Genomic DNA, 71,243 nt, shown 5'->3' on the forward strand with positions numbered 1-71,243 from the left:
GGTGGTTGCCAGGGGCCAGAGAGAAAGACAAACGGAAGTGACCGCTTTGTGGGTACAGGGTCACATTTTGGGGTCATAAAATGTTCTGGAACTAGACGGTGGTGATGGTTGCACAATATTGTCAATGTACTAACTACCACTATCCTGTATACCTTAAATTAGTTAAGATGGTGAATTTTATGTGTATGAATTCCAAAACTACTTTTTTTTTTTTTTTTTTTTTTTTTTTTTTTAGAATCAGCCTTTCTCTATCTTGTTCATCCCTGGGTCTGCAGGACCTAAAATAGTGCAAGGCACACACAGTAGGCACTCAAAACATATTTGTTGGAGAAATGAGTAAAGGGGACCAGAACTCGGACCTGCCATCTCTCGGTCTTGGGTTCTTTCCACAACATTGGGAAGCTTCAGGAAGCTCCAGGAAGCTCTAATCCAATGGTTCGCAAAGTCTTGAGTATATCAGAATCACCTGGAGGGATCACTAAAACCCAGATCACTCGCTGGGCCTCAGCCCCCGAGTATCTGATTCAGAAAGTCCAAGTGGGGTCTGAGGATTTGCATGTCTGACAATTTCCTACTGGCCCATGGGGACCATACTTTAAGAACAACTGCTCTCTGCTACCATTAAACTGCAAGAGAAGAAGAACCTTGTGACATGACCCAGAGAGAGGAAAGGCAGGACCCACATTTAATTAAAAGAGAGAGATTTGAACCACCTGAAACCTGAGCCACACAAAATTGAGTAGTCCATTTTTTTTTTTTTAGATTTTTATTTATTATTTATTTGACAGAGAGAAATCACAAGTAGGCAGAGAGGCAGGCAGAGAGAGAGGAGGAGGCAGGCTCCCTGCTGAGCAGAAAGCCCGATGCGGGGCTCGAACCCAGGACCTGGGATCATGACCTGAGCCGAAGGCAGCGGCTTAACCCACTGAGCCACCCAGGCGCCCCTGAGTAGTCCATTTTAATCTGATGAAAAATCTCTGAAGCAGAGACTTGTTTTCCATCAGATAGATGAGTTTGCAGGTTTGAGGAGAACGTTAACTGGGCTGTATGAGATTTACTGGCTGCCTCCTTGGAGCCAACACTCTCCCTCTCTCTTCAGAGGTGAAGCCATCCTGGCTCTGTGGAAGTTCCTCGAACAAACTGGCTCCTTCCCCACCTTTGCACTTGTTGTTGTCTCTTCCTACAACAGCACTCCCCACCTGCACCCTCATCTTGCCCTACCTCTCATCCCCAATACATCTTTTTTTTTTTCTTAAGATTTTATTTATTTATTTGACAGAGAGAGAGATCACAAGTAGACAGAGAGGCAGGCAGAGATAGAGAGAGAGAGAGGGAAGCAGACTCCCTGCTGAGCAGAGAGCCCGATGCGGGACTTGATCCCAGGACCCTGAGATCATGACCTGAGCCGAAGGCAGCGGCTTAACCCACTGAGCCACCCAGGTGCCCCCCAATACATCTTTTTTATCCAGCTAATTCCTTCGCAATCATTGATGGCACCCCGCCTCTAAGAAGCCTTCCCTGACAAGCCACAATGAGCTCAGGAATTTAAGGACGGCTTAACATTAGGGAAATCACATTCATGTTATTACAATTAATATTGTCATTTCAATTAACACAAAAGAGAATTCAAAAAATTAAATACCCGGGGCGCCTGGGTGGCTCAGTGGGTTGGGCCTCTGCCTTTGGCTCGGGTCATGATCTCAGGGTCCTGGGATCGAGCCCCACGTCAGGCTCTCTGCTCGGCGGTGAGCCTGCTTCCCCCTCTCTCTGCCTGTCTCTCTCTCTGCCTTACTTGTGATCTCTCTCTCTCTCTGTCAAATAAATAAATAAAATCTTAAAAAAAATTTTAAATACCCACTTAAAAGGTTTTTTTCAAATCAGGAACGGAAGGGAACTTCCCTAACTTGATAATAGCTTTCTACCAAAAGAGTACAGCAATCATATAGATTCCCTTTAAAGACAGGAATGAGGGGAAAAAAAAGACACACTATAATGACATCTGTTCAACACTATTCTAGATGTCCTAGCTACAGCAATAAGACAGGAAAAACTAATGAAAGGTGTAAGGATTGTACAAGAAATAGTATTGTCATGGACAATTATTTTTTTATAAAGAGAATACAATGAAATCTATAATATGGGAAGGGCATTTACTTCATGTTTCTTCCTGTTTGTAACTGCATTAGAGTAACACTGCTGGCCTCTCTTTGCTCTCCCATTCACCCTCAAGAGAGTAATTTGTTGAGTCTGCAGAAGGAGCTACACCTGCATAGCTCAGTATCTTTCTCTCCACTGTCCTGGGGAACAAATCCGCCCCTAGAAAATACTTATTCTCTGCTCCTCCATTCCAGGATTTTTACAAGGGCAGCGCCCATAGGAGATGCCTACCGTTTTCCAGCCCTGTCTGTGACTGAGTACATTAATCATGGAATGGAGTATTAAAGAGCCTATTGTAGCTACAGATCTAATCCATATTTTCCAAAGAACCGTACTGGTAATAAAGGTGATCGTTCTTATTCTAACATGCTCCTACGTCTACTTCTCAATTTGTTCTCAACTTGGAAGAGAAGCCAAGGTCGTATACAGTAATTGTCTCAAAATTGTAAGAATTGACAAAAAAAATTGTAAGAATTGGTTAGCGATATCAGAGAGGTGGCTAGATATAATCAATATATAAATATCAATTTTATTCCTATATGCACCAGAATAACCAACTAGAAAATGTAATTGTAAGAAAATTCTGGTTATAATTTTGAAAGTCCTGCATGATATCTAGAGACAATACTGACAAAAGATACACACAGTCTTTGCAAAGAAAATCATAAAATTTTAATAACGAACATTTAAAAATAGCCTGAACAAATGGAGAGATAGACCATGCTTACAGGTAAGAAGATTCAATAACGTAAACAGAGCAACTCTTTCTAAGTGGAGAGGCAGCCCTTCTCTACTCTGGGACCCCCAAAACACTCTCTATCTTTTCCCTAAATAAAAAGTTAAAAATAAATAAATAAAGGGAGAGAGAGTGAGAGACACTTTATCATGGTTAATGAAGTAATGCCAATAATCTTTGAATCTTTTTAAGCAGTAATAGCTACTTTTATGAAGCATTTCCTCATTAAAAGAATTATCACAATAACACTTGGAGAGAAGTACTCTTATTATTCCCAGTTTACAGAGAAGGGAGCTGAGATCCAGAGAGGTCAGTCCACTTGCCTGAGGACACACAGCTTGTCAGTGGTGGAGCCAAGAGTGGAATGCAGGCAGTCTGGCTCCAAGCCTGTAGTCTGAAGCACTGATGTCTGCTGCTGTAAAGATCGTCCTGTCAAGCTGTTGCTATCATTCACGTGCCCTCCAAAACACTGTCGTGAGCAGGGGAATGGTGAGGCTGCCGCAAGCTTACGGTCAACTACAATGCTCTAACCCCGTGTCTGTGTCAGGGGAGTGTGTTCTGGGAAAGCATATCCATGTGTCAAGGGGAGGAGGTTGGAAGCCAGGCTCTATATGACAGATGAAGCATCTCCTCTGTTCATAAGGGGAGCTTTTGCCCCTGAGCTTTCGCCCTAGAAGCTCAACCAGGGCCCTCCTCTGCTCAGACATAAGAACTTGGTTCCCTGTGGGCCCACTGTATTTTCACTTCTGCCCCAGTCCTTTTCTCCCCTCTGACCTATTAGTCTCAGCCCCCTGCATTCTGGGCCACACACACATACTGAGCTCCTTCTTCTTAGCCCCCAAGAGGCAGGCAGCATGGGGCACTGGGCAGGAGCATTCTGTCTGCCACCGTTCCACATGCCCTGGGCAAGTCAACATCAACGAGTCCACGTGTTCAATGTCAGGGTCCGTGAGTTCAAGGTCAGAGTCCATGAAATGGGTCTGGCACTCAACGGATGCCCCCCTACCAGGTGAGGGGTGCAGTGGTGTAAGGAGCTCAGTTGAGAAAACCACTGAATCCGAGGCAGAAGGATTTCAGGGTTAGGACAAAGGGACAGAGCATTTGGGTGGCCCAGGGCAGTGAGGAGCTTCCTACCTTCAAATCCCTGCTGCCCAATCTACCAGTTGTGTGAAACTTCAACACACTGCCTGTGGGAGGCAGACTAAAGCTCTGCCACCCCTGCAAGGTATCCCCATCCTAATCCCGGGACCCTGTAAATTACCTTACATGACAATGGGGAGGTGAGGTCACAGACGTAATTAAAGGCACTTAACAACTGGCCTGAAGCAAGTGAGGTTGCCCTGATTTCGCTGGGAGGGCCCAGTGTCATCACGAGGGTCCTTAACAGTGGAAGAGAGAGGCAGGAGAGATGGAACTACATAGTGTGAGAAAGGTGCAACTTGTCACTGCTGGCTTTGACAATGGAGGAGGGGGAGACATGCAGGAGCCTCAAGAAGCCGGAAAAGGTGAGGAAACACATTCACCCGTAGAGCCTCCCGAGAGCAACGCAGCCCTGAGGCCTGAGACTCAGGTTGGACTTCTGTCCGCGGAATGTAAGGTGATGAATTCCCGTTCTTTTAAGCCACAAAGTTTCTGGTAATTTCTTACAGCCAAGACCGAGAACAAATACACTATCAGCATTCTGTAAACCTCAGTGTTCTCACCTATAAAATGGGAATAATAACCACATCTACTTAGTGCATGGAGTAGGTGTGATGATTCAATGAAAATCCTAGTGCGGAAGAATCCTAGCTCAGGGTTTGGCGCTGAGACACTCTGTGACGTCTCCCTAGACAAGCCCGCCCAGGCTCCCTTGGGACAGGGGACGGGGCTCCCCCCACTCTGTAGCCCAGGGTACCTCTTTTTGAGGATGCCCGATTCTCCCTAGGACCCTTCAGCCCACTTTCCATTGCCCTCCCAATTCCTGCTATTGTTGGTCTCTGACCCTGCAACCTCTGATTCTGAGAGTTGTGGGCACATGAGGGATAGAGAAGCTATATCCCACTTTCCACCGAAAAGTTTTATCCTTGGCTAGAAGACCAGGCTGTGCATCTGGTAGTCAGTGATGGCTCTATGTCCAGGGCAGACCTCAGGGAAGTCATCTCTTTGCCAATAAAGATGGCCCTTGTGAAAAACTGCTAGGAGTTTTCATTTCCTCCATCTACAGCTTTCTGATGCTGGATTCACAAAGGAAATAGGGAGGGAAATCTCAGATTTTCTTGGAGGGCAAAGAAAGGAGACGTCACAGAAAGCAGATTGAACACCACCATTTATTAGAGCAGACAAGGTGGGGAGGGGAATAGATGACCAGACGCCTCCGCAGCCCCCAGGGCAGGCCTGCAAGACTCCCCAGAGCCCTGAGGGCGGGCAGCCTGCCAGTTGGTGCCCTTGCATTCTCTGGGGCTGAGCTTCCCCTCCTGCCCTGCCCCCATCAAACCTGTAGGAAGGCCATGCGGGGAGAGGGATTATACTTTAAACTATTGGCTTTAATGAGTGACGCAGGTTAGTAAAATGAAGCAACATCTATTATATATATATTTGCCATTAATCCCCAAGGCAGCCTTTGCCACGCCTGCAGCTCCCGAAGTCTGAACACATCCATCCCCATAGCTGAAACACACGTGCAAGAGGGCGCCTCCTCCCGTTTTGATGGTAGCCGGGTTGTGGCTTCTCAGACGGCTTGCTGGAAAAGAACAAGGAAAGAATGATCATGGGATGATCAAGTTGATAAAAAGGGGAGGGGAGGAGGGGAGGGAAGAAGCCTCTAAGCTAAACCGTCAGCTCCTAGCCCCTCCCCGGATGTACCAGGCCGCTGTGTGTTCCAGACACAGACTTTTCTTCATGCTCGGAACAACCCTATGAGGGAAGAGCCTTTACTACTCTCATTTTGTCGATGAGGCAACAGAGAGAAATGGGCATTTCCCCCCCATGACGCTTTTTCACGATCTGAATGCTCTCCGAATCCACATTCCAAGTTGGTGTGCCCTCCCTCTGCCGCGGCTTCCCCGTTTCTGTGTAAGTGTGAGCTGCCTGCCCTGAGGCCTCGGTGGGAATCTGTGTTTTGCAGAAGCCAGTGGTCCCCACCCGGGGCTCACCCGCAGGGCCCATCCCACCCAGAGGCAGAGGCCTCTGTCTGTCGGTCTGCCCATGGAGGATGCCACTGTGGGTGGGGCTCGCTCAACCCAGAAACCACCCCTCTGGCCGAGGCCCACACAATAGCACCAAGTCCTCCCTTTACAGAGAGATGTCAGCCCAACCCACACCCCTGAAAGACGGAACTTCTTTTTTTTTTTTTTTTAAAGATTTTATTTATTTATTTGATAGAGATCACAAGCAGGCAGAGAGGCAGGCAGAGAGAGAGGAGGAAGCAGGCTCCCCGCTGAGCAGAGAGCCCGACGCGGGGCTCGATCCCAAGACCCTGAGATCACGACCCGAGCCGAAGGCAGCGGCTCAACCCACTGAGCCACCCAGGCGCCCCGAAAGACGGAACTTCTGTTCTACCCCTCCCCACACACAGAGGACCAGGCAGTGCCGTCTACAGGAGGAGTGTGGGATTCAGCGTTGGCAGAAGACTGACATCCCAGCCAGTGCCTGGCATGAGTTAGTACTAAATCACACTCACTTAGCTCCTCCATCACATGGGGTTAAACACATGCCCTCCAATGGCACTGGGGTGTTAAGAGGATCAAACAGGAGACTTCGTGGGAGAGCGAGCCCTCTGGAAGTTCTCAAGAGCGTCACCCTAGAGGGAGTGCTCCTCTGCTGACTCACAGTAGCACAGAATCAACAGCAACGCAGATGTAAGATGTCTCTTAATCACGGATGATAAATGACCCAATTGTATCCTGTCCTGCTTCATCCATAAAAATGACGGAGGAGGCCTGGCGTCCACTAGGCTTACTCTCTGAAGGGATTTGTTCCTTTATCTAAGAGGATCTGGGAAGGAGGAGCCAGCGCGGGAAGAGGCAAGCCGCCTGGCGTGGGAGCAGACAGGGTGCGCAGGCACCCTGGGAACGCTGACAGGCCAGCTCTGGTGGCCTGAAAGAGCAAAGTCAGAGCAAGAGGGCGAAGGAATGGGTGGGCCGGGCAGACCCCTGGGTCGGAAGCTAGGGGAAGGATGGAAAGAAGCTGCTGGTCCTGGTGACACTGGCAATGGTTATGATGGATGTCACTGGTCAAGGCCGCAGCTGCTGACCCCACCTGTCAAAACCCAAGTCTCCACAAGCCAGCTTCTCCAGCTTTGTATTCCAGAGTGACCTCTTCTGGACAGCAAACAGGCTCCCATCCCTCCCCTCTGTGGGATCTCTCGGTGAAGTCAGAAGGGGTCAGGCTCCCTGTCTGTCCCCAGCAACCCCCTCGACCTGACTGCCACCTCTCTCCCCTGCCTCACTCCTGCCACTCCCTCCCTAGCCCTCAGCCAGCTGGTTAGCCGGCTCCCCTAAGCCATTGCCTCCAAAGCCTCTGAGCCCATTCATGTGCTGTCCATGGCCATCCCTAACCCGGAAGCCCCGTGGGCGAAGGGACATACCGGAGGCTGGGCTGGAGCCCCTCACACGGGGTGGACCACGTTCCTGTCGCAGTGGGGCTTGCAGTGAGGGTTCAGCCAGTGCTCCAGGAACTGCTCCTCGGCACGATGCTCCAGGCGAAGCAGATGGTGCATGTATTCCTGTCCAGACAAACCCACACAGCGGAGACAGTGACAGCTGAGCCGCTGCAGAGTGACAGGGCGGTGCTTCTGAGACAGGGGAGGGAGGCTGGCAGGCAGGACCGGAGGGGAACCCGCCACGCCCACGCCTCTCTGCAGGGAAAAGCAATCAGACACAAAAGAAAGAAATCGGACAACCCAAAGTGCTTAAGGGTGTGTATCTACGGGAACTCACACACACAGTTCCTGGCATGAACGTGCAACCACCACTTTGGAAAAACGATCGTTTGCCTGAAATCCGGAAATCCCGCTCCTCATTATACCCCAAGCGGGGGTCCTCAACTGTGATCAGGCCTCAGAATCACCTGGAGGGGTTTTCAAAACACAGAAGGCTGGGCCCGGTCCCCACCCCCCGCCCCAAGAGTTTCTGATTCAGTGGGTCTGGGTGGGGATCCTGCTCAGTTGAGCAGGGAGTCGGCTTCTCCCTCTCCCTCCTCCTGCCGCTCCCCTTGCTCATGCTCTCTCTCTCTCTCGTCAAATAAATAAATAAAATCTTAAAAAAAGGGAAGAAAGCTGAAGTTGCTCTATTATTACCAAATAAAAGAGACTTTAAAGCCAACAAAATGTTACTAGGGAGCCAAATTACTAGGTTACTAGGGGTTACTAGGGGACCAAATACAACCTAGCAGTTCCTCGACATGTCAAGCATGGAGGGCCGGGTGTGACCTGGCAGTTTTGCTCCCACGTGCATGCCCCAGAGAAATGCAGACGTGAGCCCACACAGACCATGGGCACCGACGTTCGGGGCAGCATCACTCTCCGCAGCCCAAAAGTAGAAACAACCTGAACATCACCAGCTGATGCATGGATAGATCCGATGTGGTAGATGCATACGACGGACTATTACTCCTTCGGCTGTAAAAAGGAAGAAAGCACAGACACGTGCTGCAACATGGATGAACCTTGAAGAAAACATTCCCCTATGGGCAAGAAGCCGGTCACAAAAAGCCACATTCTGTAGGATGCCCTTCCCATGAAACGGGGCCCGCCCTACCGAGGGACATGTTCACAATGGAAAGCAGCTCGCTGCGGGGTGCCTCCCACCTCCGAAACCGTCTACTCAGGGAAGCAAGCCCACACACAGACTGTCATCACCTCCCTCACCCTCAGCCTCAACCTGACACCGAGCAGCGGGACTGTGAGTCAACTCCTGAGAGTCCCGGATGCACACCCCTCCATCCATGCCACATCTGTAGGGCGGGTCCTCTGGGCTTCCCAACCAGGCCCTGACAGTCTCTTCACCCCTCCCCCTTCCTGTAGCGCCCCATCTGTCCACCCCAACACCACACCTGCCCCCAACATCTCCGCTCCACCCCCCCACAGTGACCTGTCCAAAATGCTACCCAAAGGGGTCACAGCTGCCCTCGGGCCTTCACCGGCCCTGACCCCCTGGAAGGAGGAGAGGGTAACAACTCTCTCTGCCCTCAGGGCTGGCCTGCGGCTCTGGATAACATCACAGGACCCAGGAGGCATTTTCTCCCCAAAAGAGAGTACCTGAAGATGGGAATGATTTTTAACTTGAAGCTATGCTGTGGACACTGCCCTGAATGCAATCTGGGTGTGGTAATTATGGGATGTGAACCATCGCAAAGTAGAAAACAGATCTTGTATAAATGCATTCGGGTAACCCAACACAGCAGGGCAATAATCAGAGACGTGGCATCTCGCTTTGGGAGAGAGCAATCGTAGTCAGTAATAGCGATACAGGAGTAAATGGTTATGGTGTGTTTAATATCATAAAAATCCTAAATCCTGAACTCCCTCCTATGGCATTGATAAAGCTTTAAGAGAGGAATCCAGTTGAGGACTTTAAGTGTTTAAGTTTCTATGAAACCCTCTAGGAAGTCTGCACCCTGTATTAAACATAGCATGAGAAAAAAAAAAAAGCTTTTTTAGTGATGGTGCAAAGGAATGAATTCCAAAGTGTCCAGTTTTCCTGATTTTTTTTTTCCTTTCCCTCAAGACCCATGCAGTTTGAATCTGTTTTGTTTATCGTTGTTGTTTTCATCTGACTTGTCAAAAGCACTCCTTGTCCCACGCAGGGGAGTCTCTGGGGCAACCGAGGAGGAAGCGAAGGTGAGAGGCTCCTGCAGGACCCCACTGTGGGACGAAGACTCCCCACCAACTCTCAGGACCCATTTGTGATTTTTGGGCTGAATCCTACCCTGTCCTGGCCCGTATGGGGAGTCTTTGGGCAGAAAAAGAAGAACTAGGGGGACAAGAAAGCAGTGTGGGGTCTTGTAAAAAAAGAACCAAGTCTTTCCAGCACATAGCCTTTCTTATTCTACTGGTCCGGGCAAGCAGTTCATGGAAGGAAGCCCACGTGGCCATCTTCTTGCCCGCCTGTGTGCCAGACGGTACGTGGTAGAGAGGCTTAGAGGTCCGGGTATGAGCCCAGGTTGGGGTCTGTTCAAATCCAGACCCTGCCCATAGAGTTTCCCCTCTCTGGTTTCCTTATGTCCATCTGCAAGATGGGGATGGCACGGGCACTTATTCCATGGGGTTATCAGGATTAAATGAAATGATACAAGTTCCGTGCCACACCTGGAGTCTCCTTCCACTCATCTAAATCCGTTCCTGTCCTTCACGTGGCCCTGTGCGATGAGAAGCTGGCTTCGAAGTGCAGCCCACACTCCCCTGACCCGGGGGTTCCAGATGGGTGTGCCGTAGGCGCACCAGCAGGGGAGAGGGAGGCCACCGGAGGAGACCCAGAGGGTCTGCTGGTGGCATCCACTCCTGAGGACCACAGCTCCTAGGGGGCTGTCCTCTCCTGTTCTGGGAGCCTGCCTTTCCCCTTCACGCCCAGGGGCTGTTAGCCTAGATCCTTTATCTCGCTAGTGGACCTGAATCCTGGCTCTTCCTTAAGCTCTGCTTGATTCCCTGGGGTTATTACTAGATAAGAAAGATCTGATAGATGTTAAGGTGGTAGATGGAGCCTCCCTCCCAGGAACCGGTCCATAGGAAACTGATAGTAAATGCTTGTGGAATGAGAGACAAAAGCAGCATCCTCAAAGTGGGTTCTGTGCTTCCCTAGGGGCTCCACAAGGGCAAATCTTAACCAGAGTCAAGGCAGTGACAACCACTATCACTGTCCTTGTATCTTTTTTTTTTTTTTAAGATTTTATTTATCCATTTGACAGAGAGTGAGAGAGCACAAGCAGGGGGAGCGGCAGAAGGAAAGGGAGAAGCAGCTCCCCACTAAGCAGGGAGCCTGATGCGGGGCTCAATCCCAGGACCTTGGGATCAGAACCTGAGCCAAAGGCAGACACTTAACCGACTGAGCCACCCAAGGGCCCCTGCCCTTGTATATACGTCTCACCATCGCGCACTCATAGTGAAAATGCATAAGTAAATAGGGAATATTCAAAAAAATGCCCTTTTCGCTGAAGAACACCCCCATGAAACAGAAGAAAGTGACCCCATGGGAAGCCTTCAGGCAGCACCTCTGCCGCGTGACCAGGTCCAGTGCTTTTCTCTAAAAAGAGTCCTTGAGTGATTGTTGGTGTCAGGGACTGTACTAGCTATGTGTGACAGGCATCTTTTCAAAAACGAATGAAGTGAGCCTGTCACTTCAAGGAAAACAATAGATTGTACTAGTTACTGAACAATAAGCTTCAAGCTTTAAAAGGGAAATTAGAATTTTGGAAAACTTGTATTTATTCCCATGAGCCTGACAGACTTTTCTGATGAGATCAGTGGGGATATTAAGAAATGTCGCCACCGGTATACAGGATTTGCATGCCTCTTAAAAAAAAAATTTTTTTTATGTATTCATTTGAGAGAAAAAGAGAGCATGCATGTGAGAGAAAGAGCGCAAGGAGGGGCAGAGGGAGAGGGAAACGCACGCTCCCGCTGAGCAGGTAGCTCGCCGAGGGGCTCAATCCCCAGACCCTGAGATCATGATCTGAGCCGAAGGGAGACATTTAACACACAGTCACCCAGGCACCCTGCATTTGCATGCCTCTTATAATTATATGCTCATTTGCATCCTCACTCATTTCATCCCTGTCCCACTCAGACAAACCTCCAAACTGGTTTTTCAATGGCAGTGACCAAGGTATGCCTAGTATAGGGCTTCGCGCTGGCACAGAGTAGGACCTCAATAAAAATCACTGGAGAAATATACAAACGAGTGAATAAATAGATGACATGACCGTTCTTTTTCTGTAATCCTTCTAAATCCCCCTTGGAAGTTTCCTCGACATCTGTGTCATTTTCTCATTGTAATGACCCACGCCAAATGTACATTAAAAGCATTGAAGAATAATATGTATTTCACACTCCTGAACAGCAGCAGAAATGAGCGTTGGAGAAAAACAACCAGAGCAGACACACACATAGAAAAAGAAACAAGCACTGGTTTCCATGACATTTCCCTATTTATTTAAAATGTTAGGAAAATGGATATGCCACAAAGGCTTAGAAGCAATCATTAGTCAAAGATGAAAAGCCCAACTGCAAATCTGCTGAAAACCACAAATTCAACAATTGCATTGGCTGTGTTAGAAATGACCCAGCATTACCGATAAACTCAAATGTTCCTGGATCGAGAAAGAAGGGATAGATGGAAAATAAGTTTTAATTTTTTTTTGAGATTCCTTTCTTTTAAGGGGAAAAAAATTAAAGCAAAACAAAAACCAATATCTGCATTCCATGTCCCATCCCAGCTGTAAGGAATTAAGTAAATAATCTCTCAGTAATTAGAGAGGAAGTTGGAAGTGATCCTTTAGGATGGCAGTGGTATGATAATGAAGTGAAACACTTGCTCGACCCTATCTAAGCGAGAATTATAGAGCAGACAGTTAATCTATCAAGGCAGCAACTTTTTCCAAGGAGGCAAATCCTTCCTCTGACATTTGCGTGAAATTAGAAGTCCACCAACATGAGGATGAATCATTTTGCTCATTAGTGCAAACAAGGTAATCCTCAAGGCAGAAAGGTGGATGGGAATTTAGCTACACGGGGACCCCAGAGGGCTTAGCCCTAAAAAAAGGCAGATCAGTGATGTGTGCAATTTATATCACAGTCACTCCAAACTGGCCTTTGAGATCATGGGGAACAAAAGGGTAGTAAAGTTACTACATATATTTGTCAAGGGGCTAAACATGAAAGCATATTTTAGAAAAACTACATACAATAAAGCTAATATGATTTATACTTGTCCAACAAGAACATTCCTTAAAGGAACACAGGCCAGAGTAGAGTGAAAAGCATATTCCCAGGGCACATAAGTACTTATGAACACACTCACAAAAGACATAATTTTAGCTCCAATGTCATTTTTCTAAAGAATTTCCATGGCCCATCCCAGCTATTGGCAGATAATTTCTTCCCTAAATTCTGGGATTATTAGGAAAAATTTAATGAATTTAAGTGAGGACATTTAAAAGATTTCTTTGAAATAACCTCCCAGTTATAGGGTAGAATAATGTCCTACAAAATTTCTTCCCTGCAGAGTAGCAAAAAGGGGGGGGGGATGGAAATAAGTATTATGAGCATCTAGTAAATGTCAAATACTGTGCTTGGTGCTAGGGACCCAGAAGTCCAACAAAAAGTCCATCTGTTCTAGCAGTTTAGAACAACCTAGTAGGAGAGACACATTTAAAGAAAAAAAAAAGTCAGAAATCTCTATCTTGGGGCACCTTGGTGGATCGGTCAGTTAAGCATCTGCCTTCAGCTCAGGTTGTGATCCTGAGGTCCTGGGATTGAGTCCTGCCTGCATCAGGCTCCCTGCTCGGCGGGGAGCCTGTTTCTGCTTCCCCCTCTGCACTTTCTCCTGCTTGTGCTCTCTCTCTCTCTCTAACAAATAAATAAAAATCAAAAGAAGGAAGGGAAGGAAGGAAGGGAGGGAGGGAGGAAGGAAGGAAGAAGTAGCTATCTTGTGTTATGCCTGAGCAATGCTCTAATTCATAGTGGGGAGCCTTGGAGCATCAGGGAGGCTTCCTGAAAAAGGCATCATTTACAGTGAATCTCTATGAGTAAGAGTTAACCAGTGGACAAGAGGAGAAGGCAGATGCGATCAGAGAGCTTCAAATTTAAACAGCATTATTGCAGACACCTGCTTTTCCTCATTGGTTTCTAACACCAATGAATGGCTCCAAGGTGTCCATGCAGACCCCTGTAAGCCTGGGCTTCAGACCCAGCCACCCGTGGCCGCCTTTTATCACTCTCCTGTGTTGTGTTTGGGAGATGTATACATATGAGTGTACATATGAGTGTATTGAATGGATTCCCCCCCAAAATTTACATTCATCCGGAACCTGCCCATGTGACCTTCTTTGGAATTAGGGTCTTTGCAGATGTAACCACTCTAAGATGAGGTCACACTGGACGAAGGTGGGCCCTACATCCAGGTGTCCTCGTGAAATGAGTGCAATTTGGATGTTGGGACACAGAGCACATGAGGCCATGGGATGATGGACACAGAGATCCGCCAAAAAACACCAAAGACTAAAGCAACTATCAGAAGCTGGGAGAGAAAACCAGAACAGATTCTCCCTCGGAGCCCCCCAGAAGGAACCAAACCTGCCAAGATTTTATTTTGAACTTCTAGTCCCTAAATCTGGAGAACTAATGAGAGGGGGAATCAATGTCTGCTGTCAGAAGCTGCCCCATCTGGGGCAATTTGTAGTTGCAGCCACGGGAAATGAATACACTGAGGAATCGCAAAAAGGACATAAAGATGAAAATAAAAAATTTGCCTCAAATCTTGTCACCGAGAGAATACTGTCACTATCATTTGGCAACCTGTTTCCATACATGCATACAGAGAGAAGCGTCGGTAGGTGACATTATCACTTAAAACTTCATTTCTTTCCATTTTGAAAGCCCTGGCAAGAGTGTAGGGACCCCAGGATTCTTACACGTGCTCAAGGTCAGGGGGGTTGATACAGTTGATCAGGCAATGTGGCCTCATTTAATTCAGTTAAAAGTGCACAAACCCTCTGTCTCAGCAATCCCATTTGTTATCATTGAACTTGGCCAAACACGTGTGTACAAGGATCTTCATCACACACTGGAAATACCAAAAAAATGACCATTGTTCTAGGAAGGGCTAAGTAAGTTGAATTGAAATGCGCCTTCATCCATTTGGGCTGCTCTAACAAAACACCACAGACTGGGTCGCTTACTACAACAGCAATTCTTTTCTCACCGTTTGGAGGTGCAAGTCCAAGGATAGGGGCCCAGTGTGGCCAGGTGAGAGTCCCCAAGCCCCTTTTTGGGTCACGGACTTCTTGCTGTCGCTCCACTTGGCAGAGAGGGCTAGGGAGCTCACTGGACCCTGACAGGGGGTTAGGAGGTTGACATATGAATGGGACGGTGGGGTGGGGGTGGGGTCACAAACATTCTGGCCACAGCATGATGCATTTAGACTATGTTTCAGGTAAAAATGAGCCAGAACAAGATATATGGTTGAATGAGAAAAAAAAAAAAAAAAAAGCAAGTTGCAGAACAAACCCAACCCCACTTACCACACAGCCTTATGTCAGCCGTGAAGGGATAGGCAAGGCTGGAACCGTGAGGGCGCAAGGAGGAGGCCTATGTGCGAAGGAGAGGCTGGGGTGGGAGCAGGGAGGGCGCCGGCAGGCCTCCAGCATCTGGCTCGCCGCAGTAGGACTATGGATTTTATTGGGCATAAGGCAGGGAACCACTGGAAGGTTTTAGAGCCAGGGAGGGACAAGATCCGGTTCACATTTTTAACATCTGACTCTCTCTGCGGTGTTGAGAACGGACACGGAGGGATCCAGAGAGAAGGCATGGAAGCGGACAAGAAAGAATTCCTCAGTCTCCTCTAGGGACCCCTGTAGTGGCGGTGGAGGGCGAGGAGTGGTCAGAGTCGAGACTGGGGGCACACAAAACTAGGAAGGGTTGGCACCATTTACCCCGTTGTGGAAGGCACGAGCAGGAGCTGGTGTCAGACCCAACTTAGGGCTATTGGGTCTCAGCTGTCTGGGAAAGGTCGCCAAGCAAGCAGACTGTCATGTAAATGAGTCCGGAGCTCCTGGGAGAGACAGCGTGCAGCCATCACCATAGTCACGGGACTGGACGAGGTGGGAAGGCAGGTTCTGGGACTCTCCGACATTTAAAGGACTAAGGATCAAGCAAAATGGATGGAGGAACAGAAACCGCCAAGCAGGAAGAGAAGTCAGGCAAGGTGTCCCGGAAGACTGGAATCTAGATGAGGAGAGTGCCCAGAAGGAGGGGGGAAAGATGGGTTATGTCATACAAAATAAATATGGGCTGGCCCTGAGCCGTAGGATGCTGAGAACAGAGGCTGAGTCCCCCTCCCAGGGAGCTCTGCAGGACGGCGCTTAGTCTCTCAGACCGAAGCGTGCCCGGGGCCTCTGAGGCCCGGCGGAGGAGCAGACTGGTCTGCAGGAGGTGTGAGGAGGAGTCTGAGGTTCCAAGAAGCCCACCAGCCAGGGCTGGGATCACATTTTGAGTTTAGATCCAAGCCTTGAAAATCAACATACATGCACAATCGCGACTGAGGAAATATTCAGGGAAATCTCGGAACATTTTTTCCACTTTCTTCCCTCTACATATAAACCCGACCTTTCTTTCCATGCATCAATTTCTCCCCAGGTGGGTTTGTTTTTTTCCCTCCCTGAGGATTTTGAGGCTTCATGATACCAAAGCTCTTCTAACACGATGTCTTTGTGAACTGTCCTTGGGGTCCTAATGTTGACCCCCAAAGTGATTCAGCTGACACCTAACCCAGATGGCCTGGCCCCGCTTCAAATTCCAGCCTTCCGGGAGAGCCCATCAAATTCCTGTGAGGTCTAGAACCCATTCCCTCCAAATCCCTGAAGATTTGGGGGCCATGTTTCTCCCAAATCAGTCTCGTGGCCTTTCTCACCACGACAGTGGCTTCCAGATTGGAGAGATGATACCATCCTCTTTTGTCCACCACACAGCACATCTCCCACCACCTGCTATTCCCCAGAAAGAACCACTAACACAATGTTGCCATGTTAGCAGACTTCTCCCAAGGTCTGGAGGTTGCAGAGGGTAATGACAGCGCAGGGCACAGAATAGCGGCAAATTTAACGCCAGGCACTACTGTCAGAACAAGTGTCCGCTATTGGCTATTTCTCAGGGAGGACTTTTCTCCTGAGCCTCCACCTTCCCACCTGCTTCTCTCTCTGTTCAACCTCTCTTCACATCCCCCAGCACTTCCTGCCCAGCTGCCTCCATATAGTCAACATCCCTCCTGTTTTCTTCCCCAGAGCCACATTTCCTCTTGGTGTCTGTCCCCATCCCCACCGGGTTCTACCTTCTTCTGTCAAGGATCCCAGCACGATGCTTACACTCCTCTGGGGCGGAAACCAGCCCTCCCCACAATGCAGAACCACATCTTCCCAAGAGCATGTGTCCTTCCCGCCACAGGGTCAGAAAAGAACAGAATTTGTGGTGAATCGGCAGGATTTGGCAAGTCGAAACAGTCCAGCCCCTGGGATACAAAGGCACTGCTGGTCTGAACCTGCCTCTGAAAAGCCCGTATGTCCGTGAAAGGCAACCTCTGCCGATACTTGAGCCACGAGTCGAGATCGTTCACATTGCTTAGTAAATACTGAGGTAGAAAGGGCTACTGCAAATCTTCGTACTTGTTTGCCTTTGGAATTCTTAAAACCTCCCCAAAGCTCCATTCACTGACCCCGATCACTGGCCTCTCTTCTCTCTGAACCTGCTTGCTTTTGCAAGCCCCTCAGAGGGGACAAGCATGATAAAATAACCGCATCAGGCATCTCTCCGTGGTTTTAGCTCCGGAGTGAGCGCGAGTTTCAAGGCTCAGCTCCCAAAGGCACACACATTCCCCAGAAATCACTCCCTCTGTTCATTTGTCCCCATCCACCTGTCAGTCTGCTGGGTCCCATGGCAAAGAATAGCAGTAACCTGTCCAAAAATGTCACTTCCCCTCACCCATGTGTAGAGATAGTTAAAGGGCAGTGTTGAAGAGTTGTGTCCCAGACCTCTCTGCATGGCTCCTGTCACCTGGCTCCAGTCTTGTCACTCCCCCACTTAAAATCCCCGGTGGCTCCTACTGAGTGCAGAACGGAAGTCACCTCTGCTGTGATAGCCGCGGCCTTCCAGCCTGGCCCCCCAGGACCTTCCATTGCCATCGCCTGTCCTTTCATATATTCCAGGGACTCAACTCAAAGTCAAAAATGGAGGAGAGAGAACTGGAATCCAGACCTTCTGAAAAATTATTCTGCAAGGTCTTTTCCAAAACATACATGCACACATTCTCACACAGACACAGACACACGTGGTCATACACAAAACCTTACACACACTCTCTCCCTCACACACACACCCTCATATATACTCATGCCCTCACACACACACACACACATACCCTCACACATACACAGACACACACAGTCATATACAAACCCTACATACATGCTCTCTCACACACACACCCTCTCATGTACTCCTGCCCTCACACACACACAGCTTCACATATACAACACACACTCACATATACACGCCCTCACACATACACACACTCACACACGGACACACCCTCACATATACAACACACACTCATACACACCCTTGCAGACACACACACCCTCACATACACACCACCCTCATGTATACGCACACCCTCCCATATACAACACACACTCATAACTCATACCCTCACAGACACACACACCTTCACATACACAATGCACACGATATGCGTGCACTGAATACCCAGGATGGGGCACCCACTCTACCCTTTTCCCTAGCAGATGGTTTGCACAGAGAAACGAGGAGGCTAGCGGGTGATCTGGGCAAAAGGTCGAGAGCAAGGAAGTACGGTTGCCCACAAATCAAAGGGACTTAGCCCGCCTGTCCCCAGGCTGTAGGCTGTATGGCTGTTCCATCCACCACCCTGAGACCTCCCCTACGGCCAGAGGTCCCACCCTGTGGCCTCCTCATGAACAAATGTGGGGTCACTGTGTCCAGTACTCAGTGATGTAGGACCAGGATCACCGTGATGTCAGCCGCTCAGCGGGATTGAGTACATGGCTCCTTTTCCATGACAGGTGATTGGTATTTATTTTGCTCTCAGCGAATCCATAAGAAGGAAGAGCCAACAACGAGACCCGACCCGACATGGGGGGAGAGGTCAAAATATAAGTCTAGGATGCGGGACACAGGGACAACAGGGCGGCATGAGGGGAGGAGCCTCTGTTTAAAGAAACCCTGCAGGGGCCTCTAAGCAAATACCCCCCCACCCAGGCTCCTCGCCTGGGGGCCATGTCCTGCTGCCCAAGGCTTCTCCTCGAGCTGCAGCCTGGCTACTTGGAAACCTGGGTCGTCCCCCAAAGCTCTATCCAGAACGCAAAAATACAAGACCAGGAACAGACCTCTTAGCCAGATTCTCAGCAAATTCTCTGCACTCGAGAGCTCCAGAGAAAGGAAATTGACTCATCCTGAGCCCAAAGCCCAAAGTCCATGACTACGTAGTAGCAAGATACGGACTGAAATCACCCCAGGGGACTGTTCTTTCCACCTTGCCTCCATGCCTTGCACAGCCTGAAAACTCCTCATCCTTCAAGCCTCAACTGGGTGAACACCTCCTCTGGGAAGCCTTCCCAGCCTCCTCCCTCCTTCCAGTTAGAGCTAGGGATCCTCTCCCCGCAACCTCATCAGAGAACACTCTGACTCTGTGTGTACCCACACAACAGACACAGGCCCCTGGAACAAAGGAAGAAAATCTGGTTCATTTTCCGTCCCAGTACCCGGCATCTGGTAAGGCCCAGTCAATGGAAAGCATAATGAAGTGTACATCTGGGTCAGCAAGGAGCGCTCTGGGCATGCACCACGTGACCCTCTCATTCTCGCTGTCTGAGCTGAATGCAAACTGGGGTATTTACTCTCCATACCACTCAGTTCAACCTTGAACTGTTTCCTAAACGTTTCATGCTCTTAGTGTTCGTGGTCCCGACTGGACTACAGGAGTGGGTACGACAGCTGGCAGGTCTGTCCCAGAAGGCCTGGCCCTGGGGAGTTCTCAGCTTCGGCTACATGGTGATACCACCTGGGCAGCTGTGACACCCACCCAGTGCCCCAAGCCACACCCCAGGCCACCCCCCGCTTGGGAGCGGGACACGGGCCTCAGATTTTTAACTTCCCCAGCTGGTTCCAGCACACAGCCAAGGTTAAGAAACACATTCCTAGAGGGGCGCCTGGGTGGCTCAGTCGTTAAGTGTCTGCCTTTGGCTCAGGTCATGATCCCGGGGTCCTGGGATCGAGCCCTGCATTGGGCTCCCTGCTCAGCAGGAAGCCTGCTTCTCCCTCTCCCACTCCCCCTGCTTGAATTCCTTCTCTCTCTGTCTCTGTCAAATAAATAAATAAAATCTTTAAAAAAAAAAAAAAGAAAGAAAGAAAGAAAGAAAAAAGAAACACGTTTCTAGAAAAACATGATACCAGAAATTGCTTGTTGACTCAGCCAGTTCTGCATGCAGGTAATATAATAAACAAAATAGAGCACAATATAATAGTGAACAATAGTGTAAGAGACATGCAGAATAAAAGAGAAAGAGGTTGTTCAGCACTCGCAGCCGGGGTTCCTCACCCTTAGCACTGTGGACATTTTAGGCAACATTATCCTTTGTTATGGGAGCTGCCCTGTGCATTGGAGAACGTCCAGCAGCATTCCTGGCCTTATTCAATTAGATGCTAATAGCAAACCCTCCCTCCTCCCACCCCCATGGTTGTGACAACCAAAACGTCTCCAGACACAGTCAGGTGTCCATGGGGATGGGGGAGAAAATCACCCCTGGATGAGAGCTACTGAGGGAGGCGAGCCGCCAGATAGCTTATTGCTTCTTTATTTCCCATGTCAACGGTAGGTCACATGAGCACTTTTCCAAATTTGGCTGAGTGGCAGAGGGTTCTGGACACTGGGGTCCATGTCTCAGTGAGGGATATGCAGGGCTGGGCTGGATGCAGGATGGATGGGAAATGGTTCTGAGAGGCAAGACAGGATCACACAGAAGCCAGATAAGGTAGATTCAAGGCAGGTAAAAGAAGTCATTGGTGATCGGCCTACAATGAGATGATCAAAAACAGAACAAAACCTTCCCTGCCCTACCTCTCAAATTCCTTAATCAGAGAGATCATATGATAATTATCTTTCTCTGATCGACTTATTTCATTCAGCATAATACCCTCTAGTTCCATCTACGTCATTGCAAATGGCAAGATTTCATTTCTTTTGATGGCTGCATAGTATTCCATTGTATATATATATATATATATATATATATGTGTGTGTGTGTGTGTGTATACACATATATATGTATATATATATACACACACATATATATATACCATATCTTCTTTATCCATTCATTGGTTGATGGACATCTAGGTTCTTTCCATAGTTTGCCTATTGTGGACATCACTGCTATAAACATTCGGGTTCACGTGCCCCTTCGGATCCCTACATTTGTATCTTTAGGGTAAATACTCAGTAGTGTAATTGCTGGGTCGTAGGGTAGCTCTATTTTCAACTTTTTGAGGAAACTCCATACTGTTCTCCACAGTGGCTGCACTGTGTAGGAGGGTTTCCCTTTCTCCGCATCCTCTGGGATCGGGAGAGAGACAATCTCACAAAACAAACTGAGGGTTGCTGGGAGGTGGGGGGAAAGGAATAGGGTGGCTGGGTTATGGACATTGGGGAGGGTATGTGCTATGGTGGGTGCTGTGAAATGTGTAAGCCTGATGATTTATAGACCTGTACCCCTGGGGCAAGTAATACGTTATGTTAATAAAAACAAAACAAAACAAAAAGTAGAACAAAACCCAAAAAGCCAGACATTCAGTAAAATCACAGACAGAGTTGGAAGCAAGCCGAAGGTTGTCGCCGGTGAAGGGCAGTGGTGACTAGAGGCCAGGAGGAGGGAAATGGTCAGAGAAGGAGCTCTCAGAAGTTCTGGGCAGGGAAGTACCACACCAAGCCATGGTTGGGGACACAAGTCTAGAATGGCATGGAGGCTGACACACGAGGGTCACCAGAGGCAGGGAGCTGATCTGCCATGGTCCAGCCCCATCTGCTGCAACACTCCGGACTCACCTGTTGCCCGATGCTTAAGATGCCTTCAGTCCCCATGATGCCAGAGCTCAGAGGAGTCAGGGGCAGATGGTGACAGAGAAAATGCCTCTGTCACCTGAGATCCTCTCTCCTGAGCACCTGGAGAGGAGCAGCTTCTTCGCTTCTCCCAGCCTCCTAGGGCCCCTGAGGAAGAACCTCTGGAACGGCCCCTCCAGACATCAAGCCGAAAGCACAAGGAGCCAGTTAGAGCCCCCAGGGAGCCTGAAGCCAGACATCCTGCTCTCCACACTCTCTAGGTCTCCCCAGTATCTCCCCGCATTCCTTCTCAGCCCCTTCGAGTTCCTCCTCTTTTGCTCACCTCTGAGCATCGGCGTCCCCAGACTTCAATCCTGGACCTCTTCTCTTCTAATCACATCTCAGGCTGTCTGTCTAACGCTCCAGTGTGCACTCCCCTACTTTAAAAACTCCCATCATATTCCACTGAACATAAAAGAGGAATTCCAAGGTACTCCAGCCCTTTCTGATCTCGCATCTGCTGTCCTCCCAGTCCCCTTCTACCCTGTGCTTAGATGGTCCAAGCCACATCTGACTTCAAGAAAGAAAGGCCATGTCCACTCCTGACAGCCTGATGTCCCTAATTCATTTCTAAGCCACTCAGTGTAACAGCCATTCACTGCCTTCTCTGTGTCTGTCACCAACTCTGAGCAGAATTCCAGTAACTTCTGCTCCCAGTCTCTGCACCTTGCCTGGTCCCTGGTACTTAATACTCAAAGGAGTCATTACTGTTACAACAATGTAACAGTAACAATAATGTAACAGTTACAATAATGCTGGGCATTATTCTAAGTGTCTTACTAGGTATTCCTTTATTCTATCCTCATAAAGCAGTTATTTGCATTATTATTTAGAACAATAATATTATGTAGGAATGTAAGTAATATTTATTGTTACCCCATTTTATAGACAAGAGTACAGAGGCACAGGAACACAAGGAAAGGTGCCCAAATTCAGGAGGATAGAAAATGGGGAGCCACGCCCACACAGTCCGACCAAGGGCCAGCATTCTTCCCCACTCTGCAACGCTGCATCTTTTTTTTCTCTTTAATACTACATCTGAATAAGAGACTTTTAAATGAACTAATCCTGGTAAAAATACCAGGAATGTCAGTACTCCTGCCGCGGGAGGCAGGGGACAAGCCAGGCCAGGGCCAGCAGGGTCTGATAGCACCCACAAGTCACAAAGTAAAGGCAGGGGCAGTGTCCTGGTTCAGAAAGATGAGGCAGATGGCCACCACAAACCCAGAGGGCAGGCCTGGGGCTAAAGACCAAAATCAGAGATGCGAGGTGAGGGCAAAACCCTACAGGCAGCAGGGCAAGGAGTCTGCCTGTCCAGATAGAGTACACAGCCGGCTAAGGATGTGGGTCCGGCTTGCTCTGTGCCCAGGGGAAGCTGGGGAAGATGCGGTTGGCACTAGCTACAACACACAGCCCCTAGCATCCCATTCAGGGGTGACATGGGAGATCCTGGGACTCTGGCTGTCAGCCCCACTGTGTGCATTGTAAACACTGTGTGCAGAGTAGGCGAGTGGGGCTGGCCCTTCCGAGGTGCGGGCGACAGGCTGAGAACCCCTTCCACCTGAGACCCTGCAGAACCTCCACGGGGCAGCTGGCCCTGAGCTGACACCAGCACCCAGCTCAGTTTCAGAATGCAGGGGAGCATGGAAATGACGGCACCTTCCCTTCAGGCAGCAGGAGGCCAGCACTCACCCTCATGGGCTCATCGGGGAAACCGGGTTTGCTGGGCCTGTCCTGGCGTCGGGACCTGAGGAGCTGCTTGGCCTGCTTTTCCGTCAGAATCGGGGAGGATCCTGAAAAAGTCAGGAAGGGGCCTGAGGGATCTCGGCACACCCGCGCGTGCCCCGGCTCACAGGCCGACACCAAGGATTTGCAAGTTCAATTACGGCCAAACACAAAAGTTCTTTCACAGGGACCTGTCCCAAAGGATGCCGCGTTCCAGAGGGCTCTGGGAAGAATTCTGAATTGTTTCTAACTTGGGAAGCCCAGAGCAGAAGCTGCATGGCTGGAACAGACTCACCCACGGCAAGGGGGGCATTTCTTAAAAGTAGGAGTGAGTTTCATGAACATCGGATTTTTTTCTCCTTTTCTTTCTTTTTTAAGTCATCTCTATACCCTACGTGGAGCTCGAACTCATGACTCCTAGACCAGAGTCGCATGCTCTACCAACTGAGCCAGCCAACTGCTCCTGGATAAGTTTTTTAAAACATATTTTCCTCAGTTCTATGGTCAATGTGTTTCTTGTCCCTTAAGTTTTCTTTGATTTTTTTTTTCTTTAAATCCCCAAAACACTAAATCAACTAAAAGCTGTTATTGGGCAATTCTTCATGAGAATAAGATTGTGTTAAACTTGATAATCACACTTGACCCCTCAAAGAGGATATTATGATAATAAAGTTAATATTGTTTTAATAATCATACATAAATGCCAAATGATATCATCCGATAAAAGTCTGTCAGGTCTTGATGATCTCATATGAACTCTAAACAATGGTATAGTTGGGGTGCCTGGGTGGCTCAGAAGGTCAAGTGTCTGCCTTTGGCTCAGGTCATGATCCCAGGGTCCTGGGATCAAGTCCCACATCAGGCTCCCTGCTCAGTGGGGAGTCTGCTTCTGCCTCTCCCACTCCCCGCCTCTCGTGGTCTCTCTCTCAAATAAATAAATAAATAAAATCTTTAAAAAAAATAAAAGATGGTATAGTCAAAGATTTATCAGCATTTCTAGGAATTAATATTCAAATACATTTAAAGACTAAAAAAATAATTTACGTCTAATGATAGCAATTCTGGGAGCCTGCTCTTGGCAGGGCAAGCATTGAATTATTATACATTACATATTCTTTAACATGAAAAAAAATTTTACTATGAAATAGACTTATTCCAGTTTATCGTGTCAGCAGAGTAATAGGCCATTTTCAGAGTGAATGCTCACCTGCGAAGCAAGTCAGTAAGGTAAGGGAGATGACGAGTGCAAGTATCTTCTCCATGCTGCCTTAGTTCCTGTCTCAGCTCCTTGCAGAATGAATGCCGCCCCCAATGGGCCAGCCTACTTGAAGGAAGCCACGTCCGGCCCCAAGCTTGTTTATGCTGTGACTAACTCCCCTTACGGTATGATGCTAAATGCATCTGACTCTGAGTTTTTAGTATGACCACTAAACTATTTTCCTCTGAATCCCTGTCAGTTTTCATCCTGAGCAAGGAAATTACCCCTCTGCGATGTGACATTCAGAGCATGAATCTGAGAAAACAACATTGATATTCCCTTCGTTTAAACAGACATAGCTACACCCTACGGTAGGTGTTCTGTGTGTGTAGCTTCAGAGTATGCTCCGACTGTTTGCATCTCTTTCGTTAATCAGCTCTTCCATATGCCCACAGTGTGGCTTTCTCCAAAGCCCGTTCATTCTATTTGACCTTCCTGAGAGTTTCAAAGGTAGGCAGGGAAATTGGCAAGGGGCATCGTAAAGGGGGGATTTTTTTTTTCAGCTGACTGTGGAGTCAAAAAGATCAGGGTTCATGTCCTGGCTTCACCTCTTTCTAGCAACGTAAACTTCAGTAAATCCTTACCCTTTCTGAAATTCGGTTTCCTGCCTATCTTGCGGGTGTGATTAAAGATGAGGGTTAAATGGCAGCGAGCACCATCTCCATTTTACAAGGACGGACGTGAGGTTCAGAGATACAAGACCATGATCAAGTCCACACATCACGGATGCGGAAGTCGAGCCAATCTCTTCAGTCTTTAAAGGCCACTGCTCTTCCCGTTCGTTCCACCCTAAAGGGCCTCCTGCAACATGCTGTCAGTAAGAGGGGTAAGCAGCCCCCAGTGCAGACTTCAGACTGTTTTTGTAAAGACAATAGAATCTCGGTATGCTGACATCCTTTTAAGTTCAGCTCATCTATAAATATTACCTAAAAAATGATTAAATATATTCTAAAAATATGTCTGGAAGTCATGTGGCATTTATGGGGACGAAATCCTCAATTCAGAGAAATGATCTGCTGTTTCTGTTCTCGCTTGGGCAGCTCAAAGGAAAACAATGCCCTCTCTGTAGTTGTCCGAATTAATGCTAATGTTGTGTAACTGATATGAACCTAAATGCTCTGTCCACTCTGTTGGTATAAAGACAGTTTGAACAGATTGTAAACAAGGCAGAAAAATCATGCCTTGTCAGCGAAGTTGCTCAGAGTTAGATCTTTGGTTTTATGTCTCTGTCACTGTTAACCATCCCTTCTGTTTTTATATAGTTTTCAATAACTGAGGAATTTTAGGAACATTATTTTAGGACTAGATATTTGTCGTGTTAAACATCCTGGGGTTTTTTAATGTGCATTGGCAAATTTTTCATTGCTTTTGTTCTTTGTGGTTGGAATCGAACACTGACTGTATTGTTTTGTTACATCAAATAAATACATTCAGTGACCAGAAGGAGGAAATTTATACCTAGGTAGAAATTTCTAATGTATCCAATGTAAATTTGCTAGAAAAATATTTTTTAAATTCAGTAACTTTTGTCCATATCAGCAGTGTTCAAAAAAAAAAAAGTGAGCTATGATGCAAGCCATATACATAATTTAAATTTTTCTAGCAGCCCCATTTTTTTAAGCAAGAAGTAGGTGAAATTTTTTATATTCTATTTTATGTATCATGAAATGTCCAAAATATGATTATGTCAATATGTAAGGAAGCTAAGCAAATTATTAATGAGACATTTTGTGAGTTGTTTTGTACCAAGCCCTCAAAATCTGGTAGGTATTTTTACACTCATGCATTTCAAGTGCTCAGTAGCTGCATACGGCTGGTGGCTACCATATTCAACAGCATGGGTCTAGATCCTTCCATCTTTATGGCCAACCCCTGGGTCTAGGCTACTGTTACTCCTCACCCAGCTTCCGGCACCAGGTTCCCAACTGGTCTCCCAACTTCCCTTCCTGTTCACTTTGATCCATTCTGCATGCAGCAGAGAAGATGACCTACTTAAAATAGAAAATGGGCCTCGTCACTTCCCTAATTAAGAATTCTTTCTTGGGGCACCTGGGTGGCACCATCAGTTAAGTGTCTGTCTTTGGTTCAGGTTGTGATCCCGGGGTCCTGGGATTGAGCCCTGTGTCATCATCATGGGGCTCCCTGCTCAGTGGGGAGTCTGCTTCTCCCTCTCCTTCTGCCCCTCCCCTTACTCATGTTCTCTCTGTCTCTCTCAAATAAATAAATAAAATCTTTTTTAAAAAGTATCCTTTCTTCTCACTGGACTCAGAATGAAATCAGAATCCTTACCATGCACCACAGGACCCTGTGGTATCTCCACTTGCTGCCCTTTCCAGCCCCACTCTGACCACTCCCCTCTAGCTCACTGCAATCTAGACACACTCAGTTATTTTCAACTTAATAAATTCTTTCCCGCCTCAGTACTTTTGCATATGATCTTCCTCACTCTTTTAATGGCTGGATCCTTCTCATCCTTCAGGTTTTGATCTGAAAGTTCTCTTGTTCAGGCAAGCCTGCCTTTACCAACCTAATAAAAGCTCCCTGACCACACCCCCATCCCACCATTCCACTCCATTTCATAGCACTTACCAGAATGTGTAAATATTGGTTTTGTTTACTTTTTAAAATCTGTCTCTTCCACTGGACTATAAGCCTAGTGAACCATGTACTACCTTTGTAATTAAGAAAAGGGAAAAAGTAACCTCTGGAGGACTGGAGAGGTGCTACTAGAGACAGTCAGGCAACTGTATCTCATCCTGGGATCCTGACTCAAGGTCTTAGGGGAAGGGACAGAGGGTTCTCCAGATGTGATGGCTGGGCAATGTCCCTCTGCCAATATTGTCCTTAAGGGGTAACTTTAGGAAAAATGAAAGAGGAAGGTCGCTTTGTAATGAGTGTCACTTGGGTGAGGAGAATTCTTTCCTACCCCCTACCCCTGATTCTCAGGGAAAGCATCTGGCAGATCAATTAGATGAATCTGCAGGGCTCTCCATTGAACATGCAATTCCCAAAAGCTCCACAAGGTGGCAGCCTAGAGAACAGAACCAGGGACAGCCAAGGTCATGGGGAAAGAAACTCAAGGCCACCGAGGTTAGCTCTTCTAAAAGCTTCCAGGACTACCAGAGAATCCACTGGAGATGGAGAGATGGCACTGCTGTGCCTCAGACTGTTTTCTTAGGATCTTAATCAATCTCAAGGTTTTCATTAGATGCTAAGGGTTAGGAAAGCTGCATTACCAGTTATCCACAGAACGAATGCTACTACCCAAGTTCTCAGGACTCTGCTTCTCCTACCCCTTCATCCCCTCCCCCTCATGCTCTGTCCATCAAATAAAAAAATAAAATCTTTTTTTTTTTTAAAGGATGTGATAGTGATGTCTTTATTTTAAGATTATTTATTTGTAAAGAAGCAGGGGCGGGGGCAGAAGGAAAGAATGTCCAAGCAGACTCCCACTGAGCATGAAACCCAGTGAGGGGTTTAATCCTATGAGCCATGAGATCAGGACCCAAGCTGAAACCGAGAGTCAGATGCCCATACGACTGAGGCACCCTGGTGCCCCAAGACAGTGATTTCTAATTCGATCAGCTAGAGAAACTTCAGAGAACAGGGAAACATCTTTAAAAACAAAAACAAAATGATGGAAAGATGCTGAATCTGTCCCAAGAGAATTATAATGTGCCCACATTCCTTAGGCCCAGAGTCAAATAAATAACTTCTAATATTCCTTTTTGCAGTTGTTTTCATTTTTTTTTACTACCTTTCCCACTAGACTATAAATTCTGTATTTTTACAGTATACACACAATTCTTTTGTAATTTTTATTATAGTCCCTGCATAAGCTGCCCATGAACCATACACAGGTTCCTTGATAGGCACGCTGTGTAGACAGGTATGAGGTGTGGGCAAGTGTGGTGGGTGAGAGCATCCACATCGACCCGTCTCCACCACCACATACATGTCTTTGCTATATGACTTTGCAGTCCTGTCCTTTGACTACGGACAATGGGATGGTATCAGACACAGCACAAACAAGGGTACATGCCATGTGTGTGTGCCTCCAGGCACGTCCGCTCGCATTTCTGCCATTGCTGCAAGAAGAGCTTCCCCCAAACAGCTCCCCCCCCCCCCCACCGCCACAACCAAGCTGAGTCTCAGAATTAACTCAGATGGAAGGGATCTGAGCAAGGAGCTCAGCCTACCGAGCAATTCACTCACCCAACCCAGGCCCACTCACCTTGCCTGGCCTCCAGCCACCACAGCAGGAAGCCCAGCCTCCTATAACCTGTAGGTCCTTAGGATGACGTGACTGTTACTTTAAGCCATGGGGTCTAGGAGTGGTTTGTTACACAGCCTCACTCTGACAACAGCTAACCACTACGGGGGTTCTCAGGAGATGGGTAGTGTGTCCAAACCTGGGTGCTCTTGGGTCTAAGTTCATGACAGGGTCCTGACAGAAGCTTCACTCAAAAGTAAAGGAGTATCGGGGCGCCTGGGTGGCTCAGTGGGTTAGAGCCTCTGCCTTCCGCTCGTGTCATGGTCCCGGGGTCCTGGGATTGAGCCCCGAGTCAGGCTCTCTGCTCAGCAGGGAGTCTGCTTCCCTTCCTCTCTCTCTGCCTACCTCTCTGCCTCCTTGTGATCTCTGTCTGTCAAATAAATTAAAAAAAAAAAATTCTAAAAGTTAAGGAGTATCTACTGTTTAGGCCACATGGTACCATGGCCAAGATTGTGGAACACAGAGTCATCGATGAATCCGGGCTCCAAGATTAGCACCTGGGTTATAGTGAAGCTGTAATCAGGCTGGTTTCTTGACTATCGAGATTACTGTCTCCTCATTTATAAGAAAAGAATGATAATTATAATATAACTTACCTCTCACTGTGTTTTGAGAACTTAAATAAAGAAAATTAAAAATAATAATCATAAATAGAAAAGTTCATTCTAAAAACAAATTAATTGAAAAAGAGAATGTATTTGTAAAGTACTTGACAGATACAGGAAGGATCTAATATTTGGAAATCCCTGTTATTGTTGTTATTAGCAGCATGATTATTATTATTCCTCCTTCTCTTTGTGAATCACCTTTCTTATATTTTCATACCCATTCCATTCTAAGACCCGTGACAGAAGATCTATAAAACTGTCCTCAGTGACCAAATGATACAGAGATTAATCAAACACATATTAAGATACATAATACTGTATATTGTTGAAATAAAAATCCATCTTTATTAGAAAAGAAAATACGGCCCCTTTTCAACAGGAGTTGATGTCCCTGCTCTGTCTCCACACCCCATGCCCTTGGCTTCCCTTTTCATATCCTCTGTACTTCTACACAAACACACACCTTCCTGTTTGGAGCAGTAATACAATGGTAAGATGGTTTGGCCTTGGACAGGAGCCTGGCTGGCCTGCTGCCACAAGTGGGCTGTGATTTCTGCTCTGGGTCCAGGACATTGGCCCCAATTTACATCTGCCCAACAGGTAAGGACAGCCAAGGTCAGCGTCGGATTCCCGATGGCCAGTGCCAGGCTGCCCTCCAAGCTAAATAGTAATGACAGGGGCACTGGCAAAGTGTAGGAACGTACGGTGGTACAAATCAATACACTGGGGGAGTGGAGCACGGACCAAATAATTTGTGAAACCACTTCTAAAGGCTGCTGTCATATTATACTTCATTCAGGAAAAGTGCTAAGCCTTCAACTAGGAGAGAAAAGCTCAGTTCTTCTGGGGAAAAGATACTGAAACCTGTGTTGTTTTTCTCTGTGGGATTTCAGTTGGGATCATCAGTTTCAGGGAGGTGAAGAGACCCTCTGGCAGTGGTTCTCTAAACTTAAGCTGCATTAGAATCCCCCAAAGGTTCATGAGACATCAGTGAAAACCTCTTACTAGAAGATGAAGACAAAGGAAACCAGAAGGAAAAGCAACGTGCAGCAATACAGAGACTGTGTGAGGAGAGAAGGGGAAAAAAAAAACTATCCAACACTATCCTCTGCGAGGCAAGAGAACATTTCTGCTCCCATGAAATGTGAATGAGATACTGTTGAAAAAAAAAAAAGGAATATTCCAAAATCAAATCAACAAAAGTTCTTAGAAATTTAAAAAAATCAATAAAAAGATAGAGCAATGGAAATGTTTTAGAAAAATAGAGTAAAATTGAGAGAGAGAGAATGAGAGAGAGAAAGGGGGAGGGGAAAGGGTTAAAAAAAAAGCAAGATAGAAAAAGTATTTTTAAAGTTTTATTTATTTATTTATTTAACAGAGAGAGAGAGAGAGAGAGAGATCACAAGTAGGCAGAGAGACAGGCAGAGAGAGAAGGCGAAGCAGTCTCCCTGCTGAGCAGAAAGCCTGATGTAGGGCTCGATCCCAGGCCCACTGGGATCATGACCTGAGCTGAAGGCAGAGGCTTAACCCACTGAGCCACCCAGGCGCCCCAAAAAAGTATTTTTAAAGAGAAGACATTTCTCCAGGTGAGTTGAAAACTTATGTCCATACAAAAACCCACACACAGATGTCTGTAGTCGCCTTATTCATAATTACCAGTTCTTGGAAGCAAATGAGATGTCCTTCAATACGTAAATGGATCAATAAACTGTGATAATATTCCAGACAATGGAATAGTATATGGCACTAAAAAGAAATGAGCTATTGGGGCCCCTGGGTGGCTCAGTAGGTTAAACATCCAATTCTTGTTTTAGGCTCAGGTCATGATCTCAGGGTCCTGAGATGGAGCCCCATGATGAGCTCGGGGATCAGCGGGGAGTCTGCTTAAGATTCGTTCCCCTCCCTCTCCCTCTGCCCCTCCTCCCCCACTCATGGGCACATGCGCTCTCTCTCTTTCTCAAATACATAAATAAATAAAATCTTTAAAAAAAAAAAAAAGAGTGTCTTCCTCAGACGTGGTAATCTCTATTAATCTGCCCTTACACAGATAAATTTCCCAGATGATTTTCACTTAGGAAAGAGAGACTACGATTGTTTAAAAAAAACTTCCATAAACTTTAAACTGTTCATATTCTTTTCCTAAATGTGAGAATCTGAGGAGATAAACCTAAACAGAGGAACTATATATCATAGCAAAATATTAGGGACAAAGAGCCAAAAACAGAGGTAAGTTCCCAACAGTGAACTGTCTTCCTAGAATGGAACATTATGCAACAATTAGATATAAATGCATAAAAACGTGTAAAAGTTATTTTGTAAATAAAAAAATAGCCGGACAGAGACTATATCTACCATATAATCAAAATTACTTGTAGAAAAAAGCAAACCACAGTTTTCATAGAAATTAATGGAAAAAATGTGCCAAGATGTGCAAACACAGGTTGTCTTTGGGGTGCGAGAGGGATGATCCTTCTTCCCTTTTCTTTTCTATATTTTCCAAATGTTCTATAATGGGAATTTTTTTTAAACCCTCAATTTTTAAAAGTGTATTCTTTGTTATGTTTTCAAATAGAAGCTACATTAAGGGCTCTGCTAAAACTAGGATCCACAGACGTGTGTGGCCAGGATCGATGCGCTCCAAGCCTCACCACACCACCTGACACTGATCCCACTTCCAACACAGGCAGCCTCCAGTCTTCACAATCCAGATGGTTAAATACTTTCGCTGACTACTCCAAGTGTGTCCCGGGAATCCTCAGCATCAGCATCGCTGGACAAGCGTCAGAAATACAGACCCTCATGCCTCTTCTCCAAGAAATGGAATTAGAACCTGCATTTTTAAAACAAGATCCCCGGGGGCAAGGTTCTTCGAAATGAAATAAGAGACACTTTGATGGTTTAATTAGGATTAAAGCTAACTTGGATGACCAACTTAAAGATTTTTTTTTTTTTAATTTATTTGACAGACAGAGATCACAAGTAGACAGAGAAGCAGACGGGGGGGGGGGAGCAGGGGCGGGGGGAGTAGGCTCGCCGCTGAGCAGAGCCGAAGGCAGAGGCTTTAATCCACTGAGCCACCCAGGTGCCCCTGGATGACCAGCTAAAAGGGATCTCAGTCCCAACATTGACTTTGGAGCATCAAACATGTTTCTCTACCGGTCTATGCCTTGGTTTTCCTCATCTGGAAAATGGGGATGCTAAACTCAGCCTGGTGCCTAGCACCGGGGATGCAGTAAGCCATTATTAATAGGTCTAAATAAACGCTTCTTGTCAGGCTTGTTACAACACGCCCGGCACTCTGCGAGGGCTGGGGCTCCTGGCAGAGTGCGTGGACCACAATAAGCCAACGCGTTTAATAAACTGGCAAGCACTCAGGTGACATCTTGTCCATTTTTTACCTGGATTGTCCCATTCTTTTAGCATGTAACACTCTCAAAACTTTCGGTTTTCTCCCTTCCATCGTTCGAAACCGGGCGGGCTCCCACTTCCGCCAGACAGTGAGGGAGGTGGGGGAAGGTGAAGGTCATAGACAAGCTTGCTGTAAATCACTCATGCTAGAACTTCCATGGTTACAGGCTCGCGCAGTTCAACCTCGCGTACTCTCTACCGCCCCGACCTTACTGTTACTCCGCCCACTGTTCTCCCTAAGCCACACCCACTGCCCATCTCCTTCCTCCCGGCTCCACCCTTTTCCCCCAAGGCCCGTCCCCCAGGTCCGTCAGCCCCAGCGTCCCACCTCACACCTCCGCCCAGCCCCGGGGCTCGCGCGGCAGGCCCCGCCCCCGCCCGCGGTCGCGCCGCCGGGCTAGGCGTGCGTGCGACTCGCGGCTTCTTTCGCTGGCGTCGGCGCCCCGGCAGGCACCGGAGACGCGCTTGTGAGCGCGGCGGCGCGAGGGCGGCCCCAGCCCTGGGCCCCGCAGCAGCGCCGCCGCCCGCGCCAGGTAGGGCCCGAGGGGAGGGCGGAGGCCGGTCGCGAGGCCTCGGGAGAGGGGTGAGCGGGGGGGGGGGGGGGGGGGGGCGGTGGCCTGCAGGAGGCCGCGCCCGGCCCGAGCGGCTGCGGGAGGCCGCGGAGTGCGGGCCCCGGGCTAACGGTCACGGACGCCGCCGACGCCGCGCGGCCCACGTGCGCCATCGCGCGCAGAGCTCAGGGCGCCGAGCTCCGCGGTCGTCTCCCCGCCGAGGGCCGCCTGTCTGTTTCTCCTGTGCCGGGCGCCCGGCGGAGCGTGACCGCGCTGGGCGCCGCCCCCTCGGCGCGGCTCGGCGGGAGCCTCCGGGGTCGAGCGGCTGGGTAGACGCGGCGAGCGCGTCTCCTGGGAGACAGCGGGGCCACCCGCGCGGACGGCTCCCTCGGTGTCCCCTGAAAGGCGGAGGGCGGTCGGGAACCGCGAGCCCCGGGTGGACCCCGCCTGTTTCTCTCTCAGTTAGAAATCGGCCTCGGACGAGATGGAAGCGGAGAAGCGGCCGGCGCCCTACGAGGGCCTGTTTGCCGACGGGCACCTGGTCCTGTGGACGCTGTGCTCGGTGCTGCTGCCCGTGTTCATCACCTTCTGGTGCAGCCTGCAGCGGTCGCGCCGCCAGCTGCATCGCAGGGACATCTTCCGCAAGAGCAAGCACGGCTGGCGCGACACGGACCTGTTCAGCCAGCCCACCTACTGCTGCGTGTGCGCGCAGCACATTCTGCTGGGCGCCTTCTGCGACTGCTGCGGGCTGCGCGTGGACGAGGGCTGCCTCAAGAAGGCCGACAAGCGCTTCCCGTGCAAGGAGATCATGCTCAAGAGTGACGGCAGGGCCCTGGACGCCATGCCCCACCACTGGATCCGGGGCAACGTGCCCCTGTGCAGCTACTGCGTGGTCTGTAAGCAGCAGTGCGGCAGCCAGCCCAAGCTCTGCGATTCCAGGTAAGCCCTTTGTGCCCCAGATGGCGGCGTCGGAGTCAGGATTTCGTGGAGTGGGCGGAGGCGCCTGCCTTGATCTCTGCAAATGGCCTAAACTGCCCACTTCAAGGAAGCAAGCTCATAAACGTCCGTGGAATTGGACAGGCAGGGCAGTTTTGCAGTAGTCATTTGCACAGATGATACATGCAGCCCCCACTCCTCAGCCAGGCTGCCCTTTTGGGTAATGAAACTTGGCACTTAGATCCCAAGGTCTCTAAGTGCTACACACTTCATAGCCACTGTGTGTTATGTTTTAGGTTTCCTTCCTGTTGATTATCTCCATTTGAAGTAAGGAGAATGGAAGTATGGACAAATTAGCTTTCCCCCAGACTCAGGAAACTGATCCTCCTCGGGATCAGTGGTATTATGAATGGGCAGTGAAAGGGAGTGCGGTTCTCTAGAGGCGTTGGGGGCATTGTTTTGGAATATAGATATTGGTGCTGTAGTGAAAGACAGCACTTAGAGGGACTCTGCTTTTGCCAGATGGCCTTCCAGGACATGTAGCATCTCAGACAAGAGTCTTTGGTTAAGCTAAGAATATTTTAGTGGCTTCTAAATAACGGACACCAGACGAAACATTAATGTTCTTAAATACTGTCTGAAAATAGGGGAAGACGCCTTTGGCTGTTGTTAAAGATTGGTAATTAGGAGAAGCTGCTTCTGCGATCATCTGCTCTCATTTTACAGTTGAGAGAATTTTACTTGGTGGTAAGATAGACCTGTGTCTGGAATTTCTAACCCCCAGTATAGAGATAGGCATACCAACATCCTACCCTTGGCTCAGCCTTAGGTCTGGACATCTTCATTGTCATGAGTTTTATTTCTGACAAGCAGAAAGGGCCCTAAATGTGTTTAGAAACTAAAATAGCAGGCTGACATTGGATGACAAGTTACTTTTTTATCTTTATTTTTTATTTTACTTCAACCCCCCCCCACCTTTTTTTTTTAACTTAGCATGAGCTCTGTTAGGTCAACACCTATTTTTAAATCTTATTTTTAACAGTTTTACACATCAGCTTTAGACTCAAAAATTTTGAACAACTACAGAGTTTTATAACCACTGATTTTTATTTGGTATCTTTCGAATTTAGATGTTCTTCTTTTGGCATCAGTGAGAGCTAGGTTACCAGCGTCTTTAGGTAAATTTCATAATTCTCTCTATAGGTAAGCTTTAGTCTTCAAAAACTGGGGTTAGTTGGAAAGAGACAATACTTGCATCTTCTTCCCTTCCCTTCTTTGTGTCTGAAGAATTAGATAAAAATGGCTTCCTTAAATATCTTTACTGCTTCACATACTCCTTAACAGATAATCCTAGTGCTCTGATCCTCTGCCTGAGTAATAATAGAAAAGTGTATCTGACCCAGTCCCTGCTCTGAGTAAACCCCTTCACTTGCTCCCATCACTTACCCTGATGGTTTTCCGTTGTAAACTTCAAGTGCTTTCCATGGCACCCAGGGTCTGATGCACTCTCCAGACCCTGCTTGCCCTTCCAGGTTTACCTGCTACCACTGGCATTAAACTTGATGTGCCCGTAATGCCAAGCTGGCTGTGCCTTCCTTAAAATACCAGGCTTTTTCTTCTGCCCTTCTCTTTCTCAAGGCTTTCCTCCCCTGGCTAGCTGCTAGGCATCCTTAGAGACTGGTCTGGTGCCCTTTCCTCCAGGAACCCTTACCTGATCTTCTACTCACCCCCAGGCCCCAATTTTTCCTTCTCGATGATGACATAACATTCTGTTTTTCAGTGGTTCTCAAAGTAGGTTCCCTAGACCAGCAGCATTAGCGTCATTTGGAAACTTGTTAGAAATGCAAATTCTAGTTTGCCAGATTAGTGAACAAAATAAATCATTTGCAATATTTGGGACAGACTTATACCAAAAAATTGTTTGTTTATCTGAAATTCAAATTTAATCAAGCATCTTCTATTTTCCTGGCAACCCTACTTCCACCCCAGACCCACTAAATCAGAAACTTGGCCTGGAAACCAGCAGTTCTGGCTCTAGCAGGCCCTGCAGATAATTCTAAAGTTGGGGGATGACTGCTGTATTTATGTACTTTTTACAACATCAGCCTCCATCCTTAATGTTGTATCCTCCCCTTTGTATGCAGTAAATGTGATGATCTTTTCCTTGTTCTTACCAGTTAATGAGCAGTCTCTTCCCAGCATACTAGAACCCCTCACCCATGGTAGAAATTACCTCTGTATAATTTAGGAAGTGTTTATTATTCCCAGGAGAAAAGAGCACAGTGTCCTGAATGTTCTGCAGTGTTCTGATTTATTTTAGCCAATAATTTTATGCAGGATTGCTGTCTGCTATGACCTTCTGTAGGAATGAGATATTTCAGAAAAATAAATTAAATAAATACCTATTTAGAACCTTTAAACACAAGCCACACTGTCCCTCTCTGGATTTTATCCAGCCCTGGCAAGGGCTCCTTCCATGTCTATATCACGATCTAAGTATGAGACTTAAGAGAACTATTAAGACTCATGTGATAACTGATTTTAAAACCTGCAGCTCAGTTAAGCTCTGCAGAATAAGTGACAAAGGCCCTTTAACTTACACTCATTCGGTCATTATTTTTACATAGTGAGCATCTATTTTGTGCCCAGGCACTGTACCAGATTCTACATTCCCTGTAGATTTTTTTCTCTTATGTATATATTCCTGAATCTACCCCCAATCTCTGTAATGTGTTTCTGCACCTAGTATCTTAACACCCCTTCCCTGGTCTTCATTTTCTTCCTGTCTTTCTTCTAACTAAAATAGGGAATTGTATTAGAAGTATTCATTACATTCTTTAAATAAGCCTTGTTCCTCATAGTATTGTTAAGAAAACCTCATCTGTTATTAAGAAAATTTAAGGTGCGGGGTGCCTGGGTAGGTCAGTCATTAGGTGTCTGCCTTTGGCTCGTGTCTTGATTCCAGGATCCTGGGATCAGGCCTTGCCTTGGGCTCCCTGTTCAACAGGAAACCTGTTTCTCCCTCTCCCACTCCCCTCTGCTTGCATTCCCTCTCTGGCTCTCTGTCAAATAAATAAGTTAAATCTTAAAAAGAAAAAAACAAAAAAACAAAAAAAGGGGCACCTGGGTGGCTCAATGGGTTAAAGCCTCTGCCTTTGGCTCAGGTTATGATCCCAGAGTCCTGGGATCGAGCCCTACATCGGGCTCTCTGCTCAGCAGGGAGCCTGCTTCCTCCTCTCTCTGACTCCTCTCTGCCTACTTGTAATCTCTGTCTGTCAAATGAATGAATAAAATCTTAAAAAAAAAAAAACAAAACTTAAGGTGCCTTTTTACTGATAAGACCTTTTCTTCATTACATCCTATCCCTTCCCCTTCACCGCAACCTCCACCCCCCACCCCCGGACACACTGATTAATGAAACAAAGCTTCTGACTTTGAGCTGGTTAATTACATGGGCCACTTTAGTCTTGGCTTTGATCTTAAACTTTATGTTGCTGTGTTCTCTTGTTAAGTATTTATTCATTTTATTCATTATCTGGAACAGTGAAAGATACCAGATCATCTTCTAGAGTAGAGGTGGGCAAACTTTCTATAAAGAGCCAAAACTAAGTATTTTAGGCTTTGCAGACCCTCACTTAACTCACTGTCCATCATAGTACAAAACCAGCCCTAGACGGTACATAAATGGAAGGGGGTAGCTGTGGTCTAATAAAACTTTATTCATAAAATCAGGTGACAGACTTATTATTTGTAGTTGGCCAACCCCTGTTTTTGTGGAAATAAACACGACCATCTCAACCTTACATACAGTTCTGCCGCCTCCTCCAGCAAACTAAAGAAGAGAGCTACCGCCAACAGGTAGCTTTACAGAAAATAATAAGCATTGTTGCCAGTAGTTTCTTTTTTCCCCTTGTAGAGCTCTTTTTTTTTTTTTTTTTAAGATTTTATTTATTTATTTGACAGACGCACCGAGAAAGGGAACACAAGCAGGGGGAGTGGGAGAGTAAGAAGCTGGCTCCCCGCTGAGCAGAGAGCCCGATGTAGGGCTCGATCCCAGGACCCTGAGATCATGACCTGAGCCGAAGGCAGAGGCTTTAACCTATTGAGCCACCCAAGAGCCCCTTCTTTTTTTGTTGTTGTTTTTGTTTTAATTTTTCTTTTAAGATTTTATTTCAGAGAGAGAGTGACCGAGATAGCAAGAGAGAGCATAAGTAGGGGGAGAAGGAGAAGCAGACACCTGCAGAGCAGGGAGCCTGATGCAGGGCTCGATCCCTGGACTCTGGGATGACCTAAACTGAAGGCAGACCCTAACTGACTGAACAACCCAGGCGTCCCTATAAAGCTTCTTTTTATTTATTTATTTATTTTTATTATTATTATTTTTTAAAGATTTTATTTATTTATTTGACAGAGAGAGAGAGAGAGATCACAAGTAGGCAGAGAGCCAGGAAGAGGGAGAGGGGGAAGCAGGCTCCCTGCTGAGCAGAGAGCCCACGTGGGGCTCGATCCCAGGACCCTGAGACCATGACCTGAGCCAAAGGCAGAGGCTTAACCCACTGAGCTTTTTTAAAGCTTCTTTTTAAAAAAAATAAAAGTTATACTCCTGTACAAGAATGGCACATAGTATGGTGATGTTCTGTATGTTGATAAAGGTTTTAGTTACATGAAAGTGTTCATTTGTCAAAACTCAGCAAATGTACTAATTAGTACATTTCATCACATGTAAATTTTATAGCAAAGAAAGAAAATAAATGATGAACTCTAGGTAATGATATGCCTGCTTGGTGAGGCATTTAGGAAGTATCCTGATATCTACAGTTTACTTGAAATACACCAAAAATTAGGTGGGTTAATGGATGGATAGAAATGTAACAAAGCAATTACAGTAAGATATTAATGCTGAAATGTAGGTGGTAGACTTACCTATGTTTACTGTAGGAAAAAAATTCTAATGCAAAGCATTTTAAAAAAGAGACTATCCTTGTATTTTGAAAATACTTGTTGAAGTATTGAAAGGTGAAATCTCATAATGTCTGTAATACTTTCAAATGATTCAGCAATAAATGAGTTCACATTGAAACATAAAGCAACTGTGGGAAAAATACTAAGAGTCAGAGTGAAGGTCATTTTGCTATATGTTTTTTTAAGATTTTTATTTGTTTATTTGACAGATCACAAGTAGGCAGAGAGAGAGGGGAAGCAGGCCCCCCCGCAGAGCAGAGAGCCCAATGCGAGGGACTCAATCCCAGGACCCTGAGATCATGACCCGAGCCAAAGACAGAGGCTTAACCCACTGAACCTCCAGGCGCCCCTATACTTTTGACTTCTGTGTAGGTTTAAAGTTTTGCAAAGTAAAAAGATAAGCAATTAATCAAAATGACATGATTGCTGAAACTAAACTATCAAGACATTATTAGTAATGTCTTATTTTCCCATCAGGTTTGAAATCTAGATCAGGTTAAACAGTTACTACAAAAATACATAAAGAGACCAGTCGCAATTTTGAATATAAAATTTGTAAGGAAAAGTATAATGTTGCACAACTAGCAAGCATTTTAGGTTTACCTTTACAGAGCAAAGACTGAAAATAGCCATCATTTTAGGTAACAGAATCTTTGTGAAATTTATGAGAATGTGGTAAATGATAAAGGTGTCCCAAATCAGTGGGGATAGAAAAGATTATTTTATGAATCATGCTAGGACAGGTCCTCTTTGGGGGGAAAAGCGAGATCTTCATATCGCACTATATACCAAGATAAACAGCAGGTGGATTAAAGCAGGGGCTCTTAGTTCACGGATGGCTAAGATTCCAAGAAACCTGGACACTTTCATGAGCTTCTCATTGGAACCTCTTGTCTCAGAAGAAGCACCAAATTAATGACAGAGATGAAAACTGAGTGTCTAGTTTGGAAATAGTGAAGGACTTCAAAGCATAACAGCATTTAAATAAACCACAAGCGGAAATAGAGATCTATCAAAAAATGAACTAAAGGACATTCAAAAGTAAATTTAGAAGAAAACTGAAACAAATTTGCAATAAACGTGACAGAAAAGAGGTTGATATCCTACATCAATAAAAAGTGCATGCAGTTGTTAAAAGCTAGTAAAAGATGAATATAGGACATGAATCAATTCACAGAGACAGGCAGAAAAATATTCAGTTTCACCTAGTGATCAAAGACCTCCAAATTAAAACAAAAAAAGTTTTCTATCAAATTATCAAAAAATTTAAAATACTAATGTGCAGGATAAGCAAGTGTTAGCCATGATGAACATCTCCATTGACAGCAAGCACACTGGACAGACATATATCAGTCACTCTATTGTATTTTTTTTTAATCTTTTTTTTTTAAATATTTTATTTATTTATTTGACAGACAGAGATCACAAGCAGGCAGAGAGGCAGGCAGAGAGAGAGGAGGAAGCAGGCTCCCTGTTGAGCAGAGAGCCCGACGCGGGGCTCGATCCCAGAACCCTGGGATCATGACCTGAGCCGAAGGCAGCGGCATTAACCCACTGAGCCACCCAGGCGCCCCCACTTTATTGTATTTTTGAAATTAATGTACATATTATGTGTCCACTATACTCAGAAAAATTATTGAAGAAAAGAATCTTGGGAAAATGCATGCCCTTTGAGTCAGTAACTTGGTTTATAGGATTCCAGAGAAATAATCTCATTTATGTTTATGGTTGTTAATCATGTCTTTTATACTTAGAAAAATAAATTATCTGAATGTCTTATTTTTTAAGATTGAATACATTATAGTACATCCATGTGATGTACTATATACGTTCTTTACAAACCATATTTTTTTCTTAAAATATTCAATGACATAGGACAACATTCCTGATAACATGGAAAGAAAAGTATTGTTCAGATCCATCTACATCATATCTCTCCTGAAACACAAGCGTATATGCACAATAAAACTGAGAGGTACATCCAAAAGTTAAGAGGAACTGTCTCTGGATGATTTTTATTTTATGTCTTTTTGATATACTGATATTATTTAAAATACAATTTTAAAAGTTTATACAGGGAGTTTATCAATATATTCTGGTTTTTAGAAACAGGTAGTACAGCAATACGGAAGAATATAGAATGAAAGGGGAAATGTTCTTCTCATCCCTCAGCCCTACTTTTTTTTCCCAGAGGACAGCAGTGTGAAATAATTCAGAGGGACCCTTGCAGGTTATTCTCAGTAACAGTACCCAGTTTGCAAGTGCCTGGTGCACGCGGTAGGTAGGGGTGGGAGCGTTGGGGTGTAAGCAGTCTGTTGTGGTTTCTCAGGCTTGGTTTGAAAACAAGTACTAACAAAATGTACGTAAGTTATTTTATAGTTTTCTAACAGATCGTGCAGATAACACTTCTTTCAGCAGTAAACAGGACTCCTGAGCCTATAGAAGTAATCACTTGGCAAATCTGAACATCCACCGGAAAAAACAACCTTAAAATAGAAGTCCAAAAGGGTTGACCTTGGGCGAAAGACTTTTATCCTTTTTTTTTTTTTTTAATTCATTTAATTATAACCATTATTTTCTGTCGGCCTGCTTTTGTCTGTAGGGTCAGCTCTGTCTTGTCTGTGAGTGGATTAAATTCTTAGCAGATTAATAATGGAAACCCAGGACCTTTTCTAGCTCTACTCCTGTTTGTTCCCACACACCCATCCAGAGAGACACATCTGAATGGAATGGAAATGTCTTCTGTGTGTATTTCGAATGCAAACGCATAGACTAGTTTTGTATTAACTGCCAACAAGAAATTGACTGTTGTGCTATATTTACTAGAGTGTTCACAAATGGTCATAGAGGTTTTCAATTAAGATACAGAAACACTGTTCTAGACCCACTTTTGTTTATGTGGATTATGTCTACTGACATTTACCATGTTACACATTAAACTGAGAAATTGTGGGGCACCTAGGTGGCTCAGTTCAGCCCAGGTCATGATCTCAGGGTCCTGGGATCAAGCCCTGCATTGGGCTCTCTGCTAAGCGGGGAGCCTCTCTCTCTCTCTCTGCCTTTCTCTCTCTGCCTGCCTCTCTGCCTACTTGTGATCTCTCTCTCTGTCAAATAAATAAATAAAATCTTTTTTTTTTTTTTTTAAAGATTTTATTTCTTTATTTGACAGAGAGATCACAAGCAGGCAGAGAGGCAGGCAGAGAGAGAGGAGGAAGCAGGCTCCCTGCTGAGCAGAGAGCCCGATGAGGGGCTCGATCCCAGGACTCCGAGATCATGACCCGAGCCGAAGGCAGCGGCTTAACCCACTGAGCCACCCAGGCGCCCCTAAAATCTTTTTTTAAAAATGAGAAATTGTTGGGGCGCCTGGGTGGCTCAGTGGGTTGGGGCCTCTGCCTTTGGCTCGGGTCATAGTCCCGGAGTCCTGGGATCAAGCCCCGCGTCGGGCTCTCTGCTCCGCGGGGAGCCTGCTTCCTCCTCTCTCTCTGCCTGCCTCTCTGCCTACTTGTGATCTCTGTCAAATAAATAAATAAAATCTTTTTAAAAAAATGAGAAATTGTTTTAATATTTTTTAAGTAATGTAACAAAATATTTTAATGAAAATTTAATAAGAGGAGCGACAGTTTGACTTTTTTGGTTTAGAGGCCACCTAGATTTTCCTGTCTGCTTCTGCATTGGATCTGCACTCTTGAGAGAAGGAAGATGGAATAGCATTTTGGAATTATTATTAAAGTGGTTTTTTAATTTTAAGTAGGCTCCATGTCCAATGCAGAGCCCAGTGTGGGACTTGAACTCACAACCCCAAGGTCAAGACCTGAGCTAAGACCAAGAGTTGGACAGCTTGGGACCTTTGAGTGGCTCAGTCAGTTAAGCATCTCCCTTCGGGTCAGGTCATGATCCCAGGGTTCTGGGATCAAGCCCCGCATCAGTCCCCCTGCTCAGCGGGGTGCCTGCTCCTCCCTCTGCCTCTGTCGCTCCCCTGCTTGTGTGCATTCTCTCTCTCTGACAAATGAATAAAATCTTAAAAAAAAATAAAATAAAAAAGGGATACAACTAAGTCACCCAGAAGTCCCTTATTATTAAAGTGATTTTAACCTCAGAGTCATCTGAAAGGATTCTGGGAAGCCCTGGGGCACACTTTAAAAACCACTATTAGATTACAGTGCCAGGTATGTTCAGACTTGATTGTTTGTTTCCACTATGCAGAGAGTTATAAATCTTTTAATTGCTAGATCTTATGTCCAATGGTGATGAGATCACTAGTAATTTTTTGACAGGAATGATCCGTTTACAAATCATTAAAGTTATGGTTTAAAATGAAGTATTGTCCTTGTTTCTTCCTTCCCTCAGGTGCATTTGGTGTCAGAAAACAGTACATGATGAATGCATGAAAAGTAGCCTGAAGAATGAAAAATGTGATTTTGGAGAATTCAGAAACCTCATCATCCCACCAAGTTATTTGACATCTATTAATCAGATGCGTAAAGACAAAAAAACGGATTATGCACTGGTAATCAGAGTTCTGTTTTCCTTATGTAACTGGTTTTCATAGAGCCGTTTAAGTCAGAGTGTGACATGTACAGGGCACTGAGGGAGGAAGCCTTACAGCAGGTCGGAGAGCCCTGCTTAGTGTTCAGGGAGGTGCCTCAGAGTTTGGCTCTTGAGTCCTTTCGTGTCTAAAGGGAAATTGGAAATGTTCTCTTACCGGTTTCCCAGTCCCCACTTGCATCTAAGTCACTTGGCGAACTTTTTGAGAATGCGGAGTCCCAAGTGCGGTTCCCTCACTGGGTTTGATTCAGTGGGTCTAGAGCAGGTCCTGGGAATCTGTATTCCTTTAAGGTCTTCAGATGACTCCTAAACAGCCAGCCTTGAAATTCATTATTACTATCCGTGAAAAGAAAACATGGATTTTCCTCACACACTGTTCTAACATAATTTTCCTACTTGGAACTTTATGAAGGGTGCCCAGAGATAAGTTTACCTTGCATTAGCTACTCCTTACAAACAATTTGTGAACACTGAAGTGTCAGCGACACTTTGCAGTTATGTGTGTATTTGGAAATTGATATAAATGCATCTCTCAGTCTTTGTTATAAAAGAAATAACTATAAAAATTTGCCTGTATTTCCTACTGAATATGTCAAAATAATTGAACTATTTTTTTAAATATTTTATTTATTTATTTGAGAAAACATCTGAGGAAGCAGAGGGGCAGGGGGAGAGGAAGAAGCAGATTCCCTGCTGAGCAAGGACCCTTGACTCAGGGCTCAATGCCAGGACCCTGGGATCATGACCTGAGCTACAGGCAGACACTTAACCGAAAAACCACCCAGGTGCCCCAATTGAACTATTTTATTTTGAAATTTAATTTTGTGTCTTTTCCAAATTAGGATTTTATATCTTAAATGTCATCTTTGTTAGTATCCTACCAAAGAAAAAGGCATTTTATTTTAAATTAACATATGTATTGTTTCAAGGGTACGGTCTGTGATTCATAAGTCCTACACAGTTCATAGCACTCGCCATAGCACATACCGTCCCCAGTGTCCATCACCCAGCCATCCCATTCCCCCACCCCCTGTCCTCACCAGCAACCCTCAGTTTGTTTCCTGAGATTAAGAGTCTCATGATTTGTCTGCCTCTCTGGTTTTGTCTTGTTTCATTTTCTCTCCCTTCCCCTGTGATCCTCTGTCTTGTTTCTGTAATTCCTCATATCAGTGAGATCATATGATAATTGTTTTTCTCTGATTGACTTATTTTGCTTAGCATAATACCCTCCAGTTCCTTTCACATTGTTGAAAATGGCAAGATTCTGGGGGTTTTATGGCTGCATAATATTCCTGTGTGTGTGTGTGTGTGTGTGTGTGTGTGTGTGTGTGTGTCACCTTTATTCATTCATTTGTTGATGGACGTCTAGGTTCTTTCCACAGTTTGGCTATTGTGGGCATTGCTGCTGTAAACATTGGAGTGCAGGTGCCCCTTTGGATTACTACGTTTGTATCTTTTGGGTTAATACCCAGTAGTGCAATTGCTGGGTCATAGGGTAGCTCTGTTTTCAACATTTTGAGGAACCTCCATGCTGTTTTCCAGAGTGGTTGCACCAGCTTGCATTCCCACCAACAGTGTAGGAGGGTTCCCCTTTCTCCGCATCCTCACCTACACCTGTCATTTTCCTGACATTCATTTTAGCCATTCTGACTGGCGTGAAGTGGTGTCTCATTGTGGTTTTGATTTGTATTTCCCTGATGCCGAGTGATGTTGAGCACTTTCTCATGTGTCTGTTGCCCATTTGGATGTCTTCTTTGCCAAAATGTCTGTTCATGTCTTCTGCCCATTTCTTGATTGGATTATTTGTTCTTTGGGTGTTGAGTTTGATAAGTTATATATTTTGGATACTAGCCCTTTATCTGATATGTCATTTGCATATATCTTCTCCCATCCTGTCAATAGTTGAAAAAGGCATTTTAAAATTTTAAAAACATCAGGGCACATGGATGACTCAGTCATTTGAGTATCTGAGTCTTGGTTTTGGCTTAGTTCATGATCTCTGTGTCATGAGATCAAGCCCGGGTCCCTCACTCAGCGCAGAGTCTGCTTGTCCCTCTCCCCCATCCACCCTGCCCCCAGCTCATCCATGCTCACACTCTCACTAAAATAAATAAAAATCTTTAAAAAAATTTTTAAAGCATTATGTTTAATGTTATGATACATATATTTTTTTAAGGATTTTATTTATTTGACAGAGAGATCAGAAGTAGGCAGAGAGGGACGCCTGGGTGGCTCAGTTGGTTAAGCGGCTGCCTTCGGCTCAGGTCATGATCCCAGCGTCCTGGGATCGAGTCCCACATCGGGCTCCTTGCTTGGCGGGGAGCCTGCTTCTTCCTCTGCCTCTGCCTGCCATTCTGTCCACCTGTGCTCGCTCTCTCTCCCTCTCTCTCTGACAAATAAAAAAAAAAAAAAAAAAAAAAAGAAGTAGGCAGAGAGGCAGGCAGAGGTGGGGGGGAAGCAGGCTCCCCGCCCAGCAGAGAGCCCAGTGCGGGGCTCTATCCCAGGACCGTGAGATTATGACCTGAGCTGAAGGCAGAGGCTTAACCCACTGAGCCACCCAGGCACCCCTATGATACATATATTTTAAATGTACAATCCCCTAACATATCTAAATTCAATCTGAGATCCTTAGGAATGAGAATCACTAAGTAAGACTGTGGAACATCTCCATTCATGTTCACATCCACAAGGAGAAGGGGCAAAGAAAGAAATGGATGGGTTAGAGGAACATGAATTTCATTTTACTTTGGCCTTTGTGTAAATCTGGATTCTTGAATCTGAGTACCCCACTTTTAAAATTTTTTTTAATTTAAAAAAAAAAAAAAAAAAAAAAAACTTGGGCACCAGGGTGGCTCAGTGGGTTAAAGCCTCTGCCTTCGGCTCAGGTCATGATCCCAGGGTCCTGGGATCGAGCCCCTCATCGGACTCTCTGCTGGGCAGGGAGCCTGCTTCCTCCTCTCTCTCTGCCTGCCTCTCTGCCTACTTATGATCTCTGTCAAATAAAAATAAAATTTAAAAAAAAAACTTGCAAATTGAAATACATTAGAATACATCCAGAGGATCACCTGGGTGGCTCAATTGTTAATTGCCTTCGGCTTAGGTCCTGGGATCGAGTCCTGCTTTGGGCTCCCTGCTCTGTGGGAAGTCTGCTCTTTCTCTCCCTTTCCCACTCCCCCTGCTTGTGTTTCCTCTCTCACTGTGTCTCTCTCTGTCAAATAAATAAATAAAATCTTTAAAAAAAAAAATACATCCAGAGAAGGACAGTCAAGGTAAGAGAGCAGAGAAAATCTGTGTTCATTCTGTGAACAGTTGAAAGAACTTAAAATGGATCACCTAGGAGATATGACTGATAAAAGATCTAATGCTTCAGGTGTTTGAGCACAAATTCTATAGAAGAACAAGTAAAATTATTTCTGGTAGCTTTAGGAAGCAAATTAGAACAATGAAGAAAAGTTATTGAAAGACAGATTTTTAACTCCATTTAAGTCAAAACTTGCTAACAATTTGAGTTATTAGTGGAATGGGCTACCTTATTAGTTTTTCCTACATAAGTATCCAGGAATCACCAAGTGACTTATGTAGAATAATGGAGAAGAGAATTAATACAGTAAGTGCAAGTTAAATCATTCATCTCTGAGTTCACTTTCCATTCTGGGAATTCTTTGATTTACATATTGTATTCATTGTATTGGGATCATGGTTCTTCTCCCAGCAAATTTACAGCACTATTGTTACCAGGAAATGAAAATGGTATTCCTCAACATCTTTGAGATATTAAACCCTTTTCACTCACATTAATGTTTTTAGCTAGCCTCTAAGCTTGGAAAGCAGTGGACACCATTAATCATCCTGGCCAACTCTCGTAGTGGAACTAACATGGGAGAAGGGCTGCTGGGAGAATTTAGGATCCTCCTAAACCCAGTCCAGGTAACTAAAGAGAAAAGTTTCCTTCTGTGGTAATCTTGTCATGTTTAGCTTTTCATTTTCCCTCATTGTAATGGTGGTTAATGTTTTAAAACAGTAGACCTCCAATTATAGAAAGAATTTAAGAAATATCAAGCCATTCAAATATTTGGAGAAAGAGGTGCTCTCATGGTGGGGATATAAAATGGTGTAGCCACTTTAGAAAACAGTGCAGTAATTTCTTGAAAAATTAAACATAAATTCACCATACCACCTGCCAATCCCATTTCTAGCCACCAACCCAAGGGAAATGAAAGCATGTGTCCCACAAAGACTTTAATGCAAACGTTCATAGCAGTAATATTTATAATAGCCAAAAAGTGGAGACAACCCAACGGTCCATGGGCCAGCAAATTGATAAAACCAAATTTGTCCCCACATAAGGGAATATGACTCAGTGATAAGCAGGGACATAGTACTGATGCGTACATGTTACCAAGGGTGAGCCTCAAAAACCTGCTGGGTGAAGGAGGCCAGGTGCAAGGACCTAGAGAGTGTGGCTCCACTTACAGGACCTGTCCGGAAAAGGCAGGTGCCCAGAGACAGGAGGGGAGCGGCTGCCTGAGGCACCCAGGCCCTAAGGGGTCTTCTCGGAGCACGGATAATGTTCTAACCTGGATTGTGGCGGTGGATGCACGACTCAGTAAACTTACTAAAAATCATTTAATTGTTCATTTTAAATGGGCTGATTTTAAATAAACATTTTGTTACATGTGAATCATACCTCAATTAAAAAAATAAGAATAAAAGGATCATACCATTGAGTTTACATGGTAGCAGCTTCTGCTTTGAGAAATGTTTATAAATAACCCATGCAACGAGCAGAAAGGCGTTCACTTTTTTCCTTCCAGTTTGTATTTTTCCCCTTCAACATTGTACAACTTAAGGAAACTATAAAAATAATAAAAAGGAAAGAAAATCACCTGTAGTTTCCCCACACAAATACATTTGTTGTTTTCATTTGTCTGTGTTCTTTCCATTCATTGTCTCTGCATCTCCATATTAACATTACAGTAATAATCCAGATTTAAAATTTGTATTTTTTATTTTAAAGGATATTTGTCCATGGTGTGATGGACATTCACATTATTAATTATCACATTACATGTGATAATTATACATGTAATAATGCAGATAATTAATTGAACAGATATGTCATGTTTACCCAGTCTCCTGCTATTGGAGGTTGAGTCTGTCTCTACGACTATGCAACGGTAAATAAGGCCACACTGAACACCTTTATAAACAGGCGTTTTCATTTTTTGAAATATTTTCCTAGATCATTTACAGAATTACAGATATGAAGGATCTTTGCATCTTTATGTCATTTTATGCATATTGCAAAACTGTTTTCCAGAAACGTGCACTCAGTTGCACTAGTAATGGATGTGAAGAATCTAGTATGAAGTAGGAAGTATTGGTTAAAGATGAACTTAGCACATTCTGGTTTCTTGTGAACAGGAAGGAGGCAGTGTTGTATAATAGATACACCATAGGATTGAATTTATATGTCAGCACGTAATTATTGGGGGAATCACGGGCAAGTCACTTAACTTTCCCGCGCCTCTGCTTCCGGGTCACCAGAACGAGGCTCATGCATTGTAAGCAGGGTCAGTGTCAGGCTGCGCCTCAAGGAACGTCAAGAGTCTGGCGCATTGTGAGACCCATGGTAACCAGAGCTGTCCTTCTGCTGTGTCTGTACTCATCTGGAAGACAGCATCCTCATGAGTGCAGGTTGGTGCTGGATAGAAATAATTTTTCCTTTTCTTTCATTTCTAGGTTTTTGATGTAACTAAAACTCCCCCCATCAAAGCCCTGCAGCTTTGCACTCTTCTTCCCTATCACTCAGCCCGGGTGCTCGTCTGTGGAGGCGACGGCACAGTGGGCTGGGTCCTGGACGCGGTGGATGAGATGAAGGTTAAGGTATCGGTCTTGAAGGGCTATGTGCCTCTCGCAGCAGCAGCTCTGAGCCCGTGAGGCGGTCTTCGGGTTCTCTTTTGTATTATGCAGAGGATTGTTAGAAGACATTGCTGATTTTGAATCTCATGATTAAGTAGTTCCTATAACCTTCAGCAAAACAACGTGCAGTTGTTACGTTGGTGTCTTTCTTGCTTCGGTCTATGTGTTTGACCAAATACTATGAGCCTACAGGTGGTCTGAAGAGAAAAATCTAACTTGTATCTCCCGTTTTCTAGGGACAAGAAAAGTACATTCCCCAGGTTGCAGTCTTGCCTCTGGGAACAGGCAACGATCTGTCCAACACCCTGGGCTGGGGCACGGGGTACGCCGGGGAGGTCCCGGTCACGCAGGTCTTAAGAAACGTGATGGAAGCAGATACAATTAAACTAGACAGGTGAGTGGTACCCCCCAAAAGGTGGATTTCTGGAGCTTTGGGAATATTGTTTCGTTTAAAATGAAGACTTGTGTAGCTCTCCAGTGTAATGGAAACAGACGGTATTACTTGTGCTCATCCACAGGTGCTGGCCTTTTATCTTGTTGCTGTACTGTGCTGTGATTGAAGGACCCGTGAGGCTAAGGACTTATCTCAGAATTTGCATCGTTGTTTAGATGTGCTTATTTTTTCAAATGTTCTTTTCATAGAAGAACCTCATCTCCAGGCATCCCCAGACTTGACTGTAATAATTATAGTTAACTGGCAGTTAATTTGGTAGTAATTACCTTTTTTTTCATTTTTTTAGATGGAAGGTTCAAGTAACAAATAAAGGGTACTACAACTTAAGAAAACCCAAGGTATGTGTCTCAGGCCTCCGTTGCAAGCAGTTTCTGCAGCCATGAGGGAGTGGCCTTTGTACAGGGCTGGCAGGGTGCTGGGGTACAGAGATCTGGTGCTTACTGCCTCCAGGGCCAATCATGGAGCAGAAGAGGAACGCAAGCTCTTGGACCCCAAGTCAGACTGAAAAGAGGTTTGTGGGGGGCAACAGCAAGGGCGCTCAGTGCCTCCCCAACATATCGGGCAGGAGAGATTCAAGGGGAAGCGACATGTGAGGTGGTCCTTACAAGGGAAACATAATTTAGATCAACAGAAGAAACAAAAGACTCCCCTGGCAGAGGAAGTAGATCCTGGGGGAGCAAGTACTGCAGTGACAGCAGCTCTGTATTTTCTGGCAGATATTCTGGGGATGGAGCAAAAATAGCCTGGGAACTTGGCACAAGGGCAGAACAAGGGGCCTCTCGGCAGGAGGCCCATCGGGAGACGTTCTAGAGGTGGAATTGAGGGAGACCTGGCAGCTGATCAGTATTAGGGGAAGAGAGAAGATACATGTTATACCACATTTCTGGTTGTTTTGTCTGGGTATATGGAATGACTTTAAAATAAGAGAAAGCGTTTCGTGTTTAAGAGGAAAAGGAGTTTGATTTGGTGCATCTCGACCTCGAGGCTGTGGCACATTGGACAGGAGTTGGAAATGCAGGCTTAGTGCTTAGGAGCAAGACAGCTGGAGATGGAGACAAGGGGTCCATGCAGGGTGGGAAATAGATGAAGTGGGGACCCTGCGAGTTGCAGTGAAAGTACAAGGCGCATGTGAGGGGAACACAGGCATGCAGAGCCTGGATCCAAAGTAGAGCCAGTGGGCGGCGGGGTAGGGTGGGGTGGGGACACGATGCTAAGATCTGAGGTGGTGTAGCATATTAACCAGAACAGCAAAGTGAAATTCATATGGATTGTTAGCGGCTTTTGAACTGAAGCTTTTTTTCTGGAAACTTCACTGGATAGCATTAGCTATAAGTGAAAAATGCAGAAAGTATTAAATTTTCACAAAGAACATAAAGACTGAGATTTACATATTTGACATTTGTCACAGACTTAGACTGAAGTATAATGTGTTACTTGCTCTTACCCCTTCCACAGGAATTCACCATGAACAACTATTTTTCCATTGGACCTGATGCTCTCATGGCTCTCAATTTTCATGCTCATCGTGAGAAGGCACCCTCTCTGTTTTCTAGCAGAATTCTTAATAAGGTGTGTTGGATAAAATAACATTTCCTGCTTATCACCGAAGGTACAGTAAAAATCAATAGTTTAATTCTATCTAGCATTCTTTCAAGTAGATTCAGATAGAACTGACTTATAGAAGCATGTACCTCCTCTGTTTTGCATAAGACTGTCAAATTAGATCCTGAAATGTATTTTCTCAGAGTATTTTAGAACTCTGACAAACTTTTTATAATTCAGAGAATATTTAACAGAACATTTTGTTTAGGTGGCAGTGCTTATCTTACTTGAAATGGCAACTAAAACTAGAAAGATTTAGGCAGGAGAAACTTTTGGTGAAGTCATTAGTGGAAAAAAAGATTCCTTTAGCTTCAAAAAACTTCAAAATGCAGATGAAGTAAGAGAAGGAGCAGTTTGTTTACCACGGCTTTTAACTATGTTCATGACTCTAATTTCTAGAACAGGTGATTTCCTTTGGTGGAAATTTGATTTTGAATTTTTGTTTTTCAAAGATCTTATATCATTTGAGATAGAGAGCACAAGCAGTGGGAGAGGCAGAGAGAAAGGGAGGAACAGACTCCTGGCTGAGCAGGCAACCCAACTCGGGACTCAATCCCAGGATCCTAGGATCATGACCTAAGCCGAAGGCAGACGCTTAACCATCTGAGCCACCCAGACATCCCTGAGATTTTTTTTTTTTTTAATGACTTTTGGTAATTGAGCAACCAATTGCTCAATTGGTGAAAATTAAATGCAAAAGAGTTTTTCTCCTGGTTTTATTTCATGGATGGATGAATGGATGTATATAGAGAGAGAAAGAGAGAGGGTTTTTTTAAGGTTTTATTTACTTATTTGACAGAGACACAGTGAGAGAGGGAACACAAGCAGGGGGGAGTAGGAGAGGGTGAAGCAGGCTCCCAGGGAGCCTGATGCAGGGCTTGATCCCAGGACCCTGGGATCATGACCTGAGCTGAAGGCAGACACTTAACCAACTAAGCCACCCAGGCGCCCCTTATTTTACAGATACTTTAAATTAACAGAGTCCCCTCTTACTAATATAGTTACTAAGGCAGGAAGTGTTGCAATTTGTATGATTAGTAATAGCATCTCAGTGCTTCCATCAACCTTTCTGTACTCAAAAGTGATTATAAAATGTTCGCTAGATTGATCTGTATTCCTTTCAGTAAGTAATCCTAAGTATTAGGAAAAGGTAGACTTTTCTAAGTTTAATATTTCTTTATAAAATGCAACTTTTTGGATAAATTGGGAGAATACACCATTTTGGCATGAACCACTCCTATCTCACATTCCCCCTGAAAAATGGGCTAATTCAGCTTAAAAGTAATAGTGCCCGTTCTTCCCACGAGAATCTGGTCCGCTCTAAGGAAACGTGGCTCAACGGTCGTGTCGGGGAAACTTTGCTAACAGTGTCTTTGTCTTGCTGCCAGAGCTGCTTAGGTTGCTTTAATATCCCCTTTTCTGCCCATTTCTCATAGGCTGTTTACTTATTCTATGGAACCAAAGACTGTTTGGTGCAAGAATGTAAAGATCTGAATAAAAAAGTTGAGGTAAGCTTTTAAAGTTTTAGGTGATCTCTGGATTATCAACTTTTTTTTAACAAAAATGCTGAATTTTCTGTTAACATATTTTGTTGACATACATGGAGTATTTATTGTGTGCCAGGCAGTTTATTAAGTGCTTTCTACACATTGCCCCCCTAAATCGTCACCACTACCCTGTAAGGCGGGTACTGTTACATTCCCATCCTGCAGAGGAGAAAATTGTGGAATTAAGTAATTGGCCCAGATTTACACATAACCAGGATTTGAGCCCAAGTTCATCCACCTCCAGTCTGTTTAACTAATGCTGAACAGCTTCCTTTCATACTTGATGGCACACTCGAAGCAGTCTCACACAGTGCCTGACTCGTCAGGAACCCTAGAGGAGGTTTAAGCACAGAGTGTAATTTCTGTTATGGCTGCGAGGTCTGTCTGTCTTACGTACTAAAGCAAAATGAAGATGTAGGAGCGGTAAAAGTAGGATACTAACAAGTGCTTATGCTGCAGTATCCGAGATGGCAGAGTCTTGCGCGTAGTCCTTGCTTGCTTCCAGAAAGAATCTGTAATGGGTGACCGCACTGACAAAGATATCAATACAGAGAAGCCTACAACTGGTAAATTAAGTCAGAGGGGAAGAGCCAGGCAGACAGCTTGGGAAAAGAGAGAACAATGGGCAAGGAGTGTGAGGAGCTTGAGGATACGTAGGCCAGGGAGGGCCGTGGCTGGCAGGCTAACACCGAGCTCACAGACTCTGCAGCCGAGGCATGGATGAACAGCATGGTTTGCCATAAAAACAGTTCCCTTCTGCTTTATCATATTTCCTTTGTCCTGGGCTCTGATAGCACTGGTAGAGTGAAGCAAACATGGTGTAACCCTTTATTTTTGTGTGCGTCTGATATTTTATTTATATAAAAATTATTTGTGAAGCCACCTACCAAATGCCAGGCGCCATCTTAGGCGCTGGAGACACCGTGATAAACCCCTGGCTCTACTCCCTATTCGCTGCGCCATGAGCTCAGTGAGAAGACGCTGAAGCCACATTGCAGCACAGTGTGAGGGGCAATGTGGTAAGGGAGGTATTCGGTCTTAGGAGAGTAAGTCAGAGCAATGCATAACCCAGGGCTGGGGAAACTGTCTAGGGAAAGTGACTGTCACCAGTCTCTCTGGAAGACATGACAAGGGGGAATCTGAAAATTCAATAAGAAATAGCTAAGTGCAAAAGGAGGTGAAAATTGTTCTAGGCTGGGTGACCCTTTGGGTCCCCACCCTCTTTGGGAATTTTTTTACTCTCATTCAATAAACTTGACTGTCTCTCAGCAAACGTTGCTTTGCTGCCCCATCCCCAAAAAAGAGAATCGAGAATTGTTCTCAGCTGAGAAGAGCATGTGCAGTGACCCAGAAGTAAGAGAGAACACGGTGGATTTGTGTGAGTTCAAGCTGGAGCATAGCTTGCGGGACAGAAAGTGGCGAGAGCTGAGGCCAAATCTCTGAGGGGCCGTATAGGCCCGTAAACTGGGATTTCATCCTGAGCACGAGTCAAGCACTGAAGGGCTGTCATCAGAGGATGGCGTATCTGCATTTTGTAAGCGCCTGTGGCGCTGCTCTGCGATGAGCCCGTAGGAACACGTTAGGGAAGAGTTGAGGGTGTCCTGGATGGGGTGTGATGGGGACGGGACAGTAGTACCTAGAAGTGGAGGGTAAAGGTGAACAAGGCAAAGATGACCCCCAGCTTTCTGGCTTAGGCACCTGGGGCCGGGGGTGCTCTTCCCTGGGAAGTCCGTAGGGGCCGCAGAGAAGACGCTTCCCGTCAGCTCAGCGCCACGCGTAGGAGTTTCAGGGGCCGCAGTCGGTGGGAAGTGTTTGGTGGGCAGCGGGTCACGCATATCCGGCCCAGGTCCTCTCCCGGACCAGCAGCCTAGAGCTGTCAGCGCTGAGGCGGCGGGTAACGATGTGGCAGTGGCTGAGTTTTTCCTCCAGAGGCTGCAACCTGAGGAGAGCAAGGAGCCCAGGACACGGCGTGAGGCAGGAGCGGGGGCTCTCAGTAGTGACTGAGAAGGAGCACCCAGGAAGGACAGTCCGGCTCCCAGAAGCCGAGGAAGGGAGTAGGGCAGGAAAGAGTGTCGGGTGCTACTGGAACAGCATACTAGAAAAGGCTGGGAAAAGATACTAAGATTTAACAAAAACTGTGCCATTTTACCTTGGTTAAAAAAAAAAAAAAAAAGCTATAATTAACATATTATAGTCACTGAACAGGAAGGCAGATTCCTTGGGGGCGGTGGGTGGGCAGTAGTCTCTTCCACGCGCATCTCCCATCCTGCGTGGATGGACATGGGCGTGAATCCTGAGTGGCTCTGTCTGGAGATCACACGCCTCGTGGTAACTAACTGCTCGGATTTCTTTAAAGCTAGAGCTGGACGGCGAGCGAGTCGAACTGCCCAACCTGGAAGGTATTATAGTTCTGAACATCGGATACTGGGGCGGTGGCTGCAGACTGTGGGAAGGGATGGGAGACGAGACTTACCCTCTAGCCAGGTGGGTACACTTGTGGTCACTTTTGGCATGTCATGTTTCCTTTAAAGCAGCTTGTCCCTTGTTCTCTGTAGACCGTTCATATTTTCTCTTCACAGTTTTCTCTTTTGCATAGCTCATTAATACGAATATTTAACCAGTTGATTGTTCACCTCGGTGAAAACGTAGTTGTCCTCACAGGCTGATTTTCCTTCATTTCCTCATGTAGTCCATGTTTCCTTTTCCCACCTGTAGGCACGACGATGGTTTGCTGGAGGTTGTTGGTGTGTACGGCTCTTTCCACTGTGCTCAGATCCAAGTGAAGCTGGCAAACCCTTTTCGAATAGGGCAGGCACATACAGTGCGGGTAGGTGAGATGTTGCTCTTTGGTTCATATGTACAGAGACTACTTGTCCGAGTCCGTTTCTAAGCCACTAATCTGTAGAAGATCGATCTGCCCGCTACGGCTTCCCTTGAACAGTGCTTTATAGGCCGCACTGTGGCTCAGCCTCCACCAAGGCCTGGGAGTGACCGGGGGCGTTGGGGGTTGGTGGTGGAGAGACTGGAGCTGTTGAAGAAACAATCTCTTAAACAATTGATGAGGAATCTGAATAGGTTCAGATTAGTTTTCTAAGAACTAGCATTAAGGGACTGTGGATACTACTACTTAGGAAGACCTTTCCAAACTTTGGGGGACTGACTTTGTTCTAATTATTTGTTCCCAAAAACCAGTTGATTTTGAAGTGCTCCATGATGCCAATGCAGGTGGATGGGGAGCCGTGGGCTCAGGGGCCCTGCACGGTCACCATAACTCACAAGACACACGCACTGATGTTGTATTTCTCTGGAGAGCAGACGGATGAGGACATCTCCAGTACTTCAGATCAAGAGGACGTAAAGGAAACCGAGTTGACGGATGAGGAAATGCAAGTTTAGAGTAAAATCCACACGCAAGCAGATACGTGGTCGTCCAGAAGTTAGAAATTCCCTATCAGCTGTTTAGTCTGAATTTCACCAGTAGTATGATGGGGATACATTTATGTAAATAGCATTCCAGAAACAGCCAAATTTCCGGTTGTTTACAGACGCCTGTTCCTTTTTCAGGAAAACATGCAGGTTGTATTGTACTAACTTTAAAAAGTCGCAGAACGTTAATTACTCGAAGGTGAGGTGTTTTTCAGAGCTTTTTGTTTGAGAATGGCACTCGCTCTGAGCCCTGCCCCCCTCATTCCTTATTCTCAAATACACACTGATGGACACATTACACGTCCAGCAAGATGTAGGTGTAAAAATCATTGCCATCTTAATTCTTAAGGGGTAACACAATAACATTTTTAAAATGAACCTGCTTTTTTGAGAGGAGTTGATTTGTCCAACCAGCACGGGTCATGCGGGCCTCCTCCTGCAGCTTCTCTGACAACTTTCTGCAGCCCAGCGGAGCAGATCCCTGCGGATCTATTTCCAGAAAACCTACAAGGAGAAATGTTAAAGAAAGACAATACTTAAATTTTTTGTTGTAATTTTTATCTTGAGAGCATTTTCAGACCCCCAAATGTTGCTTGCTTAACCCTGTTAATGACCACATTGAACTGGAATTCAGCATTGTTTATGACCCCGTGTAGACAGAAGACAACCACATAGGTGAATTGGTGAAGGTTAACATTGAGAGCACTTTGGATTGTAAGTTAGGGTTTTCAAGCTGGACGGTTGACCTGTTTCTCCTGAAAAAAAGACAGTATCAACAATTCGAAAAAAGTACTGCAGAAAATTTATTAGTCATAGTAATTGCTCAAAAACTTCTAAAAGTTCAATGGTCTTGTAGTATTTTGAAGTACAGTAGTCTTTTATATCCAAAGTACTTAACAGAATCCATGGATTCTGTTAAGAATCAGCAGACAGAATCCTGTGCTAAAATGCTTTTATCATATTTATTTTAAAATGAGAGAGATATTTTTTTATTTATTTATTTTCTTCATTGTGGTATACTTGTGTTTAGTGTTTACAATATATGGCTTTATTTAATAAGTTTATCACATAAATTCAGCTAGTCACAATCAGAAATGTAGCCTACTGACTAATTAAAACCCATAATTTAATTCTGACATATAATCTAGATATTTTCTTTCTTCAGTAATATTACTCAATATTTTTTAAAAAGAGGGAAATGAAAGCACTGGCAAACAACAACTTTTGCATAACTGAAAGTTTCATTCTTTTTTTTTTTCTTCATTTTTTTATTAATTTTATTCTTTATAAACATAGAATATATTTTTATCCCCAGGGGTACAGGTCTGTGAATCACCAGGTTTATACACTTCACAGCACTCACCATAGCACATACCCTCCCCAGTGTCCATAATCCCACCCCCCTCCCATTTCATTCTTTATCTGACCTTACCCTCATCTGCCAGAACTTACTGAAGGGCTAGTTTCATGGTTTCCCCACTAGAGGGCGCTCTTCTGGTGTCAGTTGGCCTGCTCCCTCACTGGGCCTCCAGCCTGGTGTTTTCCTAACACATGGCACATTTTGTGGGCTTTGTGGTCTTTCATGACGTTAGTCTCTGAAAGAATAGAATGCATCCTCCAAAACAACATTAGCTTCCTTGAAGGATCTGTTTATGGCATTTCAGGGATGACAGATCCATTAACTTAAATTTCATTCACCGTCAGGCTGAGGCCATGTTTTGAAGGAAAAACTTAGTAGTGATACAGTAGTCAGTGCATTATATATATATAAAATACTTTTTTTCTGCTTAAATTAACCTCTTCCATTTCCTAAGAGGAGGTGAATTCTAGTATTGAAAGATTTTGTAAACAAATCTGTTTCACCTTTTTCATACACCTTCATCAAGGTTGATGAAGGGAGGGTCTTACAGATTTTCATTTATGGACTGATCATGTTTTAAGTATAATGAATTTGATTTCTTAACTCATGGTCAGCATTGTTACAGATGTCACATTTTATAAATATACTGTTGAATTCACTTTGCTTTAGGCTGTAATTTATCTGTAATATAATTCCATAGTGCTAATTGTAGAATCAAAGTAGATGGTTTGGGATATCAGCATTAAAATGATCAAAATAATTAGGTTTTTTTGTTAAAACTATAGTCTAACCATAATGTTACATTGGATTTAGAACAGGTCTATATAACACCTTCGTATATTTAAACAAATTGTTTATTTAATTTTCATAATCCAATGAGGTTTTTTTCCCCCCATTCACTTTTCATGAAGGTTCTTCTGTTGCTTTATTCAGTCATTCAGACTTCATTTCCACTTAGGAAAGTTATTTCTGAATGCCATATCATAAAACACCGTTTTAGCAAAGTCCATTTACTTTTTAGGCACATGTACCCAGCATTTTAAATAAACCATTAGGCATAGGTCTTGTTTTAAATAAGGTCAGTTTACAAGGCTCACATTTGCAAGTTATACATTAGAGTAGCGATGTCAGCAGCACCAGGCATTCTGTACTTTGCAAAGATAATTTGCCATAATATTTTCCTGTTCCATTTTAAATCGTTTAGACTTAAACATAATAACAAATTCTACATTCTCAGGAAGAAATATATGAAGTAAAGCCTATCTCCATGTCTGTCTTTAGATTCCTCTTACCCTTGCTGGCCAGGTGCATTCCTGACTCCTTCAGCTTAGTGGCCTAAGCACTGAGTACCGGGCGAAGGGTATGGATCCCATGCGTAGGTGGTGATAAGTTCCTGGCTTTGTTATGTTCAGTAGAAACCAGACCGACTTGGGTTTTAAAATACAGGTTGTCTGATAGTGAGATTACAAGATCTTAAAGGAGTTTTAGGTTTTCTGCAACAATTAGCTGTGAACCCTTAATGTAGCTAATGTTTATAAAAATTTTATAGTCAGAATTATTTTTATTTTTGTAGGGTGTGTCAAAACATGTAGTATTTGCTTTTTGCAATATGTTTGCCTACTTAGAGTTGTAAAATATTCTGTGACTCAAATTTTCAAGTCCTTTGTGTTGTAAAAATGACTACCAGCATGTCAAAAGAAAAATGGTTTGCATTTGTAATATAAAGCAAAATTGTATTTACTGTATATTATGGAATTTTAAATTTGCACTAACTAGGAAACTTTAAAGGTTATATTAATTTACAGGTTCATGTGGATCCGAATACATAATTTTTACTTGTTCGGCCAAAAGGGTCAGTAGAATAGGTGATAGTTTTGTGTGTTTTTTTTCCCCTGAAGTGATAATATTGAAGCAAGAACCAGCACTTTCTATTCGGAATTCTTTTTAATTCTTCCTAATTTGGAACAATAGAATATAGGTAGATTTATTTTTAAAAGTACCTAGGAATTTAAAAAGAGAAAAGAATAGTGTTACTCTGTCCCAGTGTGAGTGAATGAAGGTATGTTCTCAGTGATAAGACGGAAGCAGCAGTTTTGGTTTAGCTTTGGCTTTGAAAATATGCCCCTGCCTTTCTCAGATTTTCCCTTTAAGTCCTGTCTCCTGTTTCTCAAAGTGTGATCCACACATTGTCTGCAGCACCAGAAGTACCCCCGGGCGTGAGGGCTCTGACCCCGGAGCCCGGCCCCTGACCTGAGGCATCCCTGTCTCCGGTGGTGGGACCAAGGGAGACTGCAGTTTTACTCACAGGCACCTTGGGGGCTTGTGCGACACACGACATTTCTCAAGCTGCTGGTCCGCACCTCAGGTGCTCACCCAGGGCTTTTGCTGGATGGATACCATGCAGAAAAATGGAATGAACTGGATGTTCTTAAAATGGTTTCTCCTTCACTCCACTCACTGTGTTCTAACCCCCAAATCATTCTTCTGAAGGAATTCTGTGAACAGTTTGTTCCTGTCCTCTCCAAATTCCTGGACCCATCTAAACTCAATTACATAAAAATTGGGAGCTTCCGTTCCTTCCATGGAAATAACTTTTGGACTGTGATTCATGGAGTCTCAGAACAAGCAGTGCAGGGGGCCAGTGTAGTGGACCCCCAGGGGCTCCTGCTTTCTCACTTTGCTTGGACGCTGTTGCAGACAAGATCGCAGTAGATCAAATTCTTCCTCTTTTTTTGCGGGGAGAAAAAGGATTCCACTATTTTCTTTAAGGGTTTGGAAGCCACTCTTCTAATGACTCGTCACCTGGTTCATTTTCTGCTGATTTGTACGTATTCAGAAACCTCATGGTTTTTGGTGAAAAATACTTCGGAGGTCTCTGTTGCTGCTTGAAATATGACCATTTGGCTATTTCTCAAGGCTTAAAGCCATTTTCTTGACTAGTAAAGCACTGGCTTAACCTCTGTTCCTCCTGTTTCTAATTTTAATGTAGAAATGGTCCTGATTATTTTAGTTTTGTAAATGCACACATGTGCGCACACACATACACATTTACCCTGCACCCTCCCCGGCCCTGACTGTAGTTGGTGCGTGAGGCTTGCAGATATCAAAAAGGTACATTCCAAGGACCTAGAGAAAGAATCCAAAAATGTCCCTCCTACAGAAGTTCACAAAACATAAATGACTGAACTTAGTCACCTGCAGAAAGTCCCCTAGAAGCTGCAGATAAACACATGTTGCTGATCCTAGACGCTTCCCCAGTCTTTGCTGCTCACTTCCTGGGCTGCCTCACCCCCGAAGGGAAGCGTCCACGCAGAACGCACTGCACAAGATAACCCACAGGAAATTTCCACTGTGATGCTTTTCGGTGACCAATGTGGAAAGCTGGAAAGGAGAGCTGGGAGGTGAGGTTGCCACCCTTGTTCCCCTCCCACTGTCCAGGCAACACTCGCGGGCTATGCCACGGGAGAACATTCCTGCCGGAAGGGTAGCCCAACTGTAGTCAGGGACAGTGGCTCATCAGAACATTGGATCTCGTACCTCTGGTTCTGGGCTCTGGCAGCAGTCTTTCTCTGGAATTTGGTCTACTTGAATGAGCCCCACAGACAATGGGCACTCTGATTTGTAGTTCTATCTAATTCACATTCAGAGCAGCCTGGATCCTCGGCCCTGATCACTTGGCAGGTGAGCTGGGTGAGCTGGCCCTCTGAGCCCACAGTGTCAACCCTGGACGGCTCCAGCTACGCCCCAGCTGGCCTTTGCACACCCACCCCCACTCCTGCCCACAGCCCCGGGTACCTACCACTTAAGTACCCTGTGTTTCCCGCTTTGTGGTGTTTGCTCTGTATTGTGGCCGATGCCTACAGAGAAATGTGAATTAAAGCATTTGATACGTTGGAAACGTTTGCTTGTTTTTAAATAAAATTTAAAGTACAGCGCTCCAAAAACCATGATCCTGTGTTGTTTTTTGACACAACAGTGAGAAAATAAGCAGCTTTGGGTTAGTTTCACAGATGATGGACCTTGGTCTACAGCAACAGAGTGTGTGGGAAGCTCTGGGTCAGGTGCTTGTGGACAGAAAGAATAAAAGATTCCTACCGCATGGTTTTGGTAGCCTGGGGCAGAGTATATGAACCCGAAGGCACATTCATTCTTGTCATCTTTACCGAAAAGTTCATTTTTACTGATTTTTTGAAATAACTTCAAATTCACTGTTCACTTGCCTACTTTTTATTTTTTTTTTAAGATTTTTATTTTTATTTATTTGACAGAGAGATCACAAGTAGGCAGAGAGGCAGGCAGAGAGAGAGGAGGAAGCAGGCTCCCTGCTGAGCAGAGAGCCCGATGCGGGGCTCGATCCCAGGACTCTGAGATCATGACCTGAGCCGAAGGCAGCGGCTTAACCCACTGAGCCACCCAGGCGCCCGCCTACTTTTTATTTTAAACAGACACTGCCAAACCTAGCATACCTTTCTTGATCAGTTTAAACATGAATTACCCCGCTTGGCAGTGACACCTGCTCATGTTCACGAGGAAGACTCTGCTAACCAAAGAGCCCCAGACAGGCCCATGTTTTGACTTCTTAGCAGTTTTAACACATTTATTGGCCCTTTGGTTGCTCTGCTAGATGTTTCTACTTACTTTCATCTCATTATAATCTACAGTGCTGTGATTAAGCCTTATGCAGTCCATATTACAGATTGGTAACTCAGAGCTAGATGATGCCAGGTCCTCATCCACAGTGCTTTCTCACCATCGACACCCCACCACCACCACCACCACCACCAGTGTACCGTACAGAAAGCAATGTGTGGTGCGGACAGACACGTCATGGGGCTGGGCACTGGGAATGCTAGGGTTAAGCCCTCAAAGGGGCTCCCCACACAAGGAAATTGGTCGCATGCATATTAAAGATGAATTACCTGTAGAAGGAGTTTCAAGATTTTGATGAGATGAAAGTGTTACACATTGGCCATAAGAATTGAATTTTTTTTTGGTAGGGTTTCAGAACTAGGAAATAGAAACAGCATTAATTAGTCTGAGAAAGCTGTGTATGCTCAGAACCCTTGAGGGCAGAGAGCTTACCTTGTATATCTCTGCATTCAAATAAACGAGTATGTGCACATCTTTTGTGAAGATTCTGTTCTATGTGTTCTAGAACACTTACCCTATAGGACATTACTCTCAGCCTCCAATTCCCAGCATAGTCTTCAAACAAATGAAGTTGCTAGGGTACAACCCTAGGGCAGCCCAGGCAAACGGCACACCTCTGTGTGTCTCACACCCCATTCCCTGGGAAGTGCCCCCAACCAAAGACCCTACCAAAGGACCGTGTAATCATTCACCCCCTTGTGGCTGACTGGACTTGGGGAGCCCACTAGGTGACCAGTAACCAGATTCTCTGTGGGGCTTTGTTTTCATGTACCTTCTAAATCCATACGACTCAAAGCATGGCCCACAAATTGTTTGCTCCCAATCCATCCAGAAGTAAGTGCAGAAACTGAGTAAGAGTTTAGAAATTTTTATGGCTTATTTTGACAGTTGATTATTGAATCTAATGATAATAAAATGTGGCTTGTATTTTATGTCTTTTTCTCATGTCATTTTTCTCTGTTTTCTAAAAATACCAATACATGATGTATTGGAAATTTTAAAAAAACAGAACAACAACAACAAAAACACCCGCCTGGTCCACCACAGTTAGCTTTAAGAAGCCCTGCTTTAAATCCTTACTGCCTTTGGTGGAGGAGGAGGGGCCAGTTGCAGTGAGCTTCCTTATAAATAAGCTCTGACTGAAATATTGCAGGAAGCTTGCTTTAATTTGATGATAGGAGCAGTGACCTTTGGTGTCCTACCAAAGCTTGTGACCATGATTCAGGTAATGACAATGGACTCTGAACCAAGGAAACAGATCACTGGAGGAAGGGGGAGAGAGGACCAATAAGGACTTGTCAACTGTATTTCAAATAAAAAACAAAGACCAGGGCGCCTGGGTTGCTCAGTGGGTTAAGCCGCTGCCTTCGGCTCAGGTCATGATCTCAGGGTCCTGGGATCGAGTCCCGCATCGGGCTCTCTGCTCAGCGGGAAGCCTGCTTCCCTCTCTCTCTGCCTGCCTCTCCATCTACTTGTGATCTCTCTCTGTCAAATAAATAAATAAAATCTTAAAAAAAAAAAAACACAAAGACCAGTAAGAACCTGTTATCTCAAGATAGGTAAGAGATTGTTTAAACTGGAACCTTAAACAGAACCATATGGTTTGGAAGTAAGAGGTATAATCACTTATGCTTGCAGAGCATTTGATCATTCATGAAGTAATTTCATACATTGTTATTTATTCCTCACAAAACCCAACGGTGTAGGGAGAGGAGAGATCATTTGTTTTCCAAACGAGTACACCATGATTCAGAAAGATTAGAGACATGCCAATGTCTCACAAAGCTGGAGTCCCAGGACTCCAAAATCTAATGTGGCTTGTTGTTGGTTTGTCTCTAAGTTATGCCAGGTTCTGTCTCGATCAGGGGTTCTCAGCCTTTACTGGGTCCCAAGCAGACCTTTTTAAGAAGCTGGTTATAGTTATGGACACACACATGCACGGTGTTACAACATTGCTATACACACACAGCAGAATTTTATAACCAACTTCAGGGGCCTCCTAGACTCCACTTAAGAACTACCAAGTCGGGGCACCTGGGTGGCTCAGTGGGTTAAAGCCTCTGCCTTCAGCTCGGGTCATGATCCCAGGGTCCTGGGATCGAGCCCCGCATCGGGCTCTCTGCTCAGCAGGGAGCCTGCTTCCTCCTCTCTCTCTGCCTGCCTCTCTGCCTACTTGTGATCTCTGTCAAATAAATAAATAAAAAATCTTTAAAAAAAAAAAAAAAAAAGAACTACCAAGTCAAGAACACCAGCCTTAGCCGGGGTGTCTCAGATGTTTAGTTCCAACTGGCAATGAACTTGCTCTGTCTGGTTATCCTCTGCCGTGTCTAGTCATTTTCTTTTTGGGCTCAATCACAAAGCCATGGAGTACCACAGAGAACTCAGTGGCACATGAGTTCAGAAGAGCTAGTGGTAGAGGAAGGCTTCAGGAAGGAAGGAAGTGGTACTTAGCCTGAACGTCAGGGGAAATGCTATCTGGCATATTCAGAAAACACTGTGGTGGCCAAGCTGGTGAGAAGAAAAGGTTAGTGTAGAGGATTCATGGAAGATGAATTTGGAGATACAGAAAAACCGGAGAGCCTTGAACAAGAAGCTTGAACAGAACCCTTGAGGGCCTGTCGACTTTAAGGTTTACAGGCTTAAATGGGATGCCACGCATGAAATGGCATCTTGACATTACCAGGGCAGTGCCGTGGAAGATGAGTTACAAGGAGAAGGATTAGAAGCAGGAAGCCTAGTTCCAGGGACTTTACTACAATGTAGGAGTGAACAGAGGAGGGTTGGAATTCGGGTGAAGAGGACAGATGGGAGCAGAGGCAGAAATGAGAACATTTATAGAGGAAGAATGACAGGTCTGGATGGAGGATACCTCAAAGAAAAGGTTAAGTTGTCTTGAGATTTCCAGCCTTGGAAGAATGAATTTGTTCAATAAATATGGATTGTGAATAAACAAATGAAGGAATGGGGACGTGCAGGATTTCAAGGTCACACATACAAGGCTAAGGCCAAGGCCTGACTGATTCAAGCAGTGAATTTACAAGGAATCACTTTTAGAGTCAAAGCGTTCGTTACTTAAGGACCATAACAAGAAGAAGCCAAAGTTGCAAGCTCCCTGTGATTTTTGCCTCAGACCCCAAAAGGCACACCTGCAAAACGAAGGGGCCAGGAGACCACAGTGCGAGCGGGAGAAGCCCATGGCTGAGGAAACAGTTCAACCCCACAGGGAAGTGGTTTGAAACTCTGAAACCCACGCCTCGCCAGGACCTCAGAGAAAAGAGAAACCTTCTCATGACATCTTCCCAGGAGAGATAAGGAGGCCAACAGAAGATGGCCTTGCACCAGCTCCTTGGAGACCTCCCATCCTCTCGTGTCTGTGAGGATCACAAGGAACCCTGCCAAGATTCAGCAAAAGGGGGTGTTCAAGCCTTGGCCTTAGTGGATTAGGCCAAGGACGCCATGATAGCTCAGCAGAGTCGTTCCTCTACACGAGGGAGGGCTGGTTTTGAGCAACAGAAGATAAGCGTGGTTCTAGATACTCTCTGTATAAAGACTGTGAAGTTACAGTAGGACAGGCACATAGGACTGCTCAGGCCTGGCCAGAAGCACATGTACAGATGTGTGCATCATTGGCGGATAAGTGGGGTAGAATTGAGTTTCGGCTCCAGGTCCTGGGTTCTGGCTCTGTCACTCACTACATGTGCATTCCAGTCACCATGGCTGTGTAGCCAATAACCTGAAAACTTAGTGGCTTAAAGTAACAAGATTGACTTTGCTCCTGAATCTGCAGCTTGTGCGGGGCTCTGTTCATTTCCTACAGGAGTCTGGTTCTCTGCCTGGGACTGTGGCGAGAGCTCACTCGGTCACACAGCCCACGGGTCGGGACTCTGGTGGCACTGGGGCTTCCTCACATGTGGCGTCTGAGTTCCCAGGAAAGCGTCTGAGAGTGAGAGAGCCAGACAGAAGCCCTCGCTCCTGTAGTGAGCTCGCCTGAGAAGTCGCACAGTGTCACTCCTATCACTTTCTGTCTTCAAGATGGTGACAAAACTGTCAAGCCTCCACAAAATGAGAAATAGGCTCTGCCTCTTAGTGAAGGTGTGGGAAGGTTCGGGAAGAGCATGTGGGAATGGAAAGAGGGCTATGGCCATTTAGGGAATCTCTCTCTCTCTCTCTCTGTTGGTGGAATACATGTAACATGAAATGTATCATTTCAACCATTTTATTAAAGATTTTATTTATTTATTTGAGAGAAAGAGTGAGAGAGAGAAAGAGAGCACAAGCAGGGGGAGAGAGAGAAGCAGACTCCCCGCTGAGCAGGGAGCCCAATGTGGGGCTCGATCTCAGGACCCTGGGATCACGACCCGAGCCAAAGGCAGACGCTTAACCCACTGAGCCACCTAGGCGCCCACAACCATTTTTTAAGTGTGCAATTCAGTGGCATAAGTACACTCCCATTGTTGTGCCACCATCCATCTCCAGAGCTTTTCATTTTCGCCAACCAAAACCGCCTACTTATGAAACACCAACTCTCTATTCCCTGCTTCTCCCAGCCCCTGCGAGCCACTCGGCTTCCCTCCAGCCTCACAATGTGCCTATTTTGTGTACCTCGTATAATAGCATCAGACATTATTTGTCCTTTCGTGTCTGGCTTACTTCACATAGCATAATGCTTCCAGGGTTCTAACGTGATCTCTTGAGCCCGTGTTCCTCATCTACAAAAAAAAAAAAAAAAAAAAAATGGAGACTAGAACCCATTTCTTAAGATTGCTTGGCAGATGTGCAAGGTAAGACGTGTTATGGTCCACAGTATCATGACCACATGGAAATGCCTACAACCACTGCGGACACATTCTAACCACAAGGTAAGCAAATCTGCAGACAAAGACAACACTCCAAGGATGGCAGTGTGGAAGGAAGGAAAGACCCACTGATGACAGTGTCGAAGCCCTGAGTCAGTCAACACTGGAAATGCCTTCCCTTGGGACTGCTCGGTATGTGAGATGAAAAATTTCCCAATTTTTAGAAAACTGGGTTTTCTGCTCATCAGCATCAAAAGCAACATCCTCGGGATAACTGGGTGGCTCAGTTGGTTAAGCGGCTGCCTTCAGCTCGGGTCACGATCCCAGCGTCCTGGGATCGAGTCCCACATCAGGCTCCTTGTTCGGCAGGGAGCTTGCTTCTTCCTCTGCCTGCCACTCTGCCTGCCTGTGTTCTCTCTCTCTCTGACAAATAAATAAAATCTTAAAAAAAAAAAAAAGCAACATTCTCACTAATATGTGTGTAGAGTCTGGTACATTACTGGGAATATAATAGGTGGAAATCAATGTTAGCTATGATGATGGTGGTGGTTGGGTGGTGGTGATGGTGGTAATTGGGTGGTGGGTGGTGATGGTGGTTGGGTGGTGGGGGTGATGGTGGTTGGGTGGTGGGTTCCTGGAGGGCAGAATGCTAAGGTGAGACTAGCAGGGATCCTGGACACTCAACTTTAAGGGGGATTGGACAGATTGAAACAATAGAGGATGAAATGACAAATAACCAGGAAAGGAAAGGGGCAGTGAAGTATGATGCAAGCCGAGGAGATGAGAAATAACTATGCGAAAGTTCTGTCATGCAGAATGCTGCAGAGTGAATGTTCCTCCTCTTGTCTTAGTGGACTTCAAAGGGGCCCAAATGGACACAAAAAGCCCAGATGGATGATTTATCGATGCCCCCTGAGGTGTTCTCCTAGACCAGAGATTTGTAAACACGTGTTTACAAAATAGTTGTGAACAAGAGGGACAAAACTCCTGCTCTCAGGGAGCTTACTTTCTGGAGGGAAATGAGAGAGGGAGACTAAAGGGAAGTGTGGCTTTCTTCGTGTTAGCTCACACTTGGAATAAAATCCAAAACTCTGCCACAATGTCCTCCAGACAACAGACACATTCCTGCCACAGGGCCTTCGCTCTTCTCCCTGAACTTAGCTTCATGTGATCTCTCTGTATCACTTCATTCTGGATGTTGGTCAAACATTGCCCCATCAGAGGGGACTTCCCTGAACATCTTATCTATGCCACCACATACACCACATACACACATAAACACACACATACACACTGAACTCTCTGCTCAGCAGGGAGCCTGCTTCCCTTCCTCTCTCTCTGCCTGCCTCTCTGCCTACTTGTGATCTCTCTCTGTCAAATAAATAAGTAAAATCTTTTAAAAAAATAAAAATTAAAAATAATTTTTTAAAAAGGTGGGGATGGTCGCTTCTAGTATTCTCTCCTTTACCCCAGGGCAAAGCCTGCTGTTTCCTAAATGTCTAACAGCACCTAATACTGTACTTAGTTCCTGGTTATTGGCCACCTTCCAGAGAGGTGACAATGAAAGTTCACTTCTGTGTCACTGCCCGAAATGCTAAAGAAATATCCAATTGTTAGACATGAAGAGTAATGTCTCCTTATGAGTCACTAAGGAATACAGAAGCAAAACAGAAACCACCCTACCTAACAGGAGGGACTCCTGGTAATCACGCAGAGGTCTGCTCACGAAGTAGTACAAGATGGTGCAGCCACTCCACAGCAGGGAAGCAAATGCAAGCTTTCTTGTTTACATGTCGTGGAATTATATTTCTGACTAAAGATAGTTGGCACTTCTTACATCATTAGCAAATTTTGATTTATATGTATTTTTTACATTTTTTTATTTTATTAACATATAATGTATTATTTGTTTCAGGGGTACAGATCTGTGAATCGTCAGGCTTACACACTCCACAGCACTCATCATAGCACATACCTTCCCCAATGTCCATAACCCAGCCACCCTATTCCTCTCCCCCCACCTCCCAGCAACCCTCAGTTTGTTTCCTGAGATTGAGTCTGTTATGGTTTGTCTCCCTCCCCAGTTCCATCTTGTTTCATTTTTTTCCCTCCCTACTCCACAACCCCCCGCCCTCCCTCTCAACTTCCTCATATCAGGAAGATCATATGATAATTGTCTTTCTCTGATTGACTTATTTTGCTCAGCATAATACCCTCTAGTTCCATCCATGTTGTTGCAAATGGCAAGATTTTTGGTTTTTGATGGCTGCATAGTATTCCATTGTATATATATACACCACATCTTCTTTATCCATTCATCTGTGGATGGACATCTAGGTTCTATCCATAGTTTGGCTATTGTGGACATTGCTGCTATAAACACTCGGGTGCAGTGCCCCCTCAGGTCACTACCTTTGTATCTTTATGGTAAATAAAGTAACTTTCCAGAAAAGCAGCAGAGCACAGACCGCATTCCTTTCCTTCAGGTGTTGCATGAAGAGGTGTCAATCCTCTATAAGTGAGTGTTTTATAAAGTGGAAGGTCTTCCTCAGCCTTTTTTTTCTCAAAGAAGCAATTTCTGTTAACAAAGCATTGATTTTGCTTGGCATCTTAAGAATTTAGTTTCTGGGAGGGGCGCCTGGGTGGCTCAGTGGGTTAAAGCCTCTGCCTTTGGCTCAGGTCATGATCCCAGGGTCCTGGGATCGAGCCCCACATCAGGCTCTCTGCCCAGCAGGGAGCCTGTTTCCTTTTCTCTCTCTGCCTACTTGTGATCTCTGTCAAATAAATAAATAAAAATCTTAAAAAAAAAAAAAAAAGAAAGAAAGAAAAGAAATACACTTCAAATGTAATGCCATAGGTTAAAAGCAAAAGGGTGGAAAGAAAGATATGCCATGCTAATATTAATCCAAAGAAAGCTAGAGGGTCTATATTATATCAGATAAGTGGTTTTCAGAGCAAAGAATTTTAGAAGGGAGATAAAGGGTTGCTACATAAGGCTAAAAGGGTCACTTCAACAACAGGACATAAAAATCCTAAATATTTCTGCACTTAATAGGAGAGCTTCAAATTTCATAAAACAAAGACTGATAAAAAGGAAAGTAGATACACCCACAGTTTTAGTCAAAGATTGGTAACACCACTTTCAATAATTGATACAAGTAGACACAAATCAGTGAGGTTATAAATAAAAGGCTTGAACAACACTATCAACTAACTTGACCGACTGACATTTCTAGAACACTCCACCCAGGCTTTTCAAGAGCACATGAACATTTTCCAAGCTAGATCACATTCTGAGTCATCAGTCAGAACTTCATAAATTTCAAACAATTCAAACAATGCAAAGTAGATTCTCAGACCACAGCAGAAGTAAATTAAAAACCAATCGCAGAAAGATATCTGGAAAACCACCAACTATGTAAAAACTAAAAACCAAAAAAACTTCTAAA

General features: G+C 45.2%; 2 protein-coding genes across 3 annotated transcripts; one reads left to right on the plus strand and one right to left on the minus strand.

Annotated features, from left to right (window-relative positions):
- Positions 1 to 5,103: 5,103 nt before the first annotated feature.
- C16H17orf67 (chromosome 16 C17orf67 homolog) lies at positions 5,104 to 24,762 on the minus strand. The gene is made up of 4 exons (XM_047707776.1): positions 24,704 to 24,762; positions 23,464 to 23,564; positions 7,461 to 7,598; positions 5,104 to 5,615 (listed from the first exon to the last, which is right to left on the minus strand). Exons 1-3 carry the CDS (start codon positions 24,756 to 24,758, stop codon positions 7,482 to 7,484), a joined length of 273 nt encoding a protein of 90 aa, XP_047563732.1. The 5' UTR covers positions 24,759 to 24,762; the 3' UTR covers positions 5,104 to 5,615; positions 7,461 to 7,481.
- Positions 24,763 to 33,410: 8,648 nt separating this feature from the next.
- On the plus strand, positions 33,411 to 57,901 carry DGKE (diacylglycerol kinase epsilon). Of its 2 annotated transcripts, none has more exons than XM_047705879.1 (12): positions 33,411 to 33,576; positions 34,057 to 34,533; positions 43,840 to 43,999; positions 47,845 to 47,964; positions 49,780 to 49,923; positions 50,196 to 50,353; positions 50,700 to 50,751; positions 51,869 to 51,982; positions 53,452 to 53,523; positions 55,919 to 56,046; positions 56,278 to 56,389; positions 56,755 to 57,901. In XM_047705879.1, exons 2-12 carry the CDS (start codon positions 34,079 to 34,081, stop codon positions 56,956 to 56,958), a joined length of 1,719 nt encoding a protein of 572 aa, XP_047561835.1. In that variant the 5' UTR covers positions 33,411 to 33,576; positions 34,057 to 34,078; the 3' UTR covers positions 56,959 to 57,901. The 2 variants fall into 2 exon arrangements, with proteins under 2 accessions (XP_047561835.1, XP_047561834.1); XM_047705878.1 differs by having other exon boundaries at positions 34,061 to 34,533.
- Positions 57,902 to 71,243: the final 13,342 nt, after the last annotated feature.

This window comes from Lutra lutra, chromosome 16 (assembly GCF_902655055.1).
Source record: "Lutra lutra chromosome 16, mLutLut1.2, whole genome shotgun sequence".
NCBI classification, from domain to species: domain Eukaryota; kingdom Metazoa; phylum Chordata; class Mammalia; order Carnivora; family Mustelidae; genus Lutra; species Lutra lutra.

What these genes read in the sequence shown, in the direction of transcription:
- DGKE (XM_047705879.1), top strand. Translation starts at nt 34,079, where the DNA reads ATGGAAGCGGAGAAGCGGCCGGCGCCCTACGAGGGCCTGTTTGCCGAC. An exon ending in AAAAAACGGATTATGCACTG is followed by an intron (nt 44,000 to 47,844) that starts GTAATCAGAGTT and finishes TAATGTTTTTAG; the next exon opens with CTAGCCTCTAAGCTTGGAAA. An exon ending in TGGATGAGATGAAGGTTAAG is followed by an intron (nt 49,924 to 50,195) that starts GTATCGGTCTTG and finishes CCCGTTTTCTAG; the next exon opens with GGACAAGAAAAGTACATTCC.
- C16H17orf67 (XM_047707776.1), bottom strand. Translation starts at nt 24,758, where the DNA reads ATGGAGAAGATACTTGCACTCGTCATCTCCCTTACCTTACTGACTTGC. An exon ending in CTTACTGACTTGCTTCGCAG is followed by an intron (nt 23,565 to 24,703) that starts GTGAGCATTCAC and finishes TGACTTTTTCAG; the next exon opens with GATCCTCCCCGATTCTGACG. An exon ending in TCCCCGATGAGCCCATGAGG is followed by an intron (nt 7,599 to 23,463) that starts GTGAGTGCTGGC and finishes TTGTCTGGACAG; the next exon opens with GAATACATGCACCATCTGCT.